This window comes from Amblyomma mixtum, chromosome 4 (genome assembly GCF_055824585.1).
Source record: "Amblyomma mixtum isolate Tamu chromosome 4, ASM5582458v1, whole genome shotgun sequence".
NCBI classification, from domain to species: Eukaryota; Metazoa; Arthropoda; class Arachnida; order Ixodida; family Ixodidae; genus Amblyomma; species Amblyomma mixtum.
The window spans coordinates 139,756,994-139,829,082 of record NC_143015.1 but is presented as its reverse complement, the minus strand read 5'-3'; the positions used below and the strand labels follow the sequence as shown (position 1 = coordinate 139,829,082).

The 72,089-nt window shown below is 45.6% G+C and overlaps 2 protein-coding genes across 2 annotated transcripts; one reads left to right on the top strand and one right to left on the bottom strand.

The window, feature by feature from the left end:
• The first annotated feature begins 41,111 nt into the window (after positions 1 to 41,111).
• Positions 41,112 to 57,273, top strand: LOC149348466 (procathepsin L-like). Its single transcript, XM_089541769.1, has 6 exons — positions 41,112 to 41,156; positions 41,986 to 42,177; positions 48,723 to 48,911; positions 53,355 to 53,520; positions 56,686 to 56,791; positions 57,174 to 57,273. Exons 1-6 carry the CDS (start codon positions 41,112 to 41,114, stop codon positions 57,271 to 57,273), a joined length of 798 nt encoding a protein of 265 aa, XP_089397895.1.
• A 4,384-nt stretch (positions 57,274 to 61,657) lies between these two features.
• LOC149348465 (uncharacterized) lies at positions 61,658 to 65,869 on the bottom strand. The gene is made up of 2 exons (XM_089541768.1): positions 65,634 to 65,869; positions 61,658 to 61,916 (listed from the first exon to the last, which is right to left on the bottom strand). Exons 1-2 carry the CDS (start codon positions 65,867 to 65,869, stop codon positions 61,658 to 61,660), a joined length of 495 nt encoding a protein of 164 aa, XP_089397894.1.
• Positions 65,870 to 72,089: the final 6,220 nt, after the last annotated feature.

Sequence of the window (72,089 nt, the reverse complement as noted above, 5' to 3'; positions counted from 1 at the left end):
ACGGGAAGCTTTTCCTTGAAAGAACTAATATTATCTGAGCAATTTCGAAGAGATGGAGGAAGAAAGTTTATTCTAGTCTAGTACTAATGCCGTTAAAGATCACTCGAACGTAATACTGCGATTGTTTTTCAGACAACACCCCCCAAAAAAAAAATCGTCGCTAAATATTCTTTTTCAACAATAAGCGCTACAGACCATATTTATCAATATGTTTTACTTATTTATTCATTTTCTTCAAATAAAATTCCTCTGTCAAGTGGTTTTACGCGTGCGGTGGACATTCTTTACCATATGAGTTTTTCAGTAGAGGGTTTAAATTGGGCACGGTAACGATGAATGCAAGCAGCAGCGGTTAGTTAATTCCGTTCCTTAGATTTTCGTACTAAAATAAATAAAGGATCGCCGGCTAATGTGCTGATGATAATGTATGGTTTTGTCATGGTCGAGGGAACAGGAAGGGAGACGTCGTGGTAACATTAAAAAGCTACGTGGAGATTCGTAGTACTGTATGTGGAAGAGGGAGAGGTGGGCAGTGTGCATGCATAGAGGAAGGAGAGAAGGTTAGCTTGTGCTTTAGGTTGAGTAGCGCTAGATTTATATTAGTAACCAGAAAAGTTGAACGTGCAACACATTTCAATAAGTTAATATGACTTGCTTGACAGGAATCACCGGCAGCACATGCAAACACGAGTTTGGGTGGAAAAAAAAGTGCCGTTTGTTAATATTTTACGGAAGGATAAGCAATTGCAAGGAGTCGACGCAAGCAGGAGAGGACGCGGTCAGCCTCATTGGTCTGTTTCGTTAATGAGTTGTCCATGTGAGGTTAGCACATATATCAATTCCAAAGTACCATTATGTTGCAACGTCTTTCCATAAATTCATACAAGAGATGATGTCTCAGCCTTCCAGATGCTAGACATTTTTCGCACCGAGCTAACATCTAATGTAGCTAGAAGTTAAGAATGATATCTCAGGCTTTATTGTGAATGAGGCGTTAAATCACAGTCATCTGCGAATATGTGGACATTTGAGGACAAGTTAGAGGGAATATCAGTGATGTAATTTTAATATCGAAGGGACCGAGAAGTGTGTCTTCTAGCAAGCCTCAGGAATTTGGCGATAATGAGGAAGAGTATTCGTCAGTTATATTGCATTGGTGGCGTTTGGTTGAAAATCAGGAACATGATCTAGAATAAGGAGGTTAAGGAAGAGAAATTAAAGTTTTGCAGGTAGAAGTTTACAGGGCATTTCGTCGAAGCCTTTTTTGATGTGAATAAAGAAAGCATCGACGGGCGGTAATTTGGTAAACGGCAATTTGCGGAGTAGCATGTGGAGTAAAAGTTGTACCTACGCTCAATGGAGGAAAGTGTTACTCTGGATTTCACGCCAGGAGGCCGTCTCGTCTCAACGTCGTTGTGAGGTGATGAGTATGTTCGACGGAATAATCAGCAATGTTGGAGTATTTTATGAATAAATGAGTGGGATGGGCTCGGCCATTTTTAAGTTCGGATGGTCCTCCACTGGCATCCGGACGACAAGCTCGCAGGCTGCCACACGAACGCGCCCACTGCTAGGGAGAGACGCTTGCCCCTATGTCCAGACTGGGAGGGCTTTCGTGATGTGACGGCCGCGATGCAACGTGCTATGCGCCATAATGCGATGCGTGCCTCTACGTAGTTGCGCCAGGCAGTTTGCGAGACAGTAATCATAACTGTTCAGAGATTCAGCGGCATTGTTTCTATTGCCAGGGTTATGGCATATTCTTCCGCTTCTGTGCTATTTCCAGAACGTACTCTGCCGGCAGTTACTGCGTCATCCGTGCGGTCAGCCACCGCCTCCATCGCCATCAGTCCCGTAAGGTGTGTTGCGGCATCTGTGTACGGAGTTTCTTCATTGCTACCATAGACCCGGAGCAGGGCTTTTTCCCTTGCGTCTTCCCTAGCGGAATTCTGGATGCAATTTTTCTCGCTATTGGAGCGACAGACACTTCAACCAGTCTTTCCGCGGTGACACCTTTAGATTCAGAGGGCACGTGATTGGAGGTCGGGGAAGGAACTACATGCGTTGGCTGACTGCTCTTGTTTTGGAGGTGAGTAAAAAAAAAGGTGCGAGCTGTGATGTTTAATGTGAATTAAATTAGAGAAATTGGCCATTCAGGACATTAATTTCAAGTTTCTAAAAATTCTGGGAGAGTTTAGATCGAGTTCCCGCTGTGAAAAGACGAAACGATTTTAGAGCACCTTTAAGGCGCGTTTTTAGCGGAAAACCCGGCGTCGTCTGGGAGGCATTATGCTGAAAACCCCACGTCATACGTGACGCAACGCGTGTATGCCTGAGACGAAAGTAATTGAAAAGAAGACCACAAATGTGAACTAACGTTGGCGCATGTCGGGAACGATTTAATTCTGTACAGCGATTTGTTTTGCTTAAACAAAAATTTACATAAATTTCAGTCCGGATTCGCACCCATGAGTCTTGGATTGCAAACCAGGCACAATGCCGACTAGACCCCGTAGGCGCACTGGCTTAGGTGAGGTAGAAAGGGGGTGGGGTGATGTGCGGGGGATGTCGACCTAATTTGAACCTTAGTAATGTATAGATGAGCAAATTGGGGAGGTGCTCATTTGAGTAACCTTGTGTACATAAACAGCAGTGTGACAGAGTTCAAAGACAAGAATGCGGCAACTATGCTGTTTTAATTGTGATAAATGCGTGAATGCGAACAACGAAGAGTGACTTTGTGTGATGAGAAAGCGCTGAAGGGAGCCAGTAACGCTTTCATGTCATACCCTTATAGGAGGAGCCTAAGTTTCCAAATAATTTTTCACGGTAATTCAGACTTTTGGATGGCGAATCTCAGGCCTCCAGCTCGGGCATATTTCTGCATCGTGTCCCTGAAGAGCGTCCTCAATCTCTCCATCTAATACGCGTGTGGCCGTAATTGTGATATCATGTGCATAAAGCTCGTGTCGAACTCGCGAGGGAGGGGGGGGGATGCGCCATGGAGATTTGTACAGCGTAACGGAGAGGACTGCGCCTTCTAATGTCCCCTTCCCTGCGAGGAAAACTGGATCAGATATAAAGGCTCCTGCGCCGATGGCGGAGGTCCTACCCTGGAGGAAAGCTCTAATGTTACTGTAATTCCTTCGGTCGCATGTGGTGTTTCCCGGCATGAAGAATGAGCAGCACTAACAAACACGACACATAGTGGCTATCCTGTAGATTCCATTGCAGAGCGGTTGTGTGTTGCGTGGCGAAAATATCACGATAGCCTCCGTGGCCCGCGAACACGGCAGAGAGGACGGCAAGAGAGACGGCGGATCAGGCGGTGGCACTATGAGGTATTCGCAGGATCCTGTAAATGGCTCGTTTATGAGGAGTGGAAGCTCCATTGCTGCATTCGGAGGTGACGGCAAAGTGCCACTGCATTCGACGGGTTGGCAGCGTTGGTTTTTCGGCGGCAGCGTACAGCAGTCCGCCTTGTGCACCATGAGGACAAGCCAACGCTGTGAAATGCATTAAACGTAATCTCCCCTAGAAAACGGGGACGTAGTGGCTCCGCTGCCGAACCCAGTAATTTTTTGCTCACACTGAAAAAGGATGATTTTTTTTTCAGCAACTGAAAAAGCTGGAATTAGGAACTTGATATAAGCACCACGATATACAACGTACCTATTCAGCTAACGATGGCATTAGCCCTTCGGGCCGTATTGATTCTGGTGGCATGCTCAGCATTGGAAGGGAGTTTTATCGGCGTGAGATTAAACGATGGTAAGTCATTTCCTCTTTTTCTGGCGTTTAGAATGGAAGCTGTTTTCGTTGCTGAAAAAAGTGAAAGTGACAATCTTGAAGTTCATTCAAAGAAGCCGCGCAACAAAAGAGACAGAAAAAGGGGCATCCAAAAATTTGTAAAATAGCCGGGCGTTGCGGTGGCCACATCAGATTTAACGTTCTGAGCGTAAGACAACCAAGAAGGTTATTTTACAGCGCTGAAAGATAACATCTATGAAGAGAGCATTGATTATTTCATATTATATCGCCATCTAACCGATAGCATATAGCAGAGCTGTTCGCACATTGACCAATTATTCGTGATATTTTTGTGCACTCCTCCTGCAACGCAGAAAAAGAGATATTACCTGGCGGATAAAACACGCTTGTTTTTGGTTTTAACGATCATTGTGGCTTAATCTCAGGCTATATATTTTTAAAATTTTAATTTTTTTCCACCCAGTAGTCACTGCTTTCAGTTTCATGGGTTACATGAAGTTTACATGAACGTTACATGAACATAGCGTTGTATGAAAATTAGTGTTTGAATGGAGACACCCTCTCTTTAATTTCACGTGCTACATCATCATCATCATCAACCTGACTACGACCACTGCCGGGCAAAGACCTCTCCTATGTCTTTCCAATTAACCTTTCCCTTTGCCAGCTGCGGCCACCGTATAACCTCAAACTTCTTAATCTCAACCGCCCACCTAACTTTCTGCGGCCCTCTGCTACGCTTCCCTTCTCCTGATATCCACTTCGTTACCCTTAAGGGCCAGCGGTTGTGTTGCCTTCGCATTACATGCCTTGCCCAAGCTCACTTCTTCCTCTTTATTTCGACTAGGATGTCATTAATCTGCGTTTGTTCCCTCGCCCACTCTGCCCGCTCCCGATCTCTGAACGTTACCCCTAAAATTTTTGTTTCCATAGCTCGCTGCCTTGTCCTTAACTTAAGCTGAATCTTTTAAGCTAGTCTCCACGTTTCTGCCCCATAGGTGAGCGCCGGTAAGATACATTGTTGTACACTTTTCTCTTGGGGAATATTGGCAAACTGCCATTCATGATCTGAGAGAACCTGCCTCATTCTTATTCTTTGTACTTACGCATTTCCCTCTAACGATCCGGACCAGCGGTCACTACCAGGCCTAGGAAGACGTATTACCTTACTACTTCCAGCACCTCGCTAGCAATTGCGAACCGCTGTTACTTTCCTAGACTGCTGAACATTACTTTGGTTTTCTTCATGTTAATTTTTAGCCCCACCGTTCTGTTCTGCCTACCTCATTGATCAGGCTTTGATCAATGACTTAGACTACTCCTTCTGTTTTGGTTTTTCCTGATTAATGTCATTTCCTCCAGAGTTCAAACTTTTGCTTCCGGATCTAGTTAAGGTCTCCCATAACACCACCAAACCCCACACTCTAAGTAGAGCATGCGTTGGATATTTGGGATTTAAAATCCCGAAGCAGGAAATAGGCTACGAGGCGTGTGGCAGCAGAATGTTCGGGATTATTTTCTCCCAAGTCAAGGTCTGTAGTGTGCACTAACATCGCACAAATACGTGTTTATTGGTACTTCGCCTCCATCGAAATGCAGCTGAGGCAGCCGAGCTTAGATCCTGCGGCCTTGGGATCAGCGGTCGAACGCTATAGCCGCTCATCTGTGCGGCGGTAGGAACGTGTGTTTCGGCCCGAATAAAGTTAATTGTCATCAACAATAGTTACTAGTTGAAGCAAAGTGTTTGTGAATGCACGAGTGATATCAGGGCAGCAGCATGCGCTCGGCAGCTCAAACAACGCAGGATAGAGAGTACTCTGCGCGTAGAGGGCCGATTAATAGCATGGGCGTTATCGCCCGCATTGCTCCCCTTCTGTCAACCTCACTGAAAAAGCTTTGGTATTGACGGTGTCTCTATTCCTACTGGCTTATCTCTCTGTCAATGCGGTGACAGTTTCTTCGAGTTAGCGGTTGGGGGTGAGCGCCGCTCCTAACATTTCTGCGGCACAACAGAGCAGGGGTGCATGGACGTCGATCCGCTAGATGGCCCACATTTGGGTGTGCTTGAGCAGGCAAGCAAGCTCGCGAGGACACCATGCAGATTGACCATCTGTATCGTGGTAATCCATTTAGCATTGTAGCTCTCGTGCCGGCTCCGGCAGAAAGGCGAGAATGGCTATGACAATGGCGAAGACAGTGTGCGGTAGCCCATCACAGCGCTGCTGTGCTGCCGAGTTCCCACACCTCACCTTGTTGCATTCTCTTTGCCAATCAGCCTGAGGCGTTGATAACAAATCTGCATGTCTGGGGCCCGTGTACTTGGAGAAGATTCAAAGCTCAGCGCAGTGAATTCGAGGGCTCACTGTTTGCTGAACCCTCTTCTTGAACTCTCTTAGCTTTCAGCAGTTGATAAGTAAAAAGGCATAGCTCCAGTAATACACGCACGCGTGCCTATGCGGGATATTTTAGTCCGGTAATCTAACATCCCCTCATATTTGGAGAAATGAATGTATATGTGAATAATGTTTCAGCACTTGCCACTCGCTTCCGAACAGGAAAGTATAGAATCATACAGCGAGGTCGTTGGACTAGTTGCGCTGTTTTCTTCGCTGACACAAAAGCGGACCACCTTTACGTTTAACGGATAATTAGAAACGGAGCGACAGTACAGCGACCACTTTGTACCAATGCGGAGTAACCTGGCGTTGCTGTCTCACGTTCCCGGTATCGCAAATCTCATGCAGGGCCCTTGCTGTTAAGGCATTTCTTCCCTTCACGTTCGCGTACTCGGACTCTTTCCGTAGTCATAGACAGCGCGCGACTCTACGACGACATTCGCTAAGGTCTTCCGAGTATTGCTTCGGGAGACCCTTCTCTGCGTCGCTAATGAGCGACTGAGGGAAGTGTCCTCGAGAACCTCGCGGCACTCGCTATGCCCGCCAGGACACTGTGACGTATTTTTTCTGCGGCCGACGAGCACCGCGATACGGCCTCACGCACCCTCGTAGACCAAGCGCTTTAAAAGCCCATTAAACTTATTTCACTTGTGACCGTACTTTGGAGAAACTAATGCATCTTTGTGCACACAAGTCTCCATTACGTCTCTCAAAATTACCTACAGCTTCGGGACTTCAAATCCTCAATTGAGCACCATGTAATACCGTAGAACACCGCAGCATACCGTACCATAGCCTACCCCATTCCTTGCCGCTCGAACGTGGATGGACTTCTGATGTGGACAAACTACATAACGTAAACGCTAAGCTTCATGAGGATGTATTTGATTAAAATGTTGAGAAATGCATTACTAGACAAAGAAAATTGGTTACCAAAATCCAAGCACAATAACTGCTTTCTTATTTTACTTTATTCTCTCCTGGAAGGAAAATGCGAGTATGCAAATAAGAGCATTCCAGTTGGTTTGACCGGGAACTTTGAAGTACCATGTGAGCGGGTTTCCTGCACACAAACGGGTGGAACTAACGGAACAGTAGCAGTCACCAAGTAAGTAGGCATTCCTGCAGCCGTAGATTAACGAGAGATGTGACAATCTATCCGCGTAAAGTTCATAATTCATTTAATTCCCATTTTTATGGAAACCTACATCTGCACCAGCGTTGAAAATTCAAGAAGTAGCCTTACGTCTCTACAGATTCGCCTACGTCCAAATTACTTTCGCCGCTAATTGCATCAATTCCGTCGCAAATATGACACTACAATTTTCGACCGGAATTTTTCGCAATTTAGCACTGCAGCGAGTATCAAATCTTTCAAGACATAACAACTAAAGCTAAGTTCTAATGGCCACGTAGGCTAAAGAAGTACTAATGAAAGATTTCAGAAATTCAGGAAAAAGCCGAAAACGAGCTCTCAGCATGTAGGTGATTCCCATAAAAAGAAAAATTTTCACATTACTTCAGTTTGCTTGTAGTACAGTCGGTTCTGGGGATACATTTAGTTAATTTATTTATTTCCTAGCTAACAAAATCTCCCTTCTCAGATAAAGCAGCGTCGATGTAAGTAGAACAAGGCAGCCATAGAAATGGGCGAATTTAAACTTTGTCTTCGCAGCACAATAAAGAAGACAAAAGACACAGCGTCGGGTTTAAACATTATCTCTCGACCAGAATTCCAAGGATTTTGAGCAGATGTGGAGCAGTTGCATAGCTTTAAGAAAAAAATGCCCCATCTGGACCTCCCTTAGAGGCGTAAGGCCTGGCTGTTGCAACTGCGCTAAATAATTTCGCAGTGTTGGCAGCGTCTCATGACTCATATGAGAAAGCGTTGATTTGTCGCGGTCAACAATTCTGTTGTGGCAAATTTGAGTGAAGGATTACATTCAAATTTTGGTTGGTGTGGTGAATGCTTCAGGATGAATATCGACCGCAGGAAGGAGGAGAATGAGAAACAGCATGCACACAACTAACTCCATCCGTCAAGCTCCCTGGCACCGTGATTGAAATCGCCTGGTTGCACTGGGTGTTTTGACGGCACATTTGGAGCTTCTACAGCCGACCGCCAAGTGGTGTGGTACGATAAAAATCGCTGAAAGACAATGTTGTTGGACATCTTTTTCGTCTATATTCATGTCATGAAGCACTCAAATTCAGGTTTATATCACAAACTATCGTCCAAAATTTTGATTCAATATCGTTTTAGATGCGTCTCCTTGAAGTGTAGGAATTCGGTTCCTTGTCGCTTAGCTTCTTTCTACAGAACATTCTGAGGAGCACCAAAAGGATTGTCTTCAGGTGGCTTCGTTGTCTTGAATGGAAACAAAGAGGTTCAAAGCGGCTACATTTTGCTCAATGAAGACTGCGTTAAGGCTAAACTGAGAGGCAGAGTAAGAATCGCCTACATTTTTCGCAGAAATATAAAATCATAAAGATTGGCAGTTAAGAGAGCGGTTCCCGATTTCGATGGGGAGAAGCACCAAAATCGCTTGCTCTTTAAGCAGCCACCGCTGACAGTTCAACTACGCATCGAGACATAAGAGAGTTAGAAGAAAAAAGTAAAGTTTTGTTAACCTAAACCTCAAATCTATTTTTTGGATTTATCAGTGTGCATAGTAAGTAAACAACTACTGTGAGTTCTCAAAACATACTATTTTCATTTTATGGAGGAAGACGATGAAGATGCCGAATACAGTAGACTGAAAACCAGCTGAAGGTTACATGTTTAAACATACCTGTACAGAGGGCAAAACTCTTGTCTGGAACATGTTTTGGGCGTGTTTCAGTCGTTTCTCACGTAGTCGCTTTCCAGCGAGGCATCGGCACAATGATGGTGATGTAAAGCGATGAAACGACGCTGTCACTCGCTAGCGTTTTCCCTGTATGCCGCAGCCCTCTGAATACTACACACAGAGGGGGTAGCGGTTACTACTACATAGCAAGAAGAATGTTCGACGGAAAGAAATGCTCACAGGATTTCACCACGCGGCAGCCGCGGCAGCCGCGGCGACGGCACACTGCACCACGAAAGTGTACAGTCCTGATGCCCCTCAGTTTGCTTCGACGTCAACTCATAACGATGCCGTGATTGACAGGCGGATGTGTGCGTGTTGGATGAAAGTTAAGAGGCTCTGCTTCTCCTGCATTATCCAGTCATAACTAAGTATATCCTATCTCGCCGATGAGAGCAGATGTAAGCAAAAATGTATGGCAAGAAAGGCGTACCGTAATCTACGATGACTCATTATGGTAGTAGCCGCAAGCGGGTATTGACTGGCCTGAGCTCTTGTCTGCTAACTTGCCGCCGCCTTCCCTCGCTTCTGTTTTTGAGCTGGGCTACGCTCATGGTCTTCCTCTACACTTTCGCGTCTTGAGGAACCTGTGCCGCATTCCGCATTTTTAGTCGGACAACACGCCAGACTTCCATCGTTTATTTAGGGCTTTAGGTGCAGTCGTGTTTTACCGGTTATATTTTTCGTGCTGGGAAGTGCTATCAGAATCCATGATTGATTTTGCTTTCAGTCGCGCCACTGTCCTCAGAGCTTTCTGAGATTACCGACATGCTCGTCCACAAGACAGCCTTCTCACATTTGTGTGCACTGACGTTTGCATGCCCCTGGTGATATTGGGCAGGGCACTATCCCTTGGTTCATCCGGTTATACTGAATGGCTATGGAAGCAGCGCTACTGGCGATTGCAGTTTGGAAACTCTGAAAGGAAAGACGAAAGATGATTACTGAGCAGTTAGCAACTGGTCAGCACTAAGGACACCATACATGTTCAAGCGTACGTGCAACAAATGAAACATGTTCAAGACGAATATTTAAAAACAGAACGCAAAAGCTCTGGCGACTGCCGAGTGGTCTGAGGCATCCGGAAGTAAAACTACTCGATGCGCACCACTGCTGGTGGAAATGCCACATAGGGCTAGAGGAAGGTGAGATTATCTTATGCCGGGTATAACTTGGAAACCAAGTTTGGTAAACTTTCTCTAAAGTTTGGCGTTGTGTTAGGCTGCATGTTGAGCGTTTGACTCCTCACAGTTTTTTGGCGATGCTGAACTGAGTTTATTCCATGTTCCTTACACCATATAATTATGTTTCGGTAAATATAAGATACACTGTAGTCGCGCCATAAAGAGAACATGAAAGAGCCCAATGAGGGAATTTTGTTTTGCGCTGTTTATTTCTGGCAAAGTCATGAAAAACTAAAGCGATGGGTAGCGTTCCCGTTACTCTAAAAATCCCTGGAATCATTATAGCTGAATATTTTGCCTATTTAAGATGTTTTCATTGGGTGACACGACTACGCTGTAAAGCAAAAATTTTCAAACGTGCTCCGAAGTCGACAACGGTGAAACGCGTAATGTCTCACTGGAGACGAGGCTTCAATATGGAAAAAAAAATTGATGAAGCGAACATATTGTCACCTACAAACGGCTGAAGTACCCAGGTAGGTTTACTTAGGCGCGCTGGGACGTGCAAGACAGCAGGGAGCTTCACAGAGTGCCCACAAAATTCCCAAGGCTTGCCAAATGCCAGGTAATACAGTTCGGCCGTGACACAGCGCCTCTGAAGGGGTTCGTACTGTGGCGATATAAAACCGCGAAGACACGGCAAAGAGAACGGGGGGGGGGGGGGGGGGGGGGGTAGACGTGCTAAAACTATCACTAGTTTGGTGTGACGTGTTAATTTCGAACGCCTATAAAAGCATACTTTCTGTTTCTACCCTGACAAATAACTTGGTCAGATAGAAAATGTGAAGGACGTTTTCAGTTCGATAAGCGCCTTCTTTAAGTTCACGCAAGGACCGTTCACATGTGTGGCTGCTAAGCTTGTTTTCTATTTCATCCGGATCATACAATGCTCTAATACCGCGAGGTATTAGAGCATTGTATTAGAGCATTAGAGCATGAACTTCTATGCCATGTCACCTGACCCAGGCACCGCCGATAACGTAGCTGTGGTCACGGAGGTCCCGCTAACGATAGATCTCGGTGTCAGTGTGCGCCAAGCCGCTTTCGAAGGAATACGCACGCATCACATGTGATAAATATCGGATGCACATGGGCGTATAGGAAGTGGAGCAAACACTGAACGTTTCTGGATTAAGGTTCTCCATGGGTTTTGGGAAAGCAAGAATTATATGGCCGGTTTTACTCATGCGCAAGTGATGGAAATGTTCAGGGATGACGATCTGCGATAGTCTTTAATCTAAATTCCAGATATACTGCGTTCAAATATACACTTACAAGCAAAGCCGGCCGAAAAGATCGGTGACATCCAGTTGACCTCAGAGGAGCAGGATGTTTCGTGGGCTTGTTTCATTATTGGAAATTAATAAAAGCATGGGCAATTTCATTAACTTGCCAGGCAGAATAGCAGCGGTTAAAAACACAGCCCGAGCCTACTACTACAACTTTTTTCATGTCGAAGGCATCGACTTGAAGTGTCCAAACTTGACATCTATTGCAATCTTACTTATTTGGTGCTGTGTGCAAGTTTACTACCCGAAATTTCAGTTCTTGCTCACTTTACGCGGCCAAATGGCAGTAACAGTAACCACAAATGCGTCAAATGCGTATGAACTGGAGCGAGATACCTGTTGGTCTATCTTGTGGCGAGCATTGCAAAATCGCTTAGCCAGTTGTATAACGCCAATGTCAGCCTTAAGTTGCGCAATGCTGCATTTGCGAAAAAGCCCAAGGACTGGGGCCAAACAAAAGCCTTGCGTTCATATAGCCTGCGAGCGGGAAGCCCTTACGTTCGAAGAGTAATGCGCTTGGCTAGGGCAGTTCCTTTGCTTGCTTAAGATTTCGGGGCCTCAAGCTGTAGTGCGGTAGTGGCTTGCCGTTCCCTGGCAGCCTTACTTGATGGAGCAGCTGTAAACATCAATACTTCGAGCGCACCGATTTACAATGCATTTTATTTTATCTTTTACATACTACTGGGCTAATTTTGGCGCAGGCGGTATCTATGAAAATTCGCTTATCCAAGGAAAAATTTCAGCTAATCTTTTCGAGCCCGTAACCTACGCTCAAGCAATATCAAACAAAGCATAATTCCTAGGCGTCCAAGGCAAGTTCGACCAGGGCAAGGTGGTCAAAGCTGCGCGAGCACGTGAACTGATTGGAAAGTAAGAGCAACACTTGTTCGACATTTTTTTTTTCCTTTATTTATTGGTCTTTGTTAGACGACATTAGACGATTATGAATAACGTTCCTCAAGAACGTTACTAAAAACATAGGCTCAATTATTTTGTAGGCCAAATTAGGTAAAATAAAATCTCAATCCTTCAAGCAGCTGCTTCTTCTGAAAGTGTCCTACTCCAATCAGCAATATCTTGTTTTAATGTGAATTTAGCACCAGTCCTATTCTAAAAGCTTGATTTTTATGGCAACTAACAAATTTAATAAACAGCATTGTTGAGAACTGTGAGCTTACTAGAACACAAAAAGTTATTTTCATGCTGACGGATTTTTTGCTTGCGCATAACGATGCCATCTTCTTTCTGAAGCTGTAGAGACAATAGCATCTATGAGATGTCACGGGATTCGAAGATCATTGGAGCGTTATGACAGGTGTTGACATTGCCATGTGTCAACATCCTGCTATTGTGACCCATCATGCGAAATTTTGGACAGGTCTGCCAAGAAATGGCGGCAAGGGTTTTGCGTTGGAAAATAAATAACCGGCTTATACTAAGCTTAAATGCATTTTTATGTATGCACAATGGGGCAGACTGTGCCCCATTGCATCTTTTAAATAGCCAGCCCTGAAAGCGTAATATTCGCACAATTTCTTTTTAGATGCGGCGACCTGGACCAGGCAGATTTGAAGAAATATTGCGATACAAGAGGCAGATCAAACAAGCATTTTCCAAACTGCTGCTGTTCTAGTGTTCCGGTGCTCCCCCTCCATATGCACCGATATATTGTTTGGTACTGAAATAAAAAGAGCACTCTCTATTGCGCTTGTTTTTTTTTCTATAAAGCCTATTATACTACGAAATGAATCAAAAGCAACACACTCCAGACAATTTTCTATTGTTATCAGAAGAATTTAACAAATACTCACCAAAAATGGTTCCTTCAAGACTGTGTCGTGTTTTTATTTTGCCAATTAAGATTCTCTTAATGGAAAACGGATGATCTTCGGTTTTTTGAAGGACACGTAAATTAAATCGAGTCCTAGGTAAAATTCCACTTCCTTATCTTCTTCTGCGAAGGGTGCAGAACACATTTTTCCTCCATATCTCTGAAATGTTTATTGTCTTGTGAAAATAAGTCGTGTTTCATTAAAAAAAATTTAATTTCTTATTTAGTTGCAGTACATATTTTTAAGATTGTTTGATCGAAGTCGGCGCCGTTGACCATGCGCGAAAAATCCGCGATGAATCCCCAGAGAAGCAGCCTAAGGGGTAGGTGAGCCACCTAGGTCACGTGACCTAGTGACGTCATTGCAACCTGCGCACCGGATTGTGAGCAAACTGCCCACCGTGGCAGGTGGCAGTTAGATTTACGATTGATCGCTAAGGTTGCTGGGAAGAGCAACCGGGATCGCACGCAGCACCCGGTTTGGTTTATGGGGTTTAACGTCCAAAAGCGACTCAGGCTATGAGAGACGCCGTAGTGGAGGGCTCCGGAAATTTCGACCGCCTGGGGTTCTTTAACGTGCACTGACATCGCACAGCACACGGGCCTCTAGAATTTCGCCTCCATTAAAAATCGAGCGTTGCGGCCGGGATCGAACCCGCCTCGTTCGGGTCAGCAGCCGAGCGCTGTAACCACTGAGCCAACGCGGAGGGCGCTAGCAACATCAGCCATAGTAGGGCGGCAGTGAAGCATCGCTTAACCGCTGCACCGCTGCGCCACTAAGGGTGTAGGAGACCTGGGAATCTATGAACGTTACGTACAGAATGCCAAATTTTGCATATATGGGAATTACCCCATTACGCTATCACATCATATCCTTAAGGCGGAGCTTAAGTGTCCCTCCAATTTCTAACACTTTTTACTCTAATTTTTCTTCACGACATAAAGGCTGAGGTGCATACCAGCTCTGCAAAGAACAGACTACCAATCTGAGTGCAGAACCTAATATAAAGCACTATAAAGAAGAGACCTGCGCGCGCCCTCTCGTTCACCTTATTCTAATGAGCCAAACATGTGACACTTGAAGGAGCGTAAAATGTATTTTTGTTTGATATGTTGTATTACAAAATGCATGTCGCCTAAGTATGAGACACAAAGGAGTATCCTTGTGTGTGCTAAATTAAGGGAGGGCGGCGGAAAATACAACATTGTGCAAAATATGACATTGTCTTACTGAAGATCATAAAAACACTAACCTTTAAAAACGTTCCAACCAATATGTATAATTGCATATTAAGGTGAAAAAGCGCAAGAGATTATTTGATATAACTAATTGCGACCTTTCATTTAATGCCGGGCAATGGAGGAGTATCTGTCTGCTGACAGGTACTACAAGGTATGCAAACTACAGAACGACAACTGCCATGAGGTTCTGGACTTTGTCGTGAATGACTGCCTCACCGATCCAGTGCCTTGAACGCCGAAATTATTAGGTTGATGCCTTTCATTCCTGTTAATTCGCTGAGACATTCCATATCTAAATCTTTTTGGTGGTACTACCGTAAAAGTTCTTCAGGTACGAGAAACTATTCCATGTCAAAATAAATATACATGTTTGAAAGCTTCTTACTGACTTCTGGCCCGTCATCCCGCCGGAGTGTCGCCACCTGTGCACATATTCAGCGCAGTAGTTAAGCGGCCCCTGTATTTGCTCCTAACTCTTAGTGCAGTAAAACGGCACAGATTCTGCAGCCTGAAACCAAATGTGAGTGAGTGAGTGAGTGAGTGAGTGAGTGAGTGAGTGAGTGAGTGAGTGAGTGAGTGAGTGAGTGAGTGAGTGAGTGAGTGAGTGAGTGAGTGAGTGAGTGAGTGAGTGAGTGAGTGAGTGAGTGAGTGAGTGAGTGAGTGAGTGAGTGAGTGAGACAACCAGTGAACTTTATTGGATTAGGCCTATAGTTATTGAACTGGTCTCATGTGAGGCTCACCCTATTTCAGGGCTCCGCTGGCTTCCGCAAGCTTGCTGGCTCTATTGACCATGGCAGATATGCCTAAAAGCTGTGGGGTAATTTTTTTTGCGGGGCGCTCGCTGAAGTGCTGGGAACCGGCACCCTCTGGAAACTGATCGGAGGGTGCCTTCAAGCGAAGCAAAACATAAGGTACACCGCCGTCTAGTAAACCAACACCTAATTCCTACCAGCGGGTGAGCGCGCAGCCCCGCAAACTCGCTGTTCGCCTGAGCATTGTGCGCATGCGCAGTGGCATCCCCCCTCGTCCGCTCCGCTCCGCTGGTAGCTTGCCCGCTCTGCTAAAAGTCTCTAATAAGGTTGTCTTCGTTATCACCGGAAATCAGCGCGCAAATACGATTATGCTAAACCAACTAGGCCAAGCAACATCACTACTAGAGATTTCACCCTCAAATACACAATATGCACCGGCTATAAAAAAAGCCGTCAAAACTGTCATTAAAACACCATGCAAGAGTGGTCTCAACACTGGATAGGCAGAGGTAGCCACAGCAGCTTTTTTCTTTATCAGCACAACTGAGAAGAGCATACAGAAGCAATCTCTTCGTCAGGGCTCCGCGGTTTCAGTAACTTATAGGGAACAGTTAGGTGTGCCGGCGGGTGTGACATTGTGTACTTTCATACACGGTGTTTCACCAAAGAGTTTACACAATTTTTAAAATTAGGCCTTCTAAGTCAGAACAGCGTTTTTTTCGGCATAGCATTGTCAGCGGTGTAGTACATCAGAATACAGCTAAGACATGCTAACATTATGTTTATCTAATATTTAATAGTTAACTTTTCATCTGTTACTGTTAGGCGCCTTACTTATTGAAAGACGTGTAGCCTACCGTAAGTAATATCCATACAGTTTTTATCATTTCGGAAAAGCGACTACCCTCGGCGCTGCGGTCTTGAAAATTTTGGCTATATCTCGGCAAATTGCATGTGCTTTCGAGAAGCTTGTAGGCAAAGCAACCTCTCCACGTCACGTTAGTCGTGTAAATAGACAAAAATATTTTTAAATGTTTGACTATTTTGACTATTTGACCAAAAGCTTCACTATTTCTAAAATAATCAAAGAGCCTATAATTAAAAATTTTGAAAGATCTTAGGTGAAACACCCTGTGTACTAAAACAAATGTGCTGTATCCTTCAATATTCATATCATTCATTATTTCTTCATTCTTCCTTTGCAATGGCTATATGCATGATGTTAGATGAATTAGACAGTGGTTAATCAACACAATTTTATTGTAGCTTATTCAGTGCTTAAGAGTAATGCAAGAATAAAAGGCTCGAATTAGCGGCCTCCAGTATTCGCGATAGCACCCCGCTGTCTGCGACAAGCAAGCCTGGGACAGCAAAATGGATAATCTCTCTTCTGTCTTGGTTGCTTTATTCTGCAGCCCTTTGGAGCACTTATTTTGCCGCATCTGGAACAAGCAGAAATGTAGCTTCATTCGTAAGGACCTAGGAAAACCTTATAATGAGGCTTATATTTTATTTCTCTCGAAACAACCACGAAGAAGCTCAGTCACCAGGATAGGAAGAGTATATTTTTTACTGCATCTGCCGCAGAGAACATCATAATCGTTTCAAAAGGTTGAGAAACAATGACGTTAACCAAAAAAAATTGGCTCTGGTTTGACCAATGGCCATCCCGAGCAGAATTGCGGAAGCAACGGCGCGGCAATCGCAGCGGCGGCGGCACCTCTGAGTCACCCGCGTAGCGGAGAAGTCGGCGGTGGCCCCAGCGCCGCAGCTGTGCGCTGTGACGCCACTCCTCCTGGAGAATGCACTGATGGCGCAGCGGCGACGGCACCTCTGAGTCACCCGCGTAGCGGAGGAGTCGGCGGCGGCTCCGCGCAGCTCTGACGTCACTCGCTCCTCGCGCATGCGCAGATGGGGCTCTCCGGGGCTCCGCGAAATCGCTCACACATAGCGTAGTGTTGCTTCCGCAACAATAGTTTACTTTCAAACCAATGTTTAGAGACCAACGGTGACTAACTGAGAAGCAGCAGCAGCAGGGAGCAGCCTTACGTTTCTCTTTGGTAACACGTCGCGGAATGCAGGAACGTGGACGGGAGCAGACGGGAAGGGAGGACTTCGACACGTGTTAACAAAGGTCCCCTCCCTATTGCTGCTGACGCCCATTTCCGTAACCGCTGACGAAGGGTCGGAGTTGGTCTCGAAACATTGGGCTTAAAATAAATTATTGGTTGTTGTCAATTTTTCTCAACCTCTTATTTTAAAACCCAACCATGCGGACGTCCGCCGAAGATGTTCTCGTTCAAATTAGGTTTCTTATATATATATTATAAAAAAGCCACCCGTCTACCCTGAGAGTATACGGTTTATAATGCTGATGCAGTAAAAGTATTTTTAAGCTCGTGTCTGGTTTCCGTTTCTTTTCGCTTCTAACAGTAGAGCTTTTGCATTGCTTCCTTCCTTACCTTCGAGTCTATCTGGGCAGCGTTCTCCTTCATTTCTGTCCGACGCCTCTTGCATGCTACATAATCCCCACACCACGTCATTTCCAAATATCCCCACTCCAGAGATCGCCGGTAAATATCGCACCAAAGAGGCGTATCATTGCCAAATAACAGCACTTGCGACTGCATGCACACGCAGTGATATGATGATTCTCTTTGTCATATGGAAAAAAAAATGTTCAAAGTTGCCCTTGGGAGGCTTGAGTGCAAGTTAGGGTGTGGCAGTCAAGCAGTTTGAGTTTAAGGCGATTCGGTGTTACAAAACGACGTCAAATCAGGTTCTGAAGTGAAAAAAATAAAAGACGTGCGTTGCATGTTTGCGTCCCCGCGGGCCTGCTGCGTTTTTGTGCACGAAACAGAAATAGCGTCTATGATGTTTTGAGCGCCCACTACACCTACTGCGCCCAAATTTAACCAACGGCCATACTCTCCCACGGCGTAAATTTCATTTTGTTTCCCGGCTCTGAAAACTGACTGCCACGTAAGTGGCGATAAATACCCTGTTTCTTGCCCCGAGTGACGCTCTGAATCACTGCATTCCAGAAAAAAGGCAACGTATATATTCGTCCTACATGACTCTGGAGACCAACACATAGTTTCAAAAACCGATGCGACATCTACGGACCGAAAAATTCGTCTTTGGCCCTAAACATATGATTTCGCTTTATAAAAGAAAACTATTTGGAAAATTCGTCTTATTAGCTAGATAACACCACGGTTCTCACCACTACTTCCCACCGAGGCTTCAAGGTTGCTCCTGAAAAGGCTTACATTGTGCTTTGATCATACTGCACCCAATAATTTCTGATAATTTTGAAGACTCGCTCTGCGTCTTTCGTCCCAGCAATCTGAGGTCATTTTGCTTGAGGGGATATTTGTAGCGCGACAAAAAGAGACAAGGGACAGAAGACGAACGGGACAAGCGCTTGTCCCGTTCGTCTTGTGTCCCTTGTCTCTTTTTGTCGCGCTACAAGCATCCCCTCAAGCAAAATGAACCAACTCGCCCAGCAAAAAGTTTTATTGAACCTCAGGTCATTGTTTCAATAAGGAGAAAGCTACGGTCGAATGAAATTTTCCTGCCCATTACAAAGCTACTTTATTCCCCTCTTTTTATGGCTTCTATGATTTCGAAGTGCTTTGCCTCTTCCCCTTTGTTTCTCTCTCTCTTATGATTCCGAAGGATAATTCAGTAGTCTGCCCTGCAATCAGCTCTACCAACAAAATGTGCCTTTATCAAATTCTTCCTATAAATAAAAGCCTCTTTTCGTTGCGCCCTTGTGTAGCCATAAATTAATTGTTTTCCCTACTTTATTCCACGGAGTATAGCTTTTCTGTAATCCGTAATGTAATGAGTTGAAACGGAAAGAAACCTGCAGACAATTTCATATTATACTTACCCTGCGAAGACTAGATAGGCGAAGGTGTCATCGATATTCCAGCAATACCACCTTTCACAGGTTCCGTGTCTAGTGATACTTTCACCAACAGCAATCCTCTCGCCTTTGTAATGGCACTTACCTGCAAAAAAACCACGACATACGCGAAACAAATGTAATAGGTACCCGATGGCACCGAGTTTAATCCTTGTGTAGCTTAACTTTCCTCTGCCAGCTTCAGCACTTAAGCCTCATGTAAACTAGAGTGCCTAACCTTGGGTGCCTATAAAGAGAGACGAGTGCCGCCAACGCACTCCGCCTAAATTCAGGAAAATTTTACGTTGCACTGATTTTCAAAGGACGTCCCAGGCGCCGTAAGGAGACTGCGGGATCGGTACTCACGTCGTGTGGAAGTAACGAGCAAGACGTTATGCAGATGGCATTTTTAAAATAATATAAGCTTCTTTGAAGTATTTCATGCCGCAAAGCACATTAACTCCAAGCATGAGCTCTACACATTATGGGTGGCTTCCAACGTACAGATTTTCACAAAAGTATATATCAGAAACCCTATCATAATGACTCCGTGCCTATGGCTCTTACATGCTGATTCAAATGTTGCTTGCTCGATCCCAGCAGTGAGGCAGTAAGTTGATGAAGAAAAAATACAAAAATGTCCATGTGGTATAACAAATTTCAAGCACTCAGTCCAGAATCATTTTCACTACAACGAAGTGGCTCATAACAGCACGGCACTACATTCCACAACTCCTCGCTTCACAATGGTGGCAAATGCTCATACATATTTAGACAAACTTTATGTCCGAAATTATCCCATTGAAACAGTCCCACTGTGTGACTTTAATTTTCCACTTTCTTTGGTCGCAACCAATAAGCTCTTGCGAACAGACAAACGAAGAAAATTTCAGCAAAATACAAATGACACGACGATGTGTTCGAGCTCTTTAATCCTATTTCCAGGACCGCTTTGGACACCGCAAGTATTCGGCTTATCTCATCTGTTGGTCTAATGTAATCAATTCTGCAAACAGACACGTCGCGAAAACGGCATTCTAAACAAGTATTGATTTCACAAATGCAGAATCTTTATTGCATTATTTACAAACTCCCTGACAACGAACATAAATGTCGAACGTAGTAATTACGCGCTAAAATATCGCTGCAATTGAAACTTTGTGATAAGAGTAAAAACAAGACTGTTTGACTTACCTCTGCGGAGCCGCATTCCGGTCTGTCCTATAGCTTGCTCTGCGATTTGGAACAAGATGCAAGTTACAATAAACATTATCAGGAAGTCCATGCCTCGCATTCCGACTTGTATGGCAGTAGAGAAGTCCTCTATATCAGGGAAACAGCTCTGAGGACCTCAAGGCGCTTATGGAAGCGTGTTACCGGGACCTTGCCGCAGTCTTTCTGAAGCACGAATTCGAAAATGTCTACAGCGAAACCTTAGTCTGTTTTCAACGTGTAAACAACAGGTGTGCGCGCATTCTTTCTTTTTTTTACACACCAACTTGCGCAGCGCACGCATTCGTTTGTATGATGTGTTATTCTCCCCCACTGTAATGCCACTTGTGGCGCTATGGGTATTACAATAAACAATAAACAAATAAACAAAGAATTGCAATCGACAGTCTGCAACCCGAACAACGCTCTTCAGCAAAGCACTTTGTGCTCCATATATGCAAATCTTAGCAGCATGAATAATACGCCTTTCTATCGTGCGCAGACTTTTCGGGGCTTTCTACTGCGCAGCTGTCGTCTAAAATATGACAATAGTGTATTCCTAAGCTAGAATATTTGGCTCACTTTGAAAAAACATCGAGCTGTGTAAACTAGTAGACTAGGTTACAAAAAATCATAGACGCTATAGAGCTCGAACGTGATTTATAAAACTGTTGCAAGAGGCAAAGTCTTATTGCATGTGTAAGTAAGAGATGTGAATGCGAAAATTTCAGTTTGTAAGGTGACCGAAATATTGAAGCTATATGCTATATGCACTGAAGCTATATGCAAGAGATGTGAAAAAAGACGCGCAATTTAGAAGCTTGATGAGATTTTACAAAAGTTAGTCTTCAACAAAGTGCCCTAAGCTTCAGGAAACCGATAATTTCCTCCATGAGGATTCCTGTGCCAGGATTCATGACATTCGAAAAAAACTAGCGTCAAGCTAGCCTTGAGAGGATGAGAAAGTTTCGCTGATGTGTGGCAAGCTGTATACTCGAACCACAGATTATATTTTCTGATGGCGTACTAGGCAGCGTAGTCCCAGTCGAGGCTCCACGCTTGTACACAACGCGCCAGAAAGACACTATAACCTTATTCACACTGTCAATTAGGCGATAGAGAAATGCGCAATAATTACCAATCACTATTATAGCCTTCATTCGTTACGAGAAAGCATTTGACTCAGTAGGAACCACAGCAGTCATGAAGGCACTGTGGAAACAGGGTGTAGAAGAGCCTTATGTAAAAATACTGCAAAATATCAGTAACGACTGCTGAGCTACCATAGTCCTCCATAAAGTCAGTAATAAAGCTCCAATAAGGAATGGTGTCAGGCAGGGAGCCAGATCTTGCCAATGTTAGTTGCCGCTTGTTTACAGGAGGTATTCCGAGATCTGAGTTTGGAGCAGTTGGGCATAATAGTTAATAGAGAATACGTAAGTAATCTGCGATTCGCTCATGACATTCCCTTGCTAAGTCACTCAGGACGTGAGTGGTAGCGAGGTGCTGGTAACGAGGTGCTGGAAGTAGTAAGAGAATATGTCTACTTAGGGCAGGTAGTGACCGCTGATCCGGATCATGAGAGGGAAATAACTAGAAGAATAAGCATGGTATGGAGCGCATATGGCAGGTTCACTCAGATCATGAATCGCAGTTTACTAATATCCCTCAAGAGAAAAGTATACAACAGCTGTATCTTACCGGTATTCACCTATGGAGCAGAAACGTGGAGGCTAACGAAGAGGGTTCAGCTTAAGTTAAGGACAACGCAGCGAGCTATGGAAAGAAAAATGATAGGTGTAACGTTCAAGTGATCAGAAGCGGGCGGAGTGGGTCAGGGAACAAACTCGGGTTAATGACATCCAAGTCGAAATCAAGAGGAAGAAGTGAGCTTGGGCAGGGCATGTAATGCGAAGGCAAGATAACCGCTGGTCCTTAAGGGTAACGGAGTGGATTCCAAGAGAAAGCAAGCGTAGCAGGAAGTGGCAGAAGGTTAGGTGGGTCGATAAGATTAAGAAGTTTGCAGGGATACGGTGGCCGCAAATGGCGAAGGACAGTGTTAACTGGAGATACATGGGAGAGGCCTTTGCCCTGCAGTGGGCGTAGTCAGGCTGATGATTATGATGATCAACGAGGCAATGACAACGTGTTAGATCTTACACTGCACAAAGTCCTTTAAGCATATTTTTTCACTAATTACTAGAAAGTGCAACAAACTTTAATCCTTCACTTACTTATATTCCATTCTTAAACTTCATAGGAATTCCGGAAAACGAATTCTCCCAGCAGACTTACGGTGAGCGCTTAGTCGATATTTTGCAGCGACAGCAATAAGTCTGATCTAGGTTTGTAGACCTTGTTAGAGATTATTAAGTTGTGTAGAAGTTTTCATTTTGGCGCTGTAGCAGTTACTCAAGCGTTCTCCTTTGTTAGGTTTTAACATTGACTGCTATAGTTCTTTTTTTTCCTTCCTTTGATTGGAGTACTTGCTACACTTTACTGAACCGTTACTCAGTGCTGTGCGCGAATATGACCACTCACGAACTAATGCGTCGGAAGCAAAATAAGCAAATATTAACAAAATAACAAACATTCCTACCAAGAAAGGTACCATGTAGTCAGTGAATTAAGATAGCTGCAATGCTCGCCCTCATATCTTTTCCGTCCGCTTAGAGCGGCGGGAAGGTTCTCAACTCTCTAAACAATTGTTTCGCGATGTCTTTGCTTCTGCCGCTCTCCTTTCGTCCTTTTGTGTCAAGTAGGCTAGCGCGTCCTCATGCCCAAGGTCTTCGAAACATATACTACTTCTTGTGTTCGCACAATGCCCTTGCCGCTCATACACTTATTCTCTTCCCTTTTACGAGAGGGCTGCCCAACGTTGAAATTTGTTTCTTCAGGAATTTCTTTTTCCACCTTGTTTTTAGATACTGCGAATGCCCACTACGACTTGTGGTGCCACTACTACTACCCAGCAAGGAGTATGGCCTGCTGGACATGACGTCAAAGCCTTTTCTTAAGTACTGAACAAATATTTAAAAAAATGAGAACAACAGAAATATTACAAAGCACGGCATCTGGTTTGTCGAGCACGTTTCATATCCCGCCTTTGTCAAAACTCATCGATTATCGTTGCATGAAATGAAAGCAAAAAATGCCCCACTGTGTTCGGCGTGTTGACCAAGAGGATACGGGACTAGCAGGCGTTTTTGCCTCTAAGATTGCTTGCAAGCTTTGCCAAGCTACATTTCCTTTACAGCAGTTTTTTTTTTCATAAAAACTTTGAAAAAAAATAGCACCTTTGCAAAGGACACAGTAAATGCCGGTTCGTAAAATCGAAAATCTAACACAATACCCAAGCGAAGACACGATCGTGCTGTCTCTTTTCCCTTGTTCGAATAGAATTATTCGTAAGATAATTAAAGGAGAGCAAACGCAAAAATTACGTTTTTGTTTCCCACGTTGCAATACAACGTGCGAATTTATTTAATTTGACATATCAATCAGCATCCTGCGATAAACTAAATTATTTCAGATAGCAACCATTTGCAGAATTGCGCGTTGTTTTGCAAAAACAGTAATACGGGCCATAATGACTGAGAAACATGCGCTCATTCTATGCACCTGCCTCCTTCGTCCCCGTGTTTTTTAAACTACTACTTTCAATAATGTATCACCAATTCGCCCGTTTAGCAATTTTATTATGCATAGCAACGTGAATGTGTACTTAAGTTGGTTATGCATACGGAATTCTTATTTTTCTATCGCAGACATAGCACGGGACACAAGGGCGGTGAGATGCACACTAGCGCTAACCGTGATCGACTTGGGATGACCAGCGTTACTGTACAGCGGGAACGGTCACCACCAGTTCAGACTTAGCATATTTGAAAACTGTTGGGTGAGGGCTACCGACGTACGTGTAGGCATAAACCACCAAACAGTGCTTTGATCTCACACGCAGGCTACTCGAAAGAATATAAAAATACACATTCCGCTCCCGCCACGTGGTGTTGTTCGGAAGAGGATGACGGAGTTTGGATCTGCTAGCCTAAATATTGAAAGGAATAATTTCGGTGACCTGAGGAACTGACATCGATCAACAAACAGGCACCTTTTGCGTTTCGCCTCCAGCGAAACACAGGGCCACTGCGGCCGGGTTCCGACCTGGGAACTCCGGTTCAGTAGCCGAGTGCCCTAACCATTGAGCCACCACGGCGGGTAAATTTTACGCATTGCATAATTGAAATTGCCAGCTATAGTGCGTGCTTGCTGGATAGCAAACGCTAGTGCGCATTGTCATGAACAAGCAATGTTTCTTTGATTACCGCACGGAAGGCGTGAAAAATTTATCGTTTCTACTCCAAAGACAACACAGCAATTGAGTTGAGAGCACTTGGCATAGCGATCGGTATACATTGCATGATACCAGTTGTACCCAGAAAGAAGGCAGGTATGGGCTGCAGACTTTGGGAACTTGTCACACTAGGGCACAATAACATATGAAAGGAGTCAACGGTACACGAAAAACAATAAAGGACAGGGGATTGTTTCATTTTTATATCCTGGTGTTAATCAACAGGAAATATATCGTATAACAATTTCATGTCAGGAAAATCACTGAGTACAAAGCAGAAGAAAAACAATCGCATTCAGCCGTGTCCCGCCGCGGTGGCTCAGTGGTTACGGCGCTCGCCTGCTGACCCGAAAGACGCGGGTTCGATCCCGGCCGCGGTGGCCGAATTTCGATGAAGGCGAAATTCTAGAGGACCGTGTGCTGTGCGATGTCAGCGCACGTTAAAGAACCCCAGGTGGTCGAAATTTCCGGAGCCCTTCACTACGGCGTCCCTCATAGCCTCAGTCGCTTCGGGACGTTAAACCCCAATAAACCAAACCAAACCAAACCAAGCATTCAGCCGTGGTATCCGAATGCACGACCTCTGAATTTCGCTTCCGGTGCTGTACCAACTGAGCTACGGCTTTGGTTGTCCAATCTTCTGCTTTCGGCGGTATTTATATTGATTCTAACCTCACCTTGAGAGTGTCCACCAGCTCCACACTGCTCCGGCGACCGCGCTGCTTCGGCGGCAGCGCAAAACGTAGGCAGGCATCAGTGGCGGGTAGCATGAAAGTTTCGCCAGTATTCTTTTAGGGTCGGCTCCGTATTCGCAAATCTGGCTCCAAGGTCACCTGCAGAGTTTCGATAACGAGGGTTAGCAGTATTTCATGCTTAAAACTTGTCTTCACGCTGAGAGCGGGGTTTCAGCAACATCCATGCGCAGCAAGTACAATGCCAACCTTACACATTTCACACCACTCAGTCCTTACCGCAAGGACATGTAAAATGAATACAGTGGCAGTCCTAAGAGAGCAGGGGAGAAAGTGGGGGGGGGGGGGGGCAGAGGGGGCCGTCGTTTTTTCCAAAAGCCTTTGCACATATTCCTGCATGTCCGTTTTCGGCCTGTCACAGGGCAATGTGTGATTTTTTGACGTAGAACAGGAAAATTTTTTCGTCTCTGATGCTTCAAACAGTCCCCTATTTTGTACGTTCACCGTGTTAGCGGCTGTCTTATTTCACACAGTTCTATGTTGTACAGGTTGGTAGTTAAACCAGTACATTTCGTAGTGACTGTCCAGGTACCGTGGTCCTGCCGAGCCCCCACCGTTGTCTCGCCTTGTCGGCGGTGTCATTCACCTGCGGTTGCGGTGGCCAGCAACCTCGTCGGGACGGCAAGGAGCCTCCCTTCATATCTTTATCCCACCATGGGACGCAGCGAGGTCAGCGAGGAGATCATCCCTTTTGCTGGCTTCACAAGGAGCGCCGACCAGCCGCCTATTCTGAGGGGACCGAGGGCGGCCGGAACAAGGCCCCTTCCTATAACTGAGTAATGAAGTCCGCCAATCGCGCTCGTGAAATGCCCGGGCAGGTGCGTTGACCCTCCTAAACGCACCATGGCCGGATATCTCAGCAGTAGACCTGTTTTCCGTTGGTATCTAAATGAATATTGCTCACGTAACCTTTAACATTCAAAGCGTGAGTTTTGGTATAACATCTATACGTTCACCATTTATTTCTCAACGACAAAGCGCAAAACATAAGTTCTACAAATAAAATGTAATCAAAAAATCGTTTCCATTTTTTTCTTCTTTTGGTATACAGAACTCCGAAGAAGAAAATTCTGCATTATAAACCATTCATTCTTGCCAAAAGGATAATTTCATCAGCAATCACGTCACGGTCATTCTGTTTCCCCTCACTTTTTGTCACCCACCAAAATAAGCTTGGATTCAAAGACGACGACCTCAGGTTCTTCAGCATTCGGTTGACATTGCACCAAGCACGGCCGTTTTTGCACCTATCGACACCAGAATTCGATTCCGCTACCTCAGAATAAGTATAGCTATACGCCAGTGTCACTGAACCACCGCACTGGTTACTGGGTGCAGCAGTCGAGTGTTGCAAAAGAGTAATTTCGAATCATAAGAATCGGGTAATGCACCCCTGAACGTGGAAGAGTGAAGTACACATGCCGTCAGTTTTACATTTTCATCTCAGAATCTATTTCGCCCTAACGACATTGCAATCAAGCTTCAAATATTATAATGAGCATGACAGCGACTGAACGACCTATTATCAAATCTCTGGCCATTACCGCTTCCTTTGTTTCTAAGTTCCTTTGTATCGTTTAAAGCGTATTCTGACATCTTAAAGCGTATTGTGGCGTATTCTGGCATGTCATCTACAAACTCGTCAGCTTTTACTCATTATGATTTTGTTCGAGGGTTAGCAGCAGTCTGCTCTTCATCGATCGTCATCTCAGTGTGCTCTCGTACAAGACAGATATTAAAAAGGTAATTATATACATGATTTATGCCCATGCTAAATTTTCTGCACGGGTACTCACGGGAAGGCTAAGTAATTTTCAAAACTAAGCCTTTCAGAATGATTATTCTTTAACGATCACAGCGGGACGTCGACGGACTCTAAGGAACGTGCTAGATAACTTCTCTAAAAGATAAACTAATGTCTCCTAATTAACTTAAATTTTCAGCACGAGATTATTGGTCGCAGTTATGTAATTTTAAGGAATCATCTGGGCGTCCTTTAGCAATTATTAATTGTGAATTATTGTAATGGCCCTTGGGGCAATGGGTGGTTGCCTAGACGCATCGAAGTGGCGGGCGCCAGCAGTAACGTAAACATTACTACACCAGCCTGTCTCCCTGAGTCCAATCACTGGATCGCATCCCGCCACTCGTGCCAGAAGGAAAGAGCGAGAGGAGCGGGATGCATCCGCCTACGTCACTCCGTGGGCGTGACTATGGAGGCCTGCAGCCACAGCTCACCCCTTCGCTGCGTCTCGATGGCCGAAGTTCTCAGCGTCGAAACTCCATCTAAAGTCACATTTTTCCACATCTAGTAATTCATGTTGGCTGGCAAGATGGCCCGCTGCTTTTTTATATTTGCAACCCAGCGCCTGGCCACAAAAACTAAAAGGTTAATTGGTAGAGTTTTGTTAATTATCCTGGTATTCAACTTATCTCAAGTTCTATGGCGTCCATCAATGACATCGCTATGATCGCGAAGGGATCATCATGTCAACTTTGCACCTAATTTCGAAAAATTAGCTCTTCACGCGAACAGCCTGCATACATGTTATTTGCATGCTTATGACTGCGTATGAACCAAGCAGACATGTAAGCTATAATGCAGGTTTCAATTAATTTGGTCAGTTAATGGCATTGCCTTCAGAAGAGTATATGCTTGGGCTTGTTGGTTCATAACTGAAAGGTGAAAAACGTAGCGCAAAGAGACGAGGACACAGAAAGACGGAAAACACACGGCGCTAACTTCCTACAATGGTTTATTTCAGAAAGAAAGGTGGTTTTATAACGACATCACAACCAACACGCCGACAAACCATGTCCTATCAAAGCGTATCAGCCAGATATGCGAGCTCTTTCGCAATCAATGATACAGAGGGGGTACTAACACAATCATCTTTCAAAAGTAATATCCATTCCGCTTCTATGATTTCTCGTGTGAACCGGTTATTGTGCACTTTTAAAACCATACATTTTTCAAGAAGCGGTATGCAGTGACACGACCGGCAGTGGGCTGACAACCTTTTTCCACGCATATCATCTACGTCAAGCCCATGCTCTCGAAGCCTATTATTCAGGCATCTGCCGGTTTGCCCTACATACTGCTTGCCACAGGAAAGAGGAATTTGATAAATGACATTTTCAATACAATTGACAAACTTTTTCCTATGTTTTTTCGCACAACCAACACCTTTTTTAGATTTTTTGAAATGTTTCGTACACAGATGACTCAACTTCTTAGGCGCCGAAAAAACCACTCTGGCTCCCGAACGTTGCGCTATTTTTTTTTTGAGATTATGAGAAAACTTATGAAAATAAGGAATGACGGCAACTCTTTCCTTCTTACTCATGGCTTCCTGATTATCCTGGCCTTTTTTATTGCAGACTTTCTTCAAAACACCTTCCGCAACAGACACTAGGACATGGGAAGGGTATCCAGCATTCTCAAGCCTCTTACATTGCTGAGAAAAACTTTCATGCATGAGGTGCGGGCAAGACTTCTTCAAACAATTAAAAAATGAAAGGCTAGCAATAGATCTTTTTACGAGCTTAGAATGGGCTGAATGAAAAGGTAACAATGGTTTTTCGCCGCGAGGTTTGAACATCCAGCACGTCCGGTCATTGCCTTCCTTCCTGAGTTCCTTGCTATTTAATAATTCGGTTTGTTTCACCTTGCTTTTTTTGCGATCCATCCATGTAATTTTTCATTCACATTCGTTATTGTTCATGTCAACAAGATTACCCGACCATCATTATGCATCTCGTCTTACATATATATGCCAGTGCTGTGCACATAGTCAAAGCACTTTCTTCTCCGAAGATTGACTTTGCTTCTGCAGCGAACGCCGCCACGCTATTCGAGATGAAGGCAACGGCTCATGGCCTACTCTTTTTCATCACTTTCATTTTTATATGCAAGCAAGTAAAAAATTTCCGATGTTAAGAATTCTGTCCTGCCACGGCGGCCACTACACACTGTCCTCCCCCAGAATAATTCTTAAAGACGAGTTGCGCATGCGTAAAAGACAGACACAGGAGGAACACATTAAGGCGAAAAGAACAACCATGCACCAACTAGCCCCGAAGAAGTTCTTCTAAACTCCATGATAACTGCCCGCGAATCTTCAAGCGTAGGCTGTAAGACATACCAGCAGCAATGCACACAGTGAAACTATTCAAGTCACCATCGGTACCGATGGGCGCAATCCGCGTCACTTAAGCCCTGTGCCTTCCAGATTCTTGCTCAAACTTTTTAATTGAGACACCACACTGCGCCACACATAGGCGACGACACATATCGCTGTCTGAAAAGTGAGCAGGCCATTTCACGTAATTTAACTTCCTCACTGACACAGCTACCATTCCTGCCATCGCCAATGCCGCAACCATAGTGATAGAATAGCAGTGGCGTTAATTCGCAACCCCTTCCCGCGAGTTTGTGGCCCTAGCAGATCAAGGATTTCGATCTTCGTACCTCCCTCTACCACCACGTTCTGCACATTTCAGCAGTGTATCGAAAGCCAATGTTATTGAGGGCGCATAGAACCCATAGCGGCCAATAAATGCAACATACATTCTTCACTACCACTTTCCGTTTCATGGTGCATACAGAAACCTCTACTCCAGCCTCCGCCTTTCAAAAGTGACGTCGAAAAAATCATCTACAAATGAAGTAGGGAATTTATATCCCATACTTCGGGCCTTTGAGGTGCCTTCCGAAAGAAGTTAATACGATTGTGAATTGTGTGGTTTAAGGTTCTGCAGCGGCATATGGGAAAGAAGGAATACTAGAATGGAGCGTTCCAGAATAATATAGTCCATTGGAGGATTATTAGCGTGCTCCCACATCACACAACAAACGGGCGTTGTTTTATTATTTAACCTGAAAAAAAGTATGGTCGCCATGGCTGGAATCAAACCCGTGTCACTGGAATCAACAGCCGAATTGAAAGTTATAGAGCAGCCTCGGTGGGTACAAATAAGATTGTGTCTTTTCCCTACGTTACAGCAAATTAGGCATGAGAAATGCGTCATCTTTACAGTTTTGGCTGACATTAGCAGACTATGCAGGTTACAGCGTAACGCTTGATATAGAGCCCTGTGTAGAAATACAATGCCGTTCCATGTTCACAGTGCAGCAATATTTTTCTGTATCTGAGCGTGGTGCCCTTAAAATTGCAGAGCATCTGAAAGCGACTCGCAAGTCTGCATCGGAAAATATGTAAGTATTTTGTTTCCATACAAAACTCCTGCCGGAAAAGAAGCGAAGGTTTAGTCCTTAAGCGACCTATAACGGGGAGCCAGAAAAATAATTTGAAGGGGGGGGGGGGGGGGGGTCGTAATTATTGTTTCGCTTTTTCGCTGCCTTACTGAAGGTGTGCATCTAAATGCCGTTGGTAATAGATAGCCCCTTCTTGCGGTACGATTATTGAACTGCCCTGTTTATTTCACCTGTGTCTTAATCTATGAAAACTTGACTGATTGCCAGTCACATTCTGTACCTATTTTAATTATTTACTTACTTATGCCTCAACTGCCCCTGTGGGTCTATTTCATGACGGTATGCTCAAAAATCACTCTAGCTTGGGCTTGTTGGTTCGTGCTTGCAGATGTAATTGAAACGGTGCTACGAACGAGGGCAAACTAGAACAAAGTGCTGTTGTTTGTGTTCTACTTTTGCCCTCGTTTGTTGCTCCGTTTTCGTGACAGATGGGTCGTTACAACATGACTGTGATTTTTTTTTAAGGGAACGCCCTGTAGTGATCTGCGTTAATGTGGGTAACACCTGTCCTGGTATGTCTGCACAAAAATGTGATGCACATTTGAATGTGCGTATCTTGGGTGCACTGCATCATCATAATTAAGCTTAATATATAATTCAATAGCGCTTCCTACGAGCATTTCAGCGCGAATGAACAGATGCGCGCTGTTAAAGATATATTTGGCTGATTATTCTCTCGCGTTTCATTCGTAGGCTCCCTGCGAAGGGAAGAAACCAGGAGACCCATGTGGTGAAGGATGCACCTGCAGATTTCCTGAACAACTAGCCATAGGAGATGGCACAGATGCCGGCGGATGGCTAGCCCGTACGCGTATTACGAGAAAGCTGGCGTGCTTTAAAGCATAATATCCTAACACCTCCTTTGATGGACTATATTGCAAAAGGAAAATGGTTAATAAAATTAGATGAAAGAACAGCGTGACTTTCAGTTATTTTTTCATGCCTTGAACCGTCGGTATCAACAGGATTCCTTTCCACAGCAGATGTAAAAACAAAGAGCTTTTAAGCCAGGTAACTATGTCGTTCAGCTGGGGCGTTCATATATTTGTCTACTTGTTACCGTGTTATTGCGAAAGTGGTGCTCTTTTAGCCAATCGCATGCATTTTTGCTGCCTTGAAGGAAAATGTTTAACATGAAGGTGATGAGAAGGCTTTCGGGGGATAAGTGGGCTCCTCGCACCCATGTTTAGCCGTGTGTGGCCCTTGGCTTTGTTTGGCGAAGACGGTTTGCGGGTTGTACAGGTAACGCTGAGGACTTCAACGTTTAAGGACTTCGGCGGTGGCAACGTACCGGCTTCGCAACCTATTCTCGTAAAGGCCACCTCCCGAACTGACCCAACAGGGGGAGATCTGCATTCGCCTCTTCCTTTCTTCCTCTCTCTTGATGACTTTCCAGTCTTCTTTCTCTAAGCTGTCCCCTCTCCTCGTATCTTCTTGATTTTAACTTTATTCTTTGTGGCAAGGGTTAAGGTTGCGTGGCTACCTACCCCGAGTGACGCTATAAGTGCGTACAACTAGCGTTGGCATATTGTTTGTTTAATTTCCTGTCCCAGCGCCTTATTGAGCTACAAGTTTTCCTCCTGCCGTGCTGCTGCCATTCTAAACGAAACTTGGGCCAGTCAGGCTGCTTTCTTTGCAGCTTTTTCGCCTGGCTTTCCACCAAAACCATGTACCTCCTTGTTTGTGGAAATAAATCAAATCAAATCAAACATGTTTGGTGGATAGTACCGTGGCTTAACAACAGATATATTTGATGGTCAGCTCTCTTTTTCTGATTGATCAACTTCTCGAAGGAGGGCGCACCTATATCGCCACCTTGCTTTATGAAGAACGCGAAGAAATGGCCATACTTTCGTTTGTTAACAGTGAACACTGGGAGAAAATCACACCAGTTTCTCGCTATATGGAGTAACAAGGGCTTGAAGAGATGCCGTTTGCGAGAGGTCGGGACCATACCAGAAGTTAAAACTATATTTCCGATCACCCCCTTGAGCCACCTACGAGGAAATCTCTAACCACCTCCAAGATTACCTGAAAGGGTGTCTGGAATTGTGCAGACAGACATGCAGGTGTCCGCGAACACAACTATACACGAATCGCACAAAACTCGATGTAAATGCATCAAGAGCCTTTAATGCCATCGCACAGCCAACATGCAATGTATTAAGAGCTCCTTGAGAGCTTCTTCATTTTGCAAAACTAAATATATAGTTGAAATAATGCCCAACTTAATGATTGTTTGCTCCAAAAACAATGTGTAAATTCAAAAACTGCAGATCCTCTTGACAAACAGGTGACTTAAATCTTTGCAAGAAGGCACCGTTTACGCAAAGTAGCTTTTCATCGGCCTCAAAGATAACCCCCACAATTAAACAGCTTCCACGCGACAGCAATGCTGCTTCAACGTTCCTTGACAAGTCTGTGGGGACTTGGTCCACTTTTCTGTGGAACTCTCTTACCGATGCTACTTTGCGTGCACACTGGGCGACAGATACTGGTCAACAGCTCGTCAAGTGGCAGCTTTCCTTTGAGGTAGATAAATGAATCTCCTAAATGGTACCTTTCTGCACACATAGCAGCCAACTGTTTCTCCGGACCAGTTACAACTTATCAATCGAACATTTATTGCTGAAGTTAATATTTGAAAGACTCTCAATTATTCCTTACAAATCAATAGATTTAGAGAAAAAATACTGTACACTATGCAATGAGACTCTGAACAGCCCCCAGCTGGTTTCACTGTGATAGGACGCTGTCTTTATTAAAAGTTCGGTTCGACCCGCCGCGGCGGCTCAGCGGTTACGGCGCTCGGCTGCTGACCCGAAAGACGCGGGTTCGATCCCGGCCTCAGCGACCGAATTTCGATGGAGGCGAAATTCTAGAGGCCCGTGTGCTGTGCGATGTCAGTGCAAGTTGAAGAACGCCAGGTGGTCGAAATTTCTAGAGCCCTTCACTACGGCGTCCCTCATAGTTTCAGTCACTTTGAGAGTTTAAATACCTAATAAACCAAACCAAACCATACCAAAAGTTCGGCTGACTGCACTAGGCTTGAGCGAAACCACGTCTTCCTGTCTGCCATGCTTAGCCGCATGAATCACCGTCCCTTTATAGAAGCCGAGATTCTGGGGCCTTGTACTAAACCTTCATCTTAGAGAAAAGCACAGAAGGCGCAATTAAAATTTTTAGAGGACTCAGGGCTGAGTTCAGGACTGTAAACTTTCTCTGTGAGCCCTGTGTACCGCCTAAGTAATGGACTACGGACATATGCCAAATAGTTTTTCCGTTCCTTGCTTCCCTTCGTTTCTCTCCCTTTCTTCCCTTCCGACGTGTAAGGTAGCCTGCTCGGCGTAGCCTACATAACCTCCCCGCCTTTCCGCACATCTATTTCTCTCTCACTCTCTCTTGATTACATTGTTTCCTCAACACTCTCCTGTCATACGATAACATGATGTGTTTTAGTTCTGTAGCTGGATGCGACGTATAGGATTGAGTTTTGCGGTGGCAGCATTCAAATGAAGAGGGTGAAAAGTGCTATCCTAACATGCATGACAAAACGGTATTTTTAATTACCGAAGATGGGTGCGATGTTATTATTCTACCAACATTTAGCCGTCCTTCTACGCGACGGAACACGATTTCCCTGTGATGAATTTTATCAAGTGTTTCAATCAGAACTTACATGTTAGTTTTCTTGTACCGTTTGAAGACCTCTTTGTGAATGTATTGAGACAGCCAGCGGGCAGACGAGCGAGTGAGGGAGGGAAGAAACCCGAGCCTCTTTGCTTTTCGAGTAACTCCAGCCCTCAAAGCAGTCACTTTTTAAAAGGAGCGGAGCAAGCATCCATATTCACATTTATCACGCAAGTTGCAATGCTCTCTCTCAAATTCGATACAATTCTTTCATGTGCATGGAGAGACTCACGGCATAAATTACTTGAAACCTATTCACCGCGTCGCTGCGTCAGCTCTATGTAAGGTGCTCATGGTGGCAGGTTAGCTTATTTAAACATTTTGAGTGCTTAGGCAAGGCGTTCGTATCTAAAAGTTGAAAAGGATCGGTGGGGTTTTGTGGCCCGACAGCACCCATGTATTTGATCAGCGTACGTTAGAGCGACACAAACGAAAAGCTCACGCCGCGCCCGTAGTCTCTGTAGACACGACAAGCGTCAAACTGGAAATACGTGCGAGTTGCTGGCGCTCTTGTTTGTTTTAGCTTTAAAATGGGGTTTAAATGCGATGTGAATGTCTGCGTTGTGGGATTCTCCAGCGTTTTTGTGGGGATTCTGGGAATGATAAAGTATAAGGGTTAAAAAGAGCCATTCATTAAAAATTTATTTATTTCGTGCATATTTCAGCGCAGCGAAATGCACCCTTAGGTCCTAGGCCTCTTTGAGCGCAGCATTCTCTAATGTTCTCCACGAACAGGCTGTAGCTCCGCCGTAATGGGTTCTCAGTAATTAAGTTAGAAGGAGTGATAAGATACCGTGTCAAAAGGCCAAGGGCATCTGTTGGCACGTAATAATTTCTAGAACCATGTAGTAAAGCTGTAGCTTACGCTAAGGAGAAAATGATTCTAGAAGAAGGCCAGGAGCAGCATTTCGGTGGCCAGTAAGTGAGCTTTTTGCTTTATCCTTACTGATATCATGGCCCATTCGCAGGGAGAGCAGAGTAATTGGTTTCGCTAATCTATACGGAGCTGCAACTAGGCAGAAGGAACGCGGTAAATGACGCATCGCCATCTTCCTTCTGCAGAGTTATATTTCATGCTTATCAGCGCTTTTCTTTTTTTTTGTCGCAAAGAAGACACTAGGCGCTTTGATTTGTTTTCTGATATTGTTTAGCAGGCAATTCATAGCTACTGCCTGTGAGGAAAGACTAAAGTAGGCAGTAGGCCTTCTGAGTGGGTCGTGACACCGCAGGGTGGCGCACCAGTGGTCTACCAACGCGAAAGTTAAGTAAAGCATTCATTTATTATAATAAGAACAATTACAATAAATTTGCAAAATATTTGTATCCAGAGCACAATAGGAAAAGAGGATACACTGAGAAGATAATTAACTTCTTGCGCATAGAAAATAGGTTATGCAAACAACTTATTTGCGTTAAGATACAAGAAAAAAATGAGAAGTAGAAATTAATACAAAAAAGGATATCAAATGGCAAATGAGGACCTGCTCGTAAAAGATGACTTCAAATTGTTTCTTCTTTTCGTTTATGGGGGTTTAACGTCCCAAAGCGAGTCAGGCTATGAAGGACGCCGTACTGGAGGCTCCGAATAGCTTCGACCAACTAGGCTTCTTCAACGTGCACTGCAATTGCACGTTACACGGTACTGTAGATTTTCGCCCCTATTTAAATGCAACCGTAGTGGCCAGCATCAAAACCGCGTGCTTGGGGTCAGCAGCCGAGTAGCATAGCATAATCACTGAGCCACAGCGGCGGTGCACAAAATTGCTTATTATATGTGCAAAAATTCAAGACAGACTGCAAAACAAAATGCAGTCCAAAAAATAGGGAACAACAAGAAGACAACTGAGTTTCTGTTCGTTCAAAGTAAATTTGTCGTGATCTCTCAAAGATCGCGACAAATTTGAAGTCTTTCTGACACGCTACCTCGAGTTGTAGTGTTGACCCTTCCATATTTTGTAAGTATTGTGAAAAAACGCACTCAGATGAACATGCATGTTTACAGTTGTTTATGTTTATTTAGTGATGGTGTACGCAGCTGCTACCTTTGTAGTCATTGCAGTTTTTATACTCTTTCATTTTTTTCACTGTTATCACCCCCCCCCCCCCCCCCTATGTATTGACCTCACGGGCTCTTAGGGTATTTGAATAATTAAATGAGCGTAGAATTGGGGCCGGCGCCTCACTTGTTTCAACAGGAAAGATTGGTATTGTGCCACGTCTGGATTGCCCTCCTAGTGCCTCATTTCTCAGGAATGGATTGCCGTCCTAAATACTTCATTTATAAGCCCCGAACTCTCACAGCTGACTACATCGACTCGCACTGCACTCTCACCGTTACTCTGCAACGCTAGAGCACTGCGCAAATAGTGTGCCCTGATAGGAAAACTGAAAAGAAATTGAAGTTGACCTGTATCAATAGACTATACATTCCAAAGAGAGAGAGAAAAAAAAACTTTATTTCCACGCAACATTAAGCATTAAGTACCACTTGGGCCATGGTCAACAAAGCCAACTGATCCGTCAGCTGGTCCGAGGTTAGCCAAGCCCGCCACGTTGTTGGGGAAGGGCATATGAAATAGGACTGAATGGCAACAGGGTAGGAGAAAAGGCAATATTTTGAATTTACATAAAGTTAGGAGCTATTCGGGCAAGCGGGGGAAAGTCGGATACGGTAATTCATCTTGCATTTCATGCTCCGGGCAAATCTCTATCTCCCACGCAACTAGGCATTCTTCGACGCATACACCTAAATACAATCCTTACTCCATTATAAAGACAGAGACCCCGCCGGCCAAAAGCGGGAACTCCTCCTAGAGCACCAGAAAATTGCGCTCGTCACGACTCTTCACCGCCAGAAATTAACACTGATTATCCCACGCATTTACGAATATAACTCACGCATTCTATTCTAAAGTATGCTTTATTCTACACCACTCATCAGACCAGCTCAGAAAAACGCCGTCAGCGAGCGGAACGCACAAGCACGCAGTCCCTTCAGTGAGCACCTATTGGGCAATGCACTCGCCGCCTTTTCTGTACTTTGCCACAACACAAATCCACCGCACATCTTACGGAACTGGAGTGCTACATAGCCCTCCTCTATCTGTTATGCATATAATTACATTTTGTACCTCTCTATAGACCTTTTCATGACCCTCGGGATAACTGGTTTTTATAGGCTTTGGGGAGAACGTGGAGTAGGTTAACAACTCTTCCCTGTACTACGATCGCAGCCCAGTGCCCAATATGGCGGAGCTCATGGACCTCTTTTTGAAAGGGTCTATAGCGCGCTTATGTAGTGACCGCTGGTCAGGACCACGAGAGCGAGTGGGGAGGCGTGCAGCTGGTAGATATCTTTAGGTTGTGAATACCAGCTTACCAATAAAACTATGCGGCAGAAACTACGAGGTTAATCAAAACCTTTCATATTGAATCAAGATACTGCTCCGAGCAGTGGAAAGCAAAATTGCATCCGTGACGTTAAGAGACAGGAAGACAGCAGAGTGGGTCAGGGAAAATAGAAGGGACGAAGGAAGGAAGGGGGGAGGGAAGGTACAGGAAGGGAGGCAGTAAAAGCAAGGAAGGAAGAAAACTTTATATTGACTTGAAAGAAACGAGAGCTGAAGATATTCTAGCTGAAATCCAGGAGACGAATGGGCATGGGCATGGAATGTAATGCCCAGGGAGCACATTCTATTGTCTCTTATAGAAACGGAGTGGATTCTACGAGGAGTAAAAGGTAGTATGAGGCGGCAGAGTCATGTGCACGGGTGGATACAATTAGAAAGTTTGCAAGTATAACTAAGCCACAGCTAGCAAGCGACGGGCTTATTTGGAGGTCAGTGCGACAGCCTTTGGCCTGCAGCGGACACAATTCTTCTGATGATCAAGAAAGTTGATTTTCTGACCGACCACCTAGGTAGTACGTACTCCCAAGATCCCAAGATGCTTTCGATGAAGGTTAGAAACTGCGCAAAAGGACGAGAATAGGAGGTAGAGGAACGAAAACCGCACCACGAGTGCAGACTGCCAACTGTTTATTGAAGGCAAGAACCCGGGCAACACCTAGGTTCTGTGCACTACGATGCATCTCCGGTGCATATCATATTGCACCATCTATTACAGATCGTTCTGATGGTATCATTCTTCTTTTCATTTTACAACCCTCTCACGACCCCATCTCATTTCCAAATGACTGGCAAGTTGTACGATGTTTTTGCCATTTCCCACCATCTGACAAAAAAAATTTTGCGCTGAGAAACTTCAGTAAAAGAGAGTGCCTAACTGCTTTCTATGTTTATTTTATTTCTCTATACCGCGCGCCCAGCGACCGACCTTTCAAATGCCAAACTTGAGGAGCGCTGAACAGCGGGGCAAACCATACGACGACCGACACGCAGCGAGCCATGGCTCTCAGTTTCTTCCTTTTAAAGGCGGCTATTCTTCCTGAATGGGTGGCGTTTCCTGCATCCCCGAACCAACTAAAGCGAGTTTATAAACTTTTTTGTACTTCAAATGCATACCACTGTTGCATACGTCATTTCCAGACAGTTCGTTTAGCTATAGGAAGGACACTTCGTGAATATGACATGGATTAGAATAAGATACTAACCGTCAGCTGCTCTTGTCCGTACCGAGAGAGCGTTGGGCTTGCTTTCCCATAGTACCGAACAGCGAAGCGTTGTCATATAAGGAGGAAAATGTAAAAGTAGTTCTTTTTTGTAGAGACTTATGTGGCAGTGCGGATGCGGCTTCATGTCCTGAACGTATGTATAAGGAGGCTTCTTTGTCCTGCACCGAAAAATAAACATATAAATCTGGCAAACCGCAACCATAATAATCCCAGACTTGTCAATTCTGTCGTAAAAGTCGGCATTTATCGCTCAGCCTCCTTTACCGAAGTTTAGAAGCAGGCATAGATGCCCTTCTTTGTAGCTGCCGCTCCGTACATAAACTGTAGCACACAGAAACGCAAACCCTTAGTAAGAAGCCGATTGCTTGCTTAGAATTAATACCGTATAAATGTGGAGCCAAGCTAAGAGTTATCAAAAAACCACGCGTACCTGAATCCGCTGGACACGGCGCTTCCCTTTGCCGTGATGCTGCACCGCCTTATGGTGTGCGTTGCCTTTGTCGCTGCTTGTGTTCAGCAAGATGAAAGGGAGCTACGGGCAGAATGGGAAGCCTTTAAGGCCAAACACGGTGAGTGCCTAATGTACGTCACCGCCGTGGAAGTTTTTCTTAAGAAACACTGATCTGATATAGATTAAGCCTTTAAGCTTGTTGCCTTTGATGTATACGAAATGAAGTCCAGAGGACAAGACAGCAGAAAAGGGGGGGGGGGGGGGCGCACCTATCAGCGCGGCGTTCTGGCCCTTCCTCCTCTTTGGCCTTGTCTTGCATTGCTCGTTTAACTGCGACTAAGCGGTAGTTCGATGCCAAGTGAAGTTTGAGAACTGCCTCTCGCTGCCGTGGGAACGATTCGACTGTGGCAAAGATTATCCCCCACAAGCTTGCCTAGAACACACTTTTGAACAGAAATGAAATGCTGCTTGCGACTTTCAAATAATCCACAAATAGCGAAACGTGACAGCTAATACTCAACGCTGTGAAAGATAGCATGTCAAGAAACTATGCAGAGCAGCTTTATGAAATTACGAAAACCACCCTGAAAGCCAAAGGGGATATGAGTAGAATCCAGTTGGCTTATTCACTAGGAGATGTGACAGAAAATTGTCATCACCCCCTTGCGTCGAGAAGATTGTTATTAATACGTCGTTTCCTGTTTTACCAGGCAAAAACTACTTAAAAGGCTCAGAAGACGAGTACAGATTCAAAATATTCGCTGCAAACAAGCGGTACATCGAAGAACACAACAAAAAATTTCACCGGGGACACATATCGTACCGCCTCGGCATGAATCACTTTGGGGACATGGTGAGTACTGGAAAGCGAACCCAGTAATTGATTTGTCATTGCGAATCTATGAAAAAGTCTACGCGGAGTGTTCATTGTAGGCTAAATTAAAAAAAAAAAGATTCCGACCACAGCAACGAGACAGCTTCCATATTCTTAGCTGTTAAACAATAGCGATAAAGTAAATGCAAGGTCTGGTTAAAAAAAATTTTCACCAAATAACGGCTTAATTCCATGTCCGGACTGATGCCTTTTTCTGGCGGGTAAACCCCCCTGCTGTGGCCCCTTGTATAATTCACTACGGCAGTTCAGACTCCATCACGTCCGTTGCAAGAACCGAAGAATCAGAGCGTAGAAATCCTTCCAATACTGAAGTATTATTAACAACACTGCACAACATTATTTGCATAATGTAATTATTTGCATACATAATGGCTGCACACTGCGGTCACGTGTTCCACATCGATCCGTCTGCGCGTCACCTTGTACCTCACAGTTATATCTTGCCAGTACAAACTTGCGAGGCGGCCGGAAACTTGGAGCTCGAACAAAATGCTTTAAACTGAGGATAGTGCAGCGTTACCACGAATTTGGGACAGCGGTTTAGTTCAGGTCTTCGACCACATATCGCATGACAACAGTAGTCGTGTCCTGCATACGGCTCTCCGCGTTCTGGGCGGCCATGTCCAACATGATCAGGTCATCACCTGGGTCGCAGGACATGCAGGTCTCGATGGCAATATTATGGACGATGTTGCCTTGGCTTCAGATTTTACCGGCCGAGCGGGACACACTGACCACCCCCCCCCCCCTCAACCCATTCTTTCCAATCGCCTAGAGACTCCCCGTCTAAATCGGTGTTTCCTCCCCCCCCTTCCCTGCCACATAAGCAACTTTCCCCGCTAGACTCCTACCACCTACGACGCACTCAAACATCGCTTTCCCCAATCTCCACCGCCACATTCACCCAACATCATACAGGGATACAAGTCCCTGCTGGGGCGATACTCCTACACTCACACTAAAATGGACATGCGCAATTAGGCCTAACCACTTAAAGCAGTGCAACGCACCTTTGGCGCAGTGGGAAGTAACGCTGACTGGCGGCATTCTCGAAGACCAGGAGGAGCTAGTCGCCATCGCCAAAGCGTCGGCGGAAGATACTGGAGCCCCATCCACAAGCCGCTCCGATCTACTGTTACGCAATCAATGTTTATTGATCGCTTTTGGTGTACTAAGCTCCACCAGCTTGTAATCACTAAATGTCGCTGATATATAAGATGGCGCCGATTGCTGGCAAAAAAAAAGTGTAGCTGGTATAAGAGAAGATGGTAAAAACGCCTTTCATGTTTCCTGCGTGTGACTGATGTTTACAAATAGTGTGCTGAGTCACGCCATTCTTTTAATATTAGATAGCATCCTTCACAACTGCAAGTTGCATTGCTATTATCTGTTATTAGAGAAAACAGTAAAAAAATTCTGCGGTTGCAGCCAGTCTTTTCTTTTGCTGAAAGTTCTTTCTGCTCGTTTTGTTCTTCTAACACTTCTGTGCCCAGCATCATAAGGAACGTTTGGAGAAGCACAGATGCGGCATCTACACCGATATGGACGGACGCGCCGCGCAGTATTTGGCGCCAGGCCACATCAACATCAGAAAGCTCCCAAGAAGTGTGGACTGGCGCAAGAAGGGTTACGTGACGCCAGTCAAGCAACAGGGTGGCTGCTGCTCCTGCTGGGCGTTCAGTGCAGTAAGCAGACCCTGGGCACTTTGCTAACCCCGGAGGCTTTTAAGGCGGAAGCCTTTAATGCCTCATCGTTGTAAGCAGGAGTTGTCGACAGAAATGTCAAGCTTTTCAATTGGTCGAAACGGTCGCGACGACACTGTGCGCGAATTTCAAACCCGGCCAATTGTACGTTGGCTAGTAACCATGCAACCAATTAAAGGGATCGTATAGTGATGCTCAAAATAAGTGGGAATGAGTTTAGTTCCTTGCTTAATTACGAAATTAGCCTAATTAACCTTTATAGTCAGGCCAGATATATAAATAAAACCGAGTAAGAAATTGGTCGAGTTCGGGAATCGAACCCCGGTCTCCGGAGTGCGAGACGAGCATGCTAACCACTCCGCCATGGCAGCTCGATGGTTTAGAATGAACAAAGGCGCGTCTAGTGAGTACGGTGTCTTCGTTCATTCCCATCTTCCTCCCTTCCCGTTACGGCGAGGTTCAAGTGTCCACCGAGATATGCGAGAGAGATACATTTCTTTTCCTCAAAAACCACCGACGAGCAGGGCGTAGAGCCGAACGGGTGATGGCGTTCTATGGACTCCCTGGCAGCGTTGCAAGACGCTGTCGCGTTTCACTCTTAGAGGCGAAGCTGAACGTCTTAACAATAAATCAGTGACACGAGCAGGAACACCGCGCTTAAGGCTTTCGCCTCACCGCACTTTAGGTCAACAAAGTGCTCCCTGAATTTTTTTCTCGCACGACTGCTCTGCAGTGTGCCGATTAAAGAAATGATTCAGTTTGACTGTTGACAGCTCACTCGGTTTTTTGCTTGCACCAGATGCCTCAATAAATTCTGTCTTAAATGCACTGCTCTGACGAACCCATAACCTTGGCCTCCCGGAGCTTCCCGACTCCTGCTCAAAGCGTAATGCTAAAAGCGGACCAAGCATATTATTTCTATGCGCTCCGTTCTCTACAAAAAAAAATAAGATGGCTAAAAAAGAACGATACCCTCAAAGTCGCTCCCTCAGCCATAATCATCATCATTTTTATTCCAACATCAACATTACAGATGCTGAGGACCGTGAACAAAAAGCCTCTAACTGGGCTTGACGGGGTTCACGGCCCCTAAAAAACATGGCACTGGCAACAAAACTAGAATACGAACACAACGCATCAGACATGGGAGGATGTGGCACAAAATCAAGACATAAGCAAGAAAACTACAAGATTAGTAGAGTGTTTAATGAAGTATACAATGTACGGTGCAATACAGAAAAAGGTAGAAAGTGCAATTATTGTGGCTATGATATATTTACAAAAAAAAACAATATTTTGGCTATGAAACGACTCGTTTGTTTAGAAGCGACGGGAGCATATTGCGTAGCATCTGGTATCCATAGTTTGTGCGGTCTCGAGGTATTTCCCACAGTTCAGTACTGCGGGTATTCCGTGTTTTTCGTTTAGGTGTGAGGTTTGCTATGCCGCCTAAAATGTTTTTGATCTGTTTAATTCCGTTAGAATAACGCTTAAGGAGCATTGTTTTATAAATGTCAGGAAGTGCGATAATGTTTAGTTCTCTGAAGAGAGGTGCAGTGTGACTATCGTATGCAGCGTTTGCAACTATACGAATTGCCTTTTTTTGTAGGAGGTGAAGTTTAGTAATATTTGACAAAGTAGTTGTACCCCACACTAGGTGACAGTAGTTAATATGTAAAGTAAAATATGTCAAGTAAAATACACTGTGTACCCCAAAGATACCGAGGAATTATTGACAAGAAATATTTTATATCCAACCAACGCTAATACTAAATGGAGTTGGAGAATTAGTAGATATTAATTGCTCCAAAACTAATTCAAAGAGTACGTAAAGCATATATAAATGCGGGAAACCTGTATTTTGAACCCAATAGATACTGAGACGTTCTCCATGCCATACCACAGGTGACCCTATATGCGTCTTCACGAAATGCAGCACGTGGCGTACGTGGCGTACAGTTACCTTCAGTAACTAATCAGTATGCGTCTCCGAAATCATATTTGTTTGCTCTCATATATGCAGGCATTTCATTAGAATTTTTCTTCATCGTTACTTAGTTCTCAGCGTATTTATATAAACTTTCATCAAACCCTTCCGAGTGGTTGAAAAGACGATGGGAAAATTTTTAACAGTTAAGTTAAAATATTTTTCTATAATTTTGTATGTAGTAGAAGTCGTTACACACATATATCCTCATCTTGATTATTTGTATTTTTACACTGCTAGTGTTGGTAATTAAGGATTTTGCTAGTGCATTGACGTACCTGTGTTCGTCCGTCGAGTAGAACCACCTTCGTCCCGATATAGACCTATTTAAGATAACGTACAAGTACGTTTTCGAGATGGGCTAGCTAGATTTATGTGGAGTCTGGAGAAGAGAAAGATTTTTTTCTCCTTTCATCAACTGTATTTCATTCTTCGTTTTTATTGAATGTAAACGCTCACCTCTCTGGTGTCACTGACCCTGAGATTATGATAAAAACTAACTGCAAAAACCTCGGGCTTTCATTACCACATTCTTAAAGAAAAAATGCGAAATCACTTGGCAGTTTTCCCACCCCCAAATAATTTAAAGGACCACCAAATTTTGCAAAACCCCGAACCCCCTGTGAACATGCATTACGGTAGATTGCTGGGTGAATTAATGTGGATTAGTCGCAATTAGCGGGCTCATTGTTGTGAGAAATAGGGATTAGTGGGTTTGATAAATTGAATTAGCTTACACTAGCATATGGGTTAAGTTAGATTAGTGATGATTAATGCATGAATTAAGGTGGAAGAGTAGGTCGGTTCAGTATAATTCCCCAGAACAATACAATGGTATGTGCTCGGACATTATTGCCTGCAGATTTTAAATTTTGGCAGTGCACACGAAATCCCACCCTTTTGGTTAATCAGCGATTTTCATTACGGAGACACCGGGTGGGGTTTGCAAGACGACAACCTAAATGCTATAGCAATAAAAAGTTAGGAATTTTATTGAAGGTGCTCATTTCGAAACAGTCCTGTGACAAATCGCCCTTGCTATTTAGCGCTTTTGGATGGGGGAGGAGGAAGGGGCACAATTTAAGGGCAGGACGTACTACAGTCTAAGCAAACGCCACCGACACGGTTCAGTGTTGTTCCGTTTCGTGTTGCCAGCCCATTCCGCCTATACTCAGTTTCTACATAGCAGGCACAGCTGCCAAGGTTAGCGCGCCTGTTCGCGCAACTAAGTCCGCACGCAAAAAGTAGTTCGCCATACATCCAAAGCGAACTCAAGCATATTTCGTAGCGACAAATCTCAAGTGCCGTGACTGGCACCTCCTGGACTTCGTTTTACCTCTTGCAACATTTTCGTCCTGCGACTCGTCGAGATTTCGAGAAGCTAAAAGTACACGAGGTGGTACGATACGCGGTTGGTAGGCGAATCACTTCTACTAAATCCGCGCCCAAAAAGTAGTTCACATTCCGTGAAAATTATTACCAGAGAGCCCAACACTGAGCGCCTCACAGCTTCCACCATCATTTTCTATGCTGCTACATCGTTTTATACCGCTCTTTGTATCGGTTCAAACAGTGACAGGAGTTTTGAGTAGAAAATAATACGTTGCGGAGTAATATAGTTTCGCAGACGCACTACTTCAGCAACCTCCGCAGTGTTACCTGCTATGTATGAAACAACTTTTAGCTGCTCGATGAGTTACGTGCACTGGAGGGGTTGCTTTGCTTACAAGCTTTTCTAAAGCGCGTGTGTTTTGTGTACTTTTGGCGCAATGTAGGCCAAATTCGTTGGGCCACAGCGCCGAGTGTAACTGCGTTCTCCAAATTCTAAAAAATGATATGAATATTACTTACGGTTGGCTACGCGTCCCTGATTGAATTAGGAGACCAACAGTAATAGTTAAAAAGGGACTATTCAATATTAGTGAACCAGCCTACTAGTTAGCGAGTCTTAGCTGTATTCTGAAGCGCTGAACCAGTGGCATTGTTACATCGAGAAAAACGAGCTTTTCTCTCTGAAAAAAAACTCAATCTAAAAATTGCAGAACGTTTTAGGTGCTACGCCCAGTATACGATGCGCACACAGGCGAAACTCCACGTCAACACTTTTTGGGGCGTTGTCTTTTTCGAGGCCAACTCAATCATAGGCTAACTGTGGTTCCGCTTCAGGTTGCCTATATTCCTGTTCATTCTTGAAGGTATTGGTGAGCGCTATCAAAATACGGAAAAAGGACGAACATATAGGACGAAGCGCTTGTCAAGAATGTGTTTCCAACTAGCCCCAGTAGTAGCTCTTTTGACTAAAATTCGTTGCGCCGCAGGGCCAAGGGTGACTGCGTTTTCGGAGTTCTAAAAATTTATGCTTATATTATTTACAATAGGTTAAACGCCTCGGAACTATTAAAGATACCAACAGTAATAGTTCAAAAGTTAACTATTAAGTATGCGTTCACTAGCCTTCTTGTCAGCCCGCTTAGGTGTATTCTAAAGCGTCTATACAGCTGACAATGCTATTCCAGAAAAATTCGGGGGGCACATTGGCTCTCTAAAGGCTACAGGGCCTTTCCTGGCGCACTCCTGACGCACTGTTTGGCATTGACTGCGAGACTGTTTGTGCTGTACTAGTGCTTTATTTGACTACATACTTTGACTACACATTTACAACTACGCACGTTGACTGCCGACTTTGACTGCTTCTTTAGAACGACTCTCTCTCTCTGCTTGGTTGAGTACGGTTGTATCCATGGCTCTGTTCGCAGTAATGAGGTATGTAATGTGGTCACCCACGGACGCCTTACAACCCCTGTCGGAAGGGACGACGACTATTTTGTTAGTTGTCATCTGCTCCAAAAGGGGGCGTCAGGCATCCGTGGTTGACCATATTACTGCGAATCCGCGCACACTGGCGTCATAACCATTTCGACCAACCGAAAAGTGGGACACCTCTGCTGACAACCTTCTATCGAAAAGCTTGTGTCGGCAACGATGAGGCATTGAAGGCTTTTACCTTAAAACTTGCTTCTCAAACTGAAAATGCTTCTTGTTGAAAATTCCTGAACACCTTAGGTGAAACGCACAGAATAAATTGATGTGAAACGACCACCAGCACGCAAAAGGGAGGACTGAAGATATTTCCGTGCTTGCAAAGCAACGTGGATTAGGAGGCCGTGGCCAACTAGGCAGAAACGCTGATTTGATCTTCTCAATGGCGTGTAGAAACTGCCAGAAGTAGGACGTTTTTCTCACCGTGGCGGTCAGGTGCCCGCCGATGTTGGTGGTTTGTTACAGGTCTGTGCTTGGTAAGCGGTTAGCGCGATTCCGTCTTCTCATTCCGTAGAAAACTTTCACGGGAAGCACTATTTTTCTTCCGAGCGCGGTGTATTTTCTGATGATATCATTTGCTCCTAGAGATTTATCCGATGGCATGAATTCAAAGCCATATATTATGTTGCGCGCAGCTGTCGCGGATTGTGCCCCCAGAACGTAGCACAGGTGGAAAATATCTGCCACGAAAACAGAGTTCACAGTAACTTTCACGGCAAGAAAAATGTGGCCGGGTTGCGCTAAACAGTAAGGCACAAGAGTACGGAACTGTTTGCCGGGCGAATGAAACAAGCAAGGGGCCGATTCGTTTGAATATCCTGGGCAGTTACGATGAAAATGTTTCATTGACACATTTTGGAGTGAAGGACGAGGTGAGGTGAGATGAAGTGGATACACGGCTCCTCTACATGTAGTGGCTTCCATATCAACTAAACTCAGATGAGTGCACGATCACTTCAATGAGCATTAAAGTATAGCCAAGCAGAAGACGCTTGGAAGCTACCAGGATTATAATTTCGCGGCGTCTGGTATGAGCCTCCGTTTGAACGAAATGTTTTGTCGCAGTAATGTCAAAGAACGCCGAAGATAGCCGTTTATGCACATCATATTCACATAGGCGGCAACGCATGTATGAGCGTCTGTTTATTCTCTGTGCGTTTGAATTGGCCAATTTCATAAAGCCACATGCATTGCCACCTTTATGAAATTCGAGCACATTTCTTGAAATCTCACGTCTATTACATCGAAACCGGGTAAACTTTTTATCCAAGTTGCATGACAAGACCGCTGAACAATCATGCAAAAAAACTAAGCCAGAGAGAGGGTAGCCATCGGAAAGCACCTCCTTTTGTACAATTGTTAATAGCGATTTCCAAATAGCGGTACTTTAATTCACGCACCACACCAGTTCGTGGCTGGCATAAGCGCTCATTTCGGGCTCTGTGGCTCTCGTGTTAACTTTCTGCATTGAAACAAATTTTCTCGCGTCTAATTCCTAATCAGATCAGCAAAAACTGCTGAACTGGTTCTCTTTCAGACGAAGGCGTAAAAAATATGTGTAAATAAAAGGTTACACAGTCGCATTATCTTAAACGAATGGACTGAACGATTACTTGCAGCAACCACTCATAGTGAGACTAAGTTAATGTAGTACGTACGCAGAGCAAGCGCTGCGGAACATCTGTATGACATTTTCGTTATTTTCTTCTCTTTTCTCTAGACGGGATCACTCGAAGGTCAGCATTTTAGGAAGACTGGCAAGCTCGTGTCCCTGAGCGAGCAAAATCTTGTCGACTGCGTGCATAGAAATTACGGTGTTTGCTACTTGGGCAACGCCTGGACAGCCTTCCAATACATATGGGATAACGCAGGCGTCGATACCGAGGAGAGTTATCCTTACGTCGGAATAGTAAGTACGCTTCTCTAAAGAACCAAGCGCAGTATATTCCGCAAAACGATGACATCCGCGGCCCTACATCAGCGAAAAATGCCCGCTTTGTTCAAGTCAGCTGTCAGTGCTTTCAGTGCCCGTTAAACATAATTTACCGCAAGATACGCAAGGCAGGAATTCACAATAACCATGCATTGTTCCTATTTTAGAAAATGGGGGAGGCAGTGTTCTGATCATCTACTATAAGTTTTTCTCCGACCATTATTACTAAGCCATTTCAGAAAGCAATTAGACACTTCAGAGGACTCAGTTTTTGGAATGAAGTTTTTTTCAGTGAAACAGATTAAAGTACCCGCATATAGTCTGTATGCCATATGCGCTCTACGGGGTATGTGCCACATAATTGTAGGTAGTGCCGTGTAGGAATCGTTTCATTACTGAGTACCAGTAACGTTTTTCTGGCGGTTTCGGTAAAGATTTATAGATACTGTTTTGCCCCAGTAACATGAAAGCCAAAGAACATTGCGATGTCTCGGCGCTTCGACGCCATCTGCAAAACTTCCTGTACTGGCGAACGGCAGTTCTTTGTACAAATTGCGCATTTGGTAAGAAAGCCAAATGTGGTTCGAAGATCTAATCTTCCATTGTTGATTTTTTATTGTTTCGCAAGCTTCAAATGAGGCTTTTCACTTAGATACCGCCGAATGCCATAGCATTTAGGGTATTCCTACCCCTCTCCTTTCTTCAAGCTGGTTTGGTTTGGTTTATTTCGGTTTAAAGTTCCAAAGCGACTCAGGCTATGTGGGATGCCGTAGTGGAGGGCTCCGGAAATTTAGACCACCTGGGGTTCTTTAACGTGCACTCACATCGCACAGTACACAGGCCTCTATAATTTCGCCTCCAAAGAAATTCGACCGCTGCGGCCGGGATCGAACCCGGGTCTTTCGGGTCAGCAGCCAAGTGCTATAACCACTGAGCCACCGCGGCTGGAGCATCACGCAGCACGCGTCACCATTTTCTACTACGGAACACGCGTCCTTGAGTAGAATGCACTCCTAGCGTGTTGTGGTGCACATTCTGCCTCGGTAAGAGCTTGGAAACATTCCGGCGTAATTAATTTCTCTGCATAAAGTTCAGCAAATACGTAGTGGCGCAAAGCCTATTGTAGCGAGTTCCTTCACAAAATATAACTCGTTACGTTATTCAACAAAAGCAAGCGTTTCAAGAGTCTGTTCGCGACACGGGACCAGGGAGCACAAAAATTCGCTGTGGCTTAGCTTGGTTAAGCCCGGCAATTGCGAAAGCAATATCCGTACGTACGCAATGGTACAGCTGGTAGTGTAGCTGGTGGTGGTGCTTGTGGTTAGACTTGTGGTGATGCATCGGTTATACAATCCAATCCCATCCAATCGTATGCAATCCATTTCAATCCAACCCAAACAATCCAATCCAATCTAATCTAATCTAATCTAATGTAATCTATTCTAATCCAATCCAATCCAGTCCAATCCAATCCAGTCCAGTCTAATCCAATCCAATCTAATCTAATCCAATCTAATGCAATCAGGGTCAAATGAAGGTCAATGGTGGTAACCGCCGCGGCACGGCAAAGGCGTGAAAGTGCAAGTAGTATTGCTCTCCCAATAATAATTCTGCAAGCAAAAGCTGTGAAGCTCACCCGTGATGGCCAGCACGCAGTCAATCACAACGCATCAAGCCGCACAGGCGCGGGCGCTCCTGGCTACTCCGTCTTCTTTGCGGCTGAGAGCGTGGCGCGGAGCCAGGCCATTTAACAGTTCGCTCACCGGTCGAGCGTTGGTGACGGTGCTGGCGTTGCAGTTGCATCACGTGACTCTACCGAGCGCACTTCACGCACCCGTGGCCGCTTAATTTTTTTTTTTTGGGAGGGGGGGGGGTTGTTCTTTTGCGGCTCAAAACGCATGCCATGGCCAAAGCGGGACCATCGATCAGCCGCAGTCAGCAGCCGAGATTCGGCGTGCTCATCAGCGCCAGAACAAGCGTCGGCAATTGCAAAAACCAGCCCCGCGTGAGGCAAAACGCGGAGCACCCAGCCTTCACGTTCAAACCGAACATCATCTCTAAATGAACGCATCATATGTTCTGGAATATCGCAAGAGCTAGCGGGAAGCATCCGGGCAATCTGTCTCCAAGCCGTGCCCAGCTAGCCGGCGGAGCCGCTGCCTAGCGTGCTCGCTAAGTAGAACATCAGAGGCAACGGCGCCGCGTGACAGCTTTTTAGGTTAACTGACCGCGCTAAGATGTGCCTAAGCCGTTGTTGCCGGGTTCGATCCAGGCCGCGGCGGTCGAATTTCGAGGGAGGGGAAATTCTAAAGGCCCCTTTACTGCGCGATGTCAGTGCACGTAAAAGAGCCCCAGGTGGTCGAAACTTCCGGAGCCCTTCACTACGGCCTCCCTCATAGCCTTATTTGCTTTGTGGTGTTGAAACCCCATAAACCATTTTAAAAAATCATCCGTTGTTACTTATTGAGGAACCAAATTATTTTCTATTCTTAGGAAAGCAGTTCTTACAAAATGGGGCACAAGATGTAGAATGTAGTCAGGTTGTCATACGTTGGCTACCCCTTTGCCGTCAAATAACACCCACGCAGCGAAATCATGGAATTCTATTGGGAATCGTTGGCTACTGAGAACACGCTATCATTAGAACTAGTGGCGAAGGCACACGTGGAAATAAGAACGTGCTGTACATTTCGGTTGTTCCACATTCGTGACACTGTGCTTTAACGAGACCGTGAAGACTAATAGAAGTTGGCCCGCATTGATAGGGTACAGTCCTTGCCAAAAGTAGCCGATCAACGAGGTTTGCTTATTAGCCGCATGGCAGGGCACTCATGGCCACCCTTAAACTTTATATACGTGTAAGGTAAGAAGATCCCTACTCCTCCCCGTTGGGGACCATTTAGTCAGTAGGAGTGATGCAATTTCTCCACACTAAGAAGCAAACCGAGGTCCTCGGTTGCTTCTAGCAAAGGGGTTGCCTTGTTCTAATCACAGAAGCACCTCTGACCAAATATGGAGTGCTTATAAGCAAGAAAAGATCAAAAATCAAAATTTGATGTTGCCATCACCGGTTGATTTCACAAACAAAATGCATGTGTCGATACCAATTCTTGGCGGCGGATTTTAGATGATATGCTATACCACCATTCACCTCAAAACGGTGGCAGGCCATCTTTTCTTCAATTACGATGTCACGAGTTTATATCCACTGGCAGCAAAATCTTTACATCGAATTTTCTCCTCGGTAAAAACGTTTTTGCTATAGGACAAGCGTCGACATGGGCAGAAAGTAAAAAAATCAATTTTTACCGAGGACAGTAATCGGACTGAGTTCTTAGTGTCCTCTCAAGTGATTAAGACCGTTACCATCACCCAAAAGATGACCTGAAATACGCGAGTTCAATCCCGGCCGCGGCTGTCGCATTTCGATGGAGGCGAAATGCTGGAGGGACTGTACGCTGTCAGTGCACGTTAAAGAACCCCAGGTGATCGAAATTCCGGAGCTCGTCACTACCGCGTCCCTCATAGCCTCAATTGCTTCGAGGTGTTACATACCCCTAAAACAAACCAAACCGTCCCCCAAAATTTTGACGAGTTGCCCATGAGGAATCTCATTTTAGCTTATTACACGAAGCCCACCAAAAACTGTATGCCCGCTAAAACTTCACGCCCACACGATCGACGCTTCATTCTAAATTCCGCCTTGTGACCTTACGTGCGTGCCTTTTCTCTAGGCTCTTTCAGTTAGCTTTTCTCACCAACTTGCCGAAGCCTGTCTCCCGGGATGGTTTCTGTTGGTGGCTTTCTGCGCTTCAAGGGCTACGCAGGCCGATTCTTTTTCTGTTGCAATATTCCTGTTTGTTACGCTCGCATTTAGGGTATTTTGTTTTTTACGAGTTCTCTATTGAAAAATTTTTGCTTTAATGAGCAAAAAACCTCCTAATAAATGTGTATAAGTTTGGCGCCATTTGTTGGGACGAACGAATGTTATATTTAATGATTTAACGCTCTCATTTCTGTGTCTGTGGGTTTCGGGTCGAGAGCGACTCTATCGCCTAATTACAGTGTACCTCTTCTTCAACGCTTGCAACAATTTCTGCATCTGATAAAGGCGCTCGTGACACCAATTTAGCGCATTTCTCCCTACTTTAAAGTCATTCTCGAGAACTTTTTCAAACAACGAGCACTGTTTTCATTTATTTACTTGGCCTCTATGTACTGTTCTCAAAAGTTGCGCTCTGTTAGCGATGGTAGACGATACCAGGTGGTTATATTTGTTGAAAAACTGCATGCGCATGCGGTGGTTTTCTTGCGAATCCTCTACTCGCAACTGGTCACTGCTGATCCGCGAGGGACAAGATCTGCTTGCAGGCGGGAGGACGAGGGAAACGAATTGAACCTCGCTTTCTGTCCGTCCAGAAGCAGCGATGCAGGTTCGAGAGGGCCAACGTGGGCGCCAATGTGACGGGCTACGTGATGCTCAAGCCAGGCTCCGAGAAGCACCTGAAGTTCGCCGTTGCGACTGTTGGACCTATCGCCGTGTTCATAAATACGAACTTCACACCGATAGGACTTTACAAAGACGGTAGGCACCACGGCAGAACCGCTTTTACCTCCGTGTGTTCTTGTCGTGCATACCTGAACGTTTAATTTGTTTATAAATAACGCGAAGAGAAAGAAGTATATTTCAAGCCCTCCACAACCAGAAACCCCTTCTCTTGCTTAAACTACTGGCTGGCTCATATCTTCTTTACAAGAGCACTTTCCATTGTGCAGGTGTGGGGTGACATTGCACTGGTAAGTAACTAAGCGGAAATTGTGCAGCGTATGACAGAAGACACCTATTTCCTCGTCGTGCTAAAGAAAGATACTGTCCATAAATAAAAAATAAATCAGCTGTGTGCTATTGCGCTCAATATGAGTTGCAACGCGCGGTCATCGACCGGGGCTCGTTCCGTGGTGTGCCTCCTCCAAATAGTCGCTCGGAATTCTGGGAGAAACTTTTTCCTGAGCGGGGGTGCTGTTGTTTCCTGGAACAGCAGTTTCTCCCAGAATTCCGAGCGACTCTTTGGAGGAGGCACACCACGGAACGAGCCCCGGTCGATGACCGCGCGTTGCAACTCATATTGAGCACGATGTACCTCTTAGCGTCAAGCTTCTCTCTTACAACTCCTCTGTTATGTGAAAATTGAAATATCCTTACAGGACCATTACACCTAAAAAAAATTAAACGGTTAGGGCGTCTATTGCGAGAGAGAATAATTTACTGAAGAAACTGACGGTAAGGTTATTATTCACTAATAAGACAGGAACAAATTTATTCGTCCCACGTTTGTTCGCTGGCGCCGTTCAAAAAAAGCCAGAATAGCACTGCATCGAAACACGGCCGCCGTGGTCGGGTTCGAACCCGGGTACTTCGTCTACCGAGCCGGAGTACCCGGGTTCGAACCCGACCGCGGCGGCCGCGTATTGATGGAGGCGAAACGCAAGATGTGCCCGTGTGCTGTGCGGTATCAGTGCACGTTAAAGATCCCCAGGTGGTCGAAATTATTCCGGAGACCTCCACTATGACACTTCTTTCTCTCTTTCTTCTTTCACTCCTATCTTCCTCCCTTTTCTTACGGCGTGGTTCAGGTGTCCGCCGAGTTATGTGAGACGGATACTGCGCCATTTCCTTTCCTCAAAAACCAATTTACCAATACATCATTCCAGTATTGCATCAAGCGTGCTGTCGACATGTGCAGCTGAAGTAGGGTTCCAATTTTAAAGCATCAGTTTAGAGCATCAGTTTACCACGAAAGCATTACCTCGGTTGTCACACACAAGCCCCAGCCGATGTCTTAGAATAAATTCCCTGATTCATAGCGACCGTGATGACGCATCAAAAATAACGTGACCATCAGGGACCAGCCCTAGCGCACCACCCAATTTCAATGCCTATCCCCGTCAGAGGAACGGGAGCCTGCGACAGTGTCTGCATTGCTACCGTAGAGGGCAAACGTAACAGGGGGTTCCGAGTATCAGTGAAGCGAACGACATAATAAATAGATAACAAACAAGACACGTCATGAGCACGAGCGAAATTTTAGCGAACAAATAAGCCGGCTGGACACCGAACTAGAGCACTACGCCGTCGCCAAAGTAGAACATCCAGCGTGTTTAAGTGCTTCTCTCGCGCTTGTTTCAGATATGGTCGTCTGGGGATCTGTCCTCGCTTCGGCGAGCGCGGCTTCGGCCGCTTACCTGTTTTTTCAGCAGTGTCCGCTCCGGCGGACGCAGTTGTTGCTGCGACGCGCGTCTTTTCTTTCCTTTTTCTCTTTCCTCTGATCTTCTAACTCTCCTCTATCTGCACGTGGCAGCGGTTGTGGCTTGGCTCGAGCCAGTAGGCAGGCCCGTGCAAGTTCTTTTCATACTTCTCCCAGTCACAACAACAACAACAACATCACCTTCCTTCCATGCGAAAGTCAGTCCAAAACCAAGAGCACGCGGGAACCTGCACAAGCAATCTGAAATTTGAACGCGGGCTGCTTCGAAGGCTACAATAGCGCAGATTATATCAAAGCTCGGGGGCCAACGTGTCGCAACAGCAACGTGTCAGTTTCACAGCTGCTCCTGGTTGATTATGGACATGCGTCCAAGAGCTCCAGGTACAAGAGTTTGTAATGGATCCAGAACACACCACACTTGCAGAGGCTGTTAAGTGCACCCTTAATTTTTTCGGTACAATACAGGGTCTGTCCTGAAAGTAATTAGACAAGTCGTGGCGAGACGCACACATGCGCTAAATTGGGAAAGCGCTTTTGGAACAAGGAGGGGGCAGCCTTCAGCTTCACAATGCGAAGAGCTTAGTTGGCTGCGAGCAGATGAAGCGGGCGGACGTCTTCGAGCGTGTACCCATATTCCGTCACTGCGTCGAGGAAACTATGGAGCGAACGTTAGAAAAGCGCTACGCAGTGAAGCTTTGCGTTAAACTGAGTAAGTCACCTACCGAGTCGATCGACGTGATCAAGACAGCATGTGGGAACGATGCGGTGTCCAGGTCGCGTGTTCTAATGGCACAAAGCATTTGCAAACGGTCGTGAAGACATTCTCGACGAGCAATGGTCTGGGCGCCCGTCGATGAAGGTTACGGACGCTGATGTTGACTGTGTGGTCCTGAGCGTTTTCGCGGCCATTTGTAAATGCTTTGTACCATTGAAACCCTTGCGACCTGGACACTGCATCATTCCCACATGCTGTAAACTGTTTTTGTAGGTGATTTACTAAGTTTATTAGAAAGCTTCCCCGCGTAGCGCTGTTCCAACGTTCGCTCCATGGTTTCCTCGACGCAGCGACGAAACCGGGGTACACGTTCGAACACTTCCACTCGCTTGACCCGCTCGAAGCCAACTGAGGTCTTTGCATTGTGAAGATGAAGGTTCTCCCTCCTTCTCCCAAAAGCGGTTTCTCAATCTAGAGTATGCATGCGCCACGCCGCGACTCGTCTCATTACTTTCAGGAGAGACCCTTGTATATGCAACAAAGGCAATAAATATTAAATTTTCATGCCTTACAACAAGATGGATTAGCACGGAGCCGTAACGACTTCGCATTCTGCTGAAAGCCTGTCTGAGCTTGACTAGAACACATCCAGAAAGGCATTCAGCTATTAAACAATGGATACAAAGATATGTGCCTTGAAATTGTTAACCAAAGTAAAATAAACATTCATCAACTGAGGACGGTCTTTATTAACCTCTTCATTGCGCAGGTATCATCGATGATCCAACGTGCACAAGCTATGACCTAGATCACTTCGTCCTGGTCGTCGGCTACGGAGTCAGGCACGGAAAAAAGTACTGGCTAATAAAAAACAGGTAGTGTGCCCTCTAACGATACAAACAAATTCAGCATCCGCTAGGAGAGAAAGGCCTCTACTGTGACCCTAAATATAAATGGGCTTTATGCTTACCCTGCGGTGGGAGTTACGTATAGTCACATGCTCTCGCCATGGCCGCTAGTCACACCAAGCAAAGTTATTATTTTCGCAGTATAAAAATTCTCCGGGTAGCTTCAGTGACGCATTGCAGCTTCATTTTGATTGAATGTCTTCTCGTTAAGCCCCATTTCTCTCCTCCGCATCACGAGTTAAAGGGGGCGGTACAAGGGCCATCATTAGCGAGTTGGATATTATTCTCGCCTTGTGATGCTTGGTAATGTTTTCTGTGGCGCCTAACTACAAATATTTGTGGCTTGCAGCTGGGGTACCAACTGGGGAAACAACGGTTATGGGATGATCGCCCGCGACAAGAATAACATGTGCGGCATTGCGTCGTATGCATCGTACCCCCTTGTTTAGCGACGAAGCATGGAAGACAAACAACTAATAAATGACGCAGATGACTGCTTGCAAACAATGATGTCGTCTTCTGTTTCACGTTGGTTATTTATGCATCCTTTCGAAGGTGAGTGTCTGAGCTGCGCCGCCCTCATTTCCGATTGCTCCTTGCAAAGTGTTAAGTTGCGTACACTCACAAATGCCGCCGATCGGAGCTTTTTCGTAATCAATGAACGATATATATAAGGGATAGTTGTACTCTGCGCATTTGTCTATCACTGGATTGATAGTGTCAATATGGTCTGTGGTCGAGTATCCTTTACGAAAGCCTGCATGACATTTGGTTGATTGAAGTCCAAAGTTTTCACTCTATCAGCGATTACCTTAGTAAATACATTGTAGGCAACGGACAGTAAGCTGATCGGTCTGTAATTCTTCAAGTCCTTGACGTCTCCTTTCTTATGAATTACGACAATGTTAGCGTTCTTCTAAGCTCCTGGCACTCTCGAGCTCATGCGGTATTGCGTATTCAGGGTGGCTTGTCTTTGAAGCACAACCTTCCCTCCGTCAATCAACAGATCTGCTGTTACCAGATCTTTCCGAGATGTTTCACCCCCCCCCCCCCCCCCCCCTGCATTGCTCCTAAGGCTTCCTTTACATCCTCTTCCGTTACTGTCGGGACGACCCATTGCTGTGCGTTACTGCCTCTCATTAACGTTCCGATTACGTTGGCTACTGTATACATTTGTGTAGAATTCTTCGGCTACTATAAATGTCTTATCTATATTGCTAATGAGATTGCTTTCTGTTTCTTAACGTGTACATCTGGTTTTTACCTATGTCAATGGTTTCCTCTTAAGGGCTTTTAGGCCACCTCTGTTATTTAAAACATACTCGATGCTGTCGAACGTTCTTTGGCAAAAGCAGATGTCCCCTACAGATGCAAGAGGTATTTATTGGCTGATCTCAAGAGCGAAACCGTCGGCTAACAGCGCGTGACGACGAAAAAAAAACAAGAAGTCGAACGCTCAAGCGCACAGCCACAAAGAACGGCGGCCATATTTGTTGTTTACTACAGCGCGGCTCCTGATCGGCTTTCGCAAGATTTGGCTAATTAGGGACAGCACCGTTGCCCCTTTTCTTTTTATTGCGAAAGCAATACTACTTGCACTTTCCAGGGTGACCACCATCATGCCGCGGCGGTGACCCCCATTGACCTTCATTTGACCTTGATTGCATTAGTTGGATTAGATTGGACTACATTGGATTACATTTATTTATTTATTTATTTTGAAATACTGCGGACCATGCATGGTCCTAGCAGGAGGGGCACATTCAAACATTTTTCAATACAAAATATGACAAGCATATGCATAGAGAAAAAAATAATAATAATGTCAGACAATCAATCAGAATTGAATATATAGACAGGCATCGCAACAAAAAACAAACAAAACTTATGAAATAAAGAGATGACGATCCAACTGCTACAAAATTGCTGGACAGAAAAATATGAGAAGGTAATGCATTCCATTCGGATACAGTTCTAGGGAAGTAACTATTTTTAAATGTGTTTGTGCGGGCGAAAATTGGTTTGGATTAGATTGGTTTGGACTGTATTGGACTAGACCGGACTGGATTGGATTTGATTGAATTGTATTGGATTAGATTGCATTAGATTAGAGTAGATTACATTGTATTGGATTCGATTGCATTGCATTGGATTGGTTATGAGTGGATTGGATTTGATTGCATTGAATTGGATTGGATTACATTAGATTACATTAGATTAGAGTAGATTACATGGGATTGGATTGGATTGTAGTGGATTGAAATGGAATGGAATTGATTAGATTGGATTGAATGGGATTGCATTGGTTTGGATTGGATTGGGTTCTATAACCGATGCATCACCACAAGTCTAACCACAAGCACCGCCACCAGCTACACTACCAGCTGTATCATGGCGTAGGTACGGATATTGCTTTCGCAATTACCGGGCTTAACCAAGCTAAGCCACAGCGAATTTATGTCGTTCATTTCTTTTCCAATCGGGAATGAAAATAAAAATAAAGTGCAAAAGCGTGCTTGAAAAGTGTTTCAAATTGCAGTTGGCTGTTCGCAACCAATAGAAGGTGTTTTTCCCTTTGGTTAAAAGCAATACAGGATTCAAGATTGAAGTCAGTTCAAGTCTAGCATGAATGCGATCAATGTAAACAAACATGGTTGACCAAAATTAAAGTGGTCTAGAATAATGGGGTACCATAGTAAAATCAATCGTTCGCATTGTTTGAGGCTCGCTCTTTGTTTGTTGCGCAAATTAACCTTTTGGCATTTTTTTTATTCGAGCTGTTTGCCATCAGGCATAATGAAAAAAGAAAGAAAGTTATAAAAAGGAGTGCAAACAAGCCTCGCTTAAAAAGCGGCAAAAGTTCGTGATATAGCGATTATCTAGAGTCCACTTGGTATAGTCGTCTGCAACGTCCCATCGCAGGTCAACCTTTCTTAGTAAACGTCGTTCATTAAGGCCATATTCTGAGGCCCATATGTGTCCACATGCGTGCTTCTGGGGTTTGGTTTGGGTGGTAGCTATGTTAGCGTAGATTTCAGTCGCGCGCTAGACTAAGGCTGGAACAAGCTGCCAAAAATAGCTAAGCATTGCCTCCTTGGCTGGAGTGGGGCAGAAACATGGGCAGAAAGGCCATGTCAGTAGAGGCGCCCACTCGAATTCACAATGCAAACTCCTCACAGCGAGTTAGACCGCCGGGAAGATTACGTCCTTGCCCACCGCGGAAGGTGGCAGTTCAATTAATGAATGGTCGCAAAATGTTGCTCGGGAAGAGCAACCCATGTCTCGCAAGCCCCGCCAGTGGCAGACCGTGCCATCCCAGACTAGTGGCGCATCGCTTGACCGCTGCACCACTGTACCAGGAGAGGTATAAGGACCCCCAGCGATCTACAAATGTAAACCAAAGAATGAGAATGGGCTATAACCAATTCAAGCTATCGCGTCATAAAGCCTGCTTGACGCTCAATATGACATCAACGCTCAATATGACACCAAGTCTCCTTGGAGCTCAATAGACGACCAACGTGACGTCTATTGTTCGCCATCGCCATTAGCGCCATCACGTTCAAGCTTATACGCTATTAGCCAATTACTTACGTAGGTACTTAGTATGTTTGAAAGGAATAAACTAAGGGACCGGTTAAACATGCGTTAAAAAAACGCAATACGCATGTGATCGTTTGGTTCATTGGAGCGTAACGCCCTAAAGAGACTTAGGGTAAGAAGGACACTATAATTGAGAGCGCTGGATGAATTACACCGCATCGCGTTTTTTAACCTGCACCCAGAACGCACACTAAACAGGTCTGTAGCATTCCGCCTCAAAAGAAACTACGAGAACCGCAGTCAAGATCGAACCGGCATCTTTCTAGCCAGCAGCCGAGCGCCATAAACACTGAGCCGCCCCTGTGGTAAAAGCCTGCATGAGTATCTCGGCAAACATATCAACACAGTGAAAATGTAGTAAAATCCAGGCAAGTTTGCAGAATAAGGTGCGCGAAGAGCCCTTAATGCACTCTATAGGGAACGCTGCACCAATGGTGATGTAGTTTAAGTTTAGCTTCGTGCTTCAGCGCTCTTCTTCACGGGGTCTTAGCGCTAGCCCAAATAGTATTCCTCCTCCTTGCTCTGGAGGGTGATGGCGTCACTGCCCAATGATTACACCAATAGCGCCGACCTTTTCACCAAGTGCCAGTGATCCCGCGATCGAATTAATTGCTTAAAAACGACCTATACTGAAGTGGAAAGGTGATGTCACAAATTTTGTCGCGAGCTGTTTGTCGCGGTTGGCGCAAGGCTGCCGTAGTGATAAAGATCATTGACACGGTGGTATGAACTGCAGCATATTTTATTTTTGGATGTGATGATGACAGTGTTGATTGTACGTCCTCATACTTTTCATTTGAGCGAGATGCAATAGTACTTTTGGACCCAGCATTTCACAGGTCTGCCCAATAGTCTAAAATGCGTAGTTCTTTTTCAGCATGTCGCTTTTCCTCAGGAAACGAAACCTCAAGACGTTGGTGCTCCATGATACAAACGCCATCATAAGGAACTGTGTTTTCAAATGCATCTGATCAATTCTTCCTGCCTAAATAATTACACTGAACGCCCTTTGAAAACTTCAACCGGCTAGATTCAAGTAGTGCTCTATCACAATAAGAACGCAACCGCTCGGAATGAAGCGTGTTTTCCTTCAAACGACAAGCTAAATCACGACAGAAAAGAAAAAGAAACATTGCAAAGGCAATGTTCTGTAATAAGTCCTTGTTTACTGCTAGTACAGCGAAGAGGTTTAAATAATTGCCAGACTAATTACGTAATTTCCGCCCCTTCCTAAAAGGCAGGAGGCGGGCTGCTCAGCTTGAAGCGGACGTCCCGTTCGCACTCATCCTCCGCCTGAGGAGACACCCTGGCAGGCGGGCCGTGTGCTATCCACGCAAAGTCCAGGTCCGCCATCATCTCAGGCCTCAGCGTGTCCGCCTTCAAAGGTGGCACGTATCGGCGCGCCAGACGCCTCCTGAGCGCCTCTATGAGTGGCTTGGGGAGCGAGATGTGCTCCGCGTACGTTAGCAGGTCATGCCTGCTGAGGTACCTGCGCGTTGAGAGAAGCGTCGCCATGGTCAGCACGTCCATAATTGTCGAGAGAAAAGAACGGAATGTAGACGGTCAGAAAGAAGAATACAAGCAGGAAGGAGCTATAGTTGCTTGGTTTGGTTTTTTCGGGGTTTAACGTCCCGAAGAAACTCAGGCTATGAGGGACGCCGTAGTGAAGGGCTCCGGAAATTTCGACCACCCGGGGTTCATTAACATGCACTGACGTCGCACAGCACACGGGCCTCTAGAATTTCGCCTTCATGGAAATTCGGCTGCCGCGGCTGAGCTATAGTTGCGACCAGGTAATCATACTTGACCGCCCCTCCCCCTTCCCCGTCCTCGCAAGGACGTCCACCATGGCCCACACTCAGCTGTTGAACGTTCAACAACACGCGTCATGCCATGATGCCTTCACTTCGCAGGTCGCTAATTGTATTGCGCTTCGTGGTGTATCTGGCACACTTAGCGCCGTGTTCTTGAGTTATTGTACAAGACAACTCCAAGACAATTGTTGATTACTCACACCATGATTACTTGGAGCTATAGTTGGGACCAGGTAGTCATGGTGTGAGTAATCAACAATTATCTTGGACTTGTCTTGGACAATAGCTCAAGAACATGGCGCTAAGTGTGCCAGATACACCACGAATTGCAATACAATTAGCGACCTGCGAAATGAAGGAATTATAGCATGACGCGTGGTGTTTAACGTTCCACAGCTGAGCGTGGGCTATGGCGGACGTCCTTGTGAAGACGGGGGAGGGAGGGAGGGAAATCAGGTACGATATCCGAGAGCAATTAAATTTCTCCTTCATAACCAACAAGGCAGACATCTCCATTCCGGTACAGCGGCGAGAGAAAAGTGGGGCATGTGTAAAAAACAAAATTGCAATGTACGCTTCGCTCTGGCATCGTCGTTCTCATATGCATTGGATGCTAAAGCAAGAAAGCTATTCTGGCATTCTAGGAGTAGGCCGTGTAAATCTTCTTTGCATTACGTGTCTTTTAGGCCTTAGAGGACAACGCAGGGCTTCAAATTCACTCAATAGGCAGCATTGGAAACAACTCTAGCGTTCTATGATTGTACAGCCGGTTCGATTGTAAAAGGAAGCCTTTTGGAAGAGGGACAGGAAAGAGAAGTTTTATTACCTCTTTACATCGCCTTTCTACTCCTCTTCAAAAACGTAGTGCCATCGATGGTTCTGGGGAAGTTAAGGTAGGGGCTGGCATTGGTTTTAAGCACCAAAGTACAGTACAGGAAGGAAAGAAGTTGACAGCACAGAACGCTTCAACTTCGTTCGTTGCTGTGCTATCTTCTGCGCTTAAAACCGAATTCACTACTGCATCAACTAGCCTGGAAAAATGCCCTCACATGCTCAGTGCATTCGTCGAGCAATCAATATGCACTGCAATGCTGCCTTCCCTACAGACCAGAGGTTTTTTTTTTTTTTAATCATGCGCCTGAAATATCGAAAGCAGTGTCTGCAATATCGCAGCGGATGATTTATCAGATGGTGGCTGCACACGTCCTCTGATTATGCGGCGCTGATAATATGCTGGTTCTAACAGCTTGACTGAAGAAAAATGAAAATATGCAAATTGGTTGTTGAGGAAACGAAATTGTCTCACATGCAGTAATTGTCTCACATATTTGTGTATCCCCCAACCACACCATAAGGGAAGGAAGGAAGGTGGTAGTGAATGGAGGAGATAAAGAAGATTTCGTAGTGGAGGGCTCGGGAATAATTTCGACAGTTGTTCGTTCTAGAGCCATTCTCATTTTTAATTGCGTAGTTCCTTTTTTAGGATTGTGTAATTGTCTAGGAACTCTGCATCTCACCTACGGTCTTCATAGCTACTTATGCGCGTTTTGTGAAAAGTCTCTACGAGTTTACACTCCAAGCACTTTCTATAAAAATTCGAAGGGGCAGTAAACCTCCAACATGAAATTTCCGGAGCCCTTCACTACGGCGTCCCTCATATCCTGAGCTGCTTTGGGACGTTAAACCCCAATAAACCAAAAAACCAGCCTGAGGAGTATGACTCAATAACATTCATTAATGGGTTCCTTCAGGGGCCTGGCGTCATCTTTGCGTATTACTTCGCAGACACGCACCCTGTTCTTCACCATTACTCAGAAATTAGCATACATTTAGAAGTTCAATGTGATAGCATAAGATATTCTTCGCGCGCAAGTACTCTTTCTCTGATGCCCAAGTTCTGCCTACATGCTCATATGTGCAGAAGTGGTCATTCTCAACTTTGCATTGATAGAGTGCGAGAAGTGGTGCAGGGGTCCAGTGACGCGTCACTACCCCGGCAGTTCGCTGCTTCGAACGCAACCACCGGAGGGTCCAATCCAACCCAATCCAATATGCTAATATGGTAGCTAGCGGCCTCACTACGCGACGGGTTGAAAGTGCAACCTGTATTGCTTTCGCAATAAACATTGGCTGTGGCTTAGCTGAGCTTGAGCCTGGATATCTCGTAAGACCCACGTTGTGTCCCTGAGCAACCTCTTGCGACCAATAATTAATTTAATTGCCACCTGCCACGTTGAAATTCGCTCTAAATCCGGTGGACAGGCTGTGTGCACGTCGTAAGGTCACGTGACCTAGGCGGCAAGAGGGCCACCTGCTTTTCTTGACACTGTGACGAAGGGTTGCCGCTGAACGCAACCCAGATTCAGATCATTTCGCATCATTCAGGCGTCGTTCAAGCGTTTTGTGTTTGGCGCATGATAGCCATAGTCTTATGCGCCATAAAACCCCATATAACTAACTAACTTCAAGCGGCCTGAAAAGCAGTTATTCGTACGCAAACGGACAAAAGTTATGTCGAAGTTGATTTAGCGGCCTTAAGCCACCGCCCACAGAAAAGGAGGAAAAGATTTTCATGTACTCAAAATAACGATGTTACTAGCGTCAAATAAACAGTTCATTGTGTTAGCATTTTCCGTCTGCGGCCGCGGTGGCTCAGTGGTTATGGTACTCGGCTGCTGACCCAAAAGACGCTGGTTCGATCCCGGCCACTGCGGTCGAATTCCGATGCAGGCGAAATTCTTGAAGCCCGTGTACTGTTCGATGTTATTCCACTTAAAAGAGCCCCAGGTGGTCGAAATTTCCGGAGCCCTTCACTACGGCGTCTCTCATAGCCTGAATGTCTTTGGGACGTTTAACCCTACAAACCAAACCAACCATTTTCCGTCTGTCAACGACCAAGAATCTTTCCACGCTACCAAGAAATTGACATTTTTTTTCCTGCTAACGATGGACATTAATGCAATAGCGTTTAAGTTGTCGTCCAACAAAAATTTTCGGCTTCTCTTTCACAAAATTTTCTCATTGATCGAGAGAAGTCACGTGACCTTGTGCCATAATCACAACCTGCCAACCATGGCAGGTCGCAAGCAGCCCTTGGGATAGTGAGCAAACTGCCCACACTGGCACGTAATAGTTAAATTATAGACGGGTCAATAGAATTTGCGATACCTTGTGGCGTTCACAGTCTGGCCACCATGGCAGGTGGCAACCTGGCGATTGGATTGTGAGCCACGTCTCCGAAGTTTGGTTTGGTTTGGTTTATGGGGTTTAACGTCCCAAAGCGACTCTGGCTATGAGAGACGTCTCCGAAGTGGCGCGTGGAAATGAAATCAATTCTAATAAATTCGATGAAGTTGAACTCATGTGACTGATCCTAAACCGTCAAATCTGACCTGTAATGGAGCGAGTAGATGGCCTCGAAGGCGCAGAAGCGGTGTGCCATGCTGTCTCGCGTCAGGTCTCGAACGGTCAACGCCACCAGGCGGTCAAGCACCGACAGCAGGATGTCCTCGGAGGTGAGGACGTACGCGATCAGCTGCATGTATATCTCCACCGCCTGGCGCGCCTCGCAGTGCACGAGAATCTTCGAGAGCGCCGCCGAGGCCAGTTCTGGTTCTGCCCGCAGCATGTCCTGCGACACAAAAGTGTGAGGAAATGTTGAAAACGGGAACGATTGACGACACATGTACTTATTATGGCGTTAGTGCCCTACCTGAGAATTTTTTTTTTAAATGTATATATATAGCAGCTCAAGACATCAAAGACGATTGACTAGAAGACGCGACAAGCGCTAACTTTAAACTTAAGGTTGGGCAGCATCTTGTAAGCATGGCCGGATTCTTCATCATATGATCCTTTAGGTTTTATGGGGGTTTAACGTCCCAAAGCGGCTCAGCCTATGAGGAACGCCGTAGTGAAGGGCTCCGGAAATTTCGACCACCTGGGGTTCTTTAACGTGCACTGACATCGAACAATACACGGGCCTCTAGAATTTCGCCTCCATCGAAATTCGACCGCCGCGGCCGGGATCAGTCAGGAGCCGAGCGCCATACCCATGAGCCATCACGGCGGTTCTTCATCGTATCAGCGCGTGTATATTTTTATTGGGTGTGATTAAACCCTCAGTTGAAAGATGACACTCATGCCGTCTTCTAATCGGTCATCTTTGTTGTCTCGCGCTACATCGTATATGCGAAACCAACCAGCCCAACATAGCGCTATTTTAAAATGTTTTATTGCCAGCGGACGTAAAAGCACTGCGTCAAAAACCTTTACACAAACACTATCATCGCCCTCCTCCTTCAACCACCCACCACCTTTCTACTTGATTTATGCATGTTTTTGTGTGACATTCAAATGTAAGTAGTGCTGATCGCACTTAGCAACAGCCACTTTGCTTTCTGTTTGGGCATATATACTCGAAATTCCCCGAACATGCGTGAACGCGCAGCGAATGTTGTTTCGCGAAAAAGCAGCGAGTTTTTATACTCACTCAAGCAAATAACACTGCCAAGAATGGATATAACTTACGTTCATCCAACCTCTGAGTGCCTCTGCCTGCACATTTTAAAGCAACAGTAATGCACTTCCCTCCTTAACATTGCTTTGCTGCAGTCAGTTTTGGACCCATGCAGTCGGTATAGGTGCGTGTCGCGTGTATGCGTGTACGTGTGTGTGTGCGTGTATATGTGTGCGTGTATGTTTGTGTGTGGGTGTTTGTATTTGCGGGTGTATTTTCCTGTGCGTTTGTGCGCGTATGTGTGTGACTTTGTTCGTGAATGAGTGCGTGCGTGTGCGTGAGCGTGTGTGCGTCCGCGCTTGAGTCCGTGCGCGGGTTTTAACCCTTGGAGACCGTCTTAGTCACCATATTCATGACTCAATCACAGCAACCGCCCCACTACATACTTTTTTAGTCCTACACTAGCAACCTGAAATAGTACGTACTAAAGCAAACACTATGTTCTCAAATAAATATCTTTATGAACATGAATGCAAAATAGACGTGTATTAACATTTATTCGCCTAAACAAAAACTCAGCGTGGTCCGAAGATGACCCAGCATATTTTACGTCGATATTATATTCTCCGCAGGTTTCCTCGTAATATAGGCAACAGAAGCTACGACGGATATGACGAAAGTTGTTGAGAAAGGAAGGTGGACCGGGCCACTTGAAGCCATTATACGGGGCTAACCGTAGGATGGTCATCCCCTTGACACAAAAAACGCTGTGTTACGCGGTCTTTCCGAGTAAAACTACCAACTCCAATTTATGTAACAATATTGTACTTCACCTGAATGGTCATGCGTGCCATATAGAACACAGTGGACGAGGACGCGTTGACAAGGGTGCGCAGTAGTGATGCCAGCAGGTGTTCCAGATTGCACGGCTTCAGGCGGCCGCAGCGGCGGGCAACGGCACTGCGTACAACGTCCAAAGCGACGCGAACCACGTGTTCATTGCTGCTGAACAGGTAGTTGTGCAGCACCAGCGCCAGCTCGTCCAGGAAGTCCTCGAGAAGCACCAGCTTGGGCGCGTCACACTTTAGAGAAGCCAGCGCCACCACACCGTCCGCCTCGGTGAAGCGACGGAGATTCTGCAGTACCTGACGGCGCGAACAGCACCTGTTTATCCTCCGAGACCGTTGCCACTTTGAGATGTGCCACGGTAAGAAGCGTGCTTGCTCGTGCTTTGGCATGGAGAAAGCCATCGCGGTTACAACTTCGCAGAAGACTTCCAGTGTTCTGCATATCTTTTTGCGTTTCAGCTACGAGCACGGCATTGCCTCAACGGGAAGTTAGAGCACTTGAACAGGTTTTTCAACGTGCCTTACTTTAGCTTCCCGTCCTAACAGGCATAAGTTGCACAGGCAGAGCGCTGTAATGTGGACTGAGTCTCGCTTGTAGTTATGCGCTGACAGAAAGGGAGCAGACCATGAGAGAAAGGGAGCAGGACTCTAATCAAAGAAATAAAAGAAACACAATGTTCTGAATTCATACGCTACAACAGTGTGTGTGTTTCCTGCCTTCACCTTCTTATCCCATAATAGCCTTGCATCATTGCGCAGTGGCTTCTATGAATCGCTCCAACTTAAGCCCTGCCGGATGCGGAGAAGTATGATAGCAAACACGCGTAATTTATCCTTGAGCTACTGTATTGGCTGCGGCCGTCGAACAAAAGAATTGATGCCACAGATGATATCAGGAAAGATATATTCGCCGCATGCATGCTAAGAGGAAAGATAAATGCCGTTGTCAGCAAAATTAACTTTTCAATGCAGACAGCGTTGATGACAAAGTATGTTGTAGATGATAGAGAGGCGATATCTTTTTAATGGGCGAAATCTATTGTGTCGGAAGTAGGCAGAATATCGCGCACGGCACTTTGGCGACAGCTTGACCCCATTGCCTGATTCCGGTCACATGACAGCACATAGCCAATGAAACGGCACTGCCAGAATCTCCGAATGCTACCTAAAGACTACACATGCCTAGAGTAGAAATAAATATTTATTGGCCCTCTTTTCTTTTTCCATTTACAAAAACGAAAATTCCTTCTTGAGGTAGGGGGACGGGGCTGTGCATTTCATGTGACTACCGAGAGAGAGAGAGAGAGAAACAACTTTATCGCCAATGATTTGCAGATCGCGGGCGACTCTACCTCAGTGTGACCCCCACACAGCGGTGACCTCCAAGGCCCAGTTAACAAGAGCTTCCTGTGTTGACTGACGTATAATAGCGAAGCCATCAAAAGATTACAGCCGACCGCGGCCCAAACTGCCGGAATACCTAGGAGAGCGGGCACAAAGCATTTTGGGATGGAGGGGGAAGGATTTACGTAACTACAGCGGGTCAATCAACCAGCACTACCGACAGCCTAACCGGACAGCGATTCTGTCGACTGCCGGCACCCAATCCCTCGTTTGATTTCCTTTTACCTGGGCGGCACGTCTCCGTCGCCTGCGACGGCGAAGGACCACGGAGTCCAAGAGACGCTCGTAACGCCGGCTGCACTGCTCCATGCTTCTCTTGGTGCGGACGATCACGAGATGCCTGCTGGGATCCTGCAGCCTCCTTCTCGCGGCCGGCTGGGCAGGCGCCCACGGCCGCGTGCATCTTCTTTCTCCCGCGATGCGCACGGCTGCATCTTTAGCTGATGATCCGAAATTCTCTAGAAGGGGCAGCAATTGCATGTTCGATGCCCTGCGTCTTTCGGTGCGTCGTTGAACTACAGGGGTTAACAACGCGGGTTAATGACTAGGGCCCGGAAATTTAGGCATTTGCCTAAACATGCCTATAAATGCCTAAAAGGGGGATTTTTGCACTTGCTTGCCTTTTTGTCATTTTTTAGGAAATACTACCCACTTAACCGTACTTTTTTCCTATAAATGCCTAAATCCGGCACTTTGGTTCTCGGGGCCGTTTTTTAATTTTGAGACATCTGTGTACGAGGGGGTACCCAAAAGAAACCGGACTTATTTTTGTTTGAACTTATTTGTTCACATTTTAAGTACAGACCTTCAATCTCCTTCAAAGTATTCCCCACTTGCAATGATACGCTTGTCGAATCTTTCATTCCATTTTCCAAAACATTGTTTAAATTCATCTTTTGTGATGCTTGACAGTGCCTCCGTCGTTTTTTTCTTCACCTCAGCAACATCAGCGAAACGCTTTCCATTCACCTATTTTTTTCATTCTAGGAAACTGTCGTGTCCGGTCGCTGTGTTGAATGCAGCGAAAGACGCACACGGTACTTTAAGACTTCGTTTATTTAAAGCCGATGAGGGTGCGACCAGCGTCGACCGAGGCAGGAGCCGAACTGGCCGCCCGAAGAAGGGAGGGAGTGGAGAAGCGTCCACGGCAGGGAGTGGCTTCCCAGAACAGGAGGAGGGTGCGGGGGCGCACCGTGGGGGGGCCTCTGGCGACAGCGTGCGACGAAGGGCAAGCGGTCGTTAGGAGGGGATGCGAGTGGTCGTTAGGAGGGGGCGCACACACACAAAAGCAATAAGGGGACACAACACTTCCTTCCCCCTTAGAAAGTTGCCTGGTATCGTGCAGGGGGTCGGCGCTCACGCGTGGAGGCGCGCTGGCTTTGTGCGCTCGGGGGAGAAACACTTGTAGGCTGGCTGTTGTTCGCTGTGTCTCCTAGGTCTGTCCTGGGCGAAGTCTCTTCTTCCGGGAAGAGGTGCCAGGCTATGTGGGAAAATGGTGCACGTGTTCTCTCCGCTGGCGGACAGCTCTCAGACGGCGTCGTAAATCTACGCAGCTGGTTGAGATGTCGGCGTGCTACTGTGCCATGTATGTTGACGAGCCAAGAGCGCAGGCCTATGCGTCTGACAATTGTAGCTTCCTCCCAGCGTGGCTTTTTCAGAAACTGTCGGGCGAGGACGCGCTGCCCCTCATTAAGCGTGCCGCAGCGCGGAATTGCTTTTTCTTCCCGGAACGTCTCTGCCTTTGGCTCGGGGAGGATGGCTGTGAGCTGGGTTCGCATTTCACGCTCGAACATCATTTTCGAGGGGGTCTCGCCTGTTGTGCTCTGAACCGTCGTGTGCTGCTTGAAGAGAAAGCGCGCAAGGCGGCGCTGCAGCGAGCCTGTCTGATCTCTTTCAAGGGCGCGTTTTAGCTCGGCTACGTAGCGCTCGGCTTGTCCGTTTGTCGCTGGGTGGTAGGGGGCCGATGTAACTGATGAGATCCCGTTGTCGCGATAAAACTTGAGGATCTCCGCAGACACAAACGGTGTTCCGTTGTCCGACACTACCTTGCGCGGCAGGCCGAACGTTGCAAATAGTGATCGGAGGTTGTCAATGACTGCTGCCGAAGTCGTCTGTCCCATTTGCCTTATCTCAAGCCACTTTGTGTAGGCATCTACGACCACAAGGAAAGTGCAGCCCTCAATTGGTCCTGCAAAATCAATGTGCAGTGTGTGCCATGGTGTGTCTGGCTTTTCCCATTCTGGGACAGGAGCTTTCGGCGGGGCGCTCCGGCTGCTCTGGCAAGACTTGCATTCTCGCACCACTGTTTCGATGTCGTTGTCAATGCCAGGCCACCACATGTAGCTTCTGGCACACTTTTTCATTGCAACGATGCCCCGATGTCCGGCGTGGATGAGAGACATAGCTTGTGCGCGTAGTTCTATCGGCATCACAACTCGGGACCCAAATATGATGCAGCCGCGATGGGTGCTCAACTCTGTAGCTCGCCTGCGGTAAGCGTCGAAGTTGTCCCCTTTGAGTTTATGCACGTTGCCTTGTTGAACAGCTGTGTAAACTAGCCGGAGAGCTGCGCACTTCTGCGTAGATGCTGCAACTGTGCCTGTTGTAAGCGGAGGTTCTGGCAGTGCTTCGAACATCAGAACGTCTCCTGGTGGAAATGGTTCGTCAACAGTTGCGTCTAGTGGCAGACGGCTTAGCGCATCGGCGTTTTGATGTTTACTCCCATTGCGGTAGACCAGAGCGTAGTCGTACGCTGAGAGTTTGATGCACCAACGTGTCATTCGCGGAGACAAAGTTGGTGGCATAGGCCTTTGTGGTCCCAGAATGCCCAATAGCGGTCGGTGATCGGTTATAAAGGTCACCTTCCGGCCGGCAATGTACTGGTGAAAATGTGTCGCCGCGTAGACGATGGCTAGCCCTTCTTTGTCAAGTTGCGCGTAGTTGCGTTCTGCTTGCGACAACGTACGTGAGGCGAAGGCGATGGGAGCTTCCCTTCCTTGCTCGTCAGTTTGCGATAGAACCGCGCCGACTCCGTACGGTGATGCGTCGCAAGCCAAAAGCAGAGGCTTCCTTTCGTCGTAGTGGCGGAGGACTGTACATCTTCGAATCAGGTCTTTCAGGGCATCGAATGACTGCTG

Bases quoted from the DNA above. Each gene is read 5' to 3' on its own strand.
- LOC149348466 (XM_089541769.1), top strand. From the start codon at position 41,112: ATGTCCAACATGATCAGGTCATCACCTGGGTCGCAGGACATGCAG. The intron at 53,521-56,685 runs GTAGGCACCACG...TTCATTGCGCAG, and splicing joins GATAGGACTTTACAAAGACG to GTATCATCGATGATCCAACG. The intron at 56,792-57,173 runs GTAGTGTGCCCT...TGTGGCTTGCAG, and splicing joins TACTGGCTAATAAAAAACAG to CTGGGGTACCAACTGGGGAA.
- LOC149348465 (XM_089541768.1), bottom strand. From the start codon at position 65,869: ATGCTGCGGGCAGAACCAGAACTGGCCTCGGCGGCGCTCTCGAAGATT. The intron at 61,917-65,633 runs GTCAGATTTGAC...CTCAACGCGCAG, and splicing joins ATCTACTCGCTCCATTACAG to GTACCTCAGCAGGCATGACC.